Source organism: Hyla sarda (assembly GCF_029499605.1).
Source record: "Hyla sarda isolate aHylSar1 chromosome 1 unlocalized genomic scaffold, aHylSar1.hap1 SUPER_1_unloc_4, whole genome shotgun sequence".
NCBI classification, from domain to species: Eukaryota; Metazoa; Chordata; class Amphibia; order Anura; family Hylidae; genus Hyla; species Hyla sarda.
The window spans coordinates 3596-64543 of record NW_026607590.1 but is presented as its reverse complement, the minus strand read 5'-3'; the positions used below and the strand labels follow the sequence as shown (position 1 = coordinate 64543).

Below are 60948 nucleotides of genomic sequence, written 5' to 3'. Positions count from 1 at the left end.
TCAATATTAACATCATTGACACTGCCCTCCAACGGGTCAGACACAGGAGTAGATCTGACCTCTTGTTTGACAAACATAAACGTACTGCATCCCCAAAACATTTCTGTTTCTCCCTTGAAAATTCCAACATGAACCAACACTTAGCTGGTGCCATACGGCGCCATTGGTTCATTCTGGAATCTGACCAGGACCGAAATGAAGTTGTCCAACACCCTCCTTTAATCGCCTATAGAAAGAATGTCACTATAGGAGAAAAACAAAAGAAATTGAAGAGCGTCAGTGACCAGAATCATCCAACTAAAAATTGGCTCACCAGCGGTCCCCTTAAGGGCAATTACCCCTGTAAGACGTGCCACCATTGTAGACACATGTACACGGGTAATACCCTAACAATAGGAGGATGGCACCACCGAGTTAGTGAAATGATCACCTGCAGATCCACCCACGTGGTTTATGCCCTTCCTTGCCCTTGTGGTAGGTTCTACGTGGCCAAGACCATCCGGCAGCTCCAGGTGCGGTTCCGTGAGCATGTTCGCTCTCTCCGGACCAGACTTGGTGCCCCCAGGTTTATTGCCCACATGAACCAGACAGACAATGGTAATCATGATGAACTTAAATTTGTGGGCTTAGAAAGAATATTACCATTCAAAAACGGAGGGGATAGAGGAAGACTCCTCCTCCAGCGAGAAGCCTGCTGGATAGTGTGCCTGAATGCTACAGGCAACGCCGGTCTTAATGACCGGAATTAATGTGGTGCATTTTTGTAAATTTCACGATTGTATTTATTAATAATATATCTTGTCTAATTAATTGTATTTGCACTATAGAGTTAGAAACTTGTTGTAGTACTCACAATAGTATTTTTATATGTTGTTTCGGTGCTCCGGTCATGTGACCATGACTCCATTCACGTGACTTAGACACTCACCATTTTGCCGGGCGATTGTCTGACGCCGCCCCTATATACAGGAGCGCGGCGCCAGAAGATGTCATTCTGGCTACAGGAAGTGCGCATAGATGCACGAAACGGCTTGTTCCGGGTCCCTGCTCTCCATCCCGCTCCCCCACCTGTAACATCGTGTATATGACGTAAGAAAATAAAGACCTGGATGGTGAGTGCGGCTCCTGTTTGTTGTATGTCTTCACTTTATGCTTCCTGTTCAAGCTTCGCACCTCCGCTACAGGCTACTTGTCAGTCCAGTCCCGTCCCGTGTGTCGCTGCATGTCTAAGTGGCTGCTTAGTTTTGTATGTGCCGGCGTTCTGTCCTCTTTTGGCTTACTAAATTGCTGGTACTAACCAAAATTTTTTTGTTTCACAAGTAGTAACAGAAAAAAAAGCTCCCCAGAATGTGTAGCCCAATTTCTCCAGAATAAGGAAATACCCCATAAAAGGCAGTAAAGCACTCTGCGGGTGCAAAACAGGGCTTAGGAGTGAGACAGCACCGATGAGATTTGAGGCCTAAAGTGGTGATTTAACTGCAAAGGCCGAGGATCTGACATAAAATAAAAATAAATAAAAAAACCTTGACAAGTGACCACAATTTTTAACCTCTTAAGGACCTGTAGGCCCTACGCCCGGTCCCGGTGTTTAAAACTCACACCGGGTCGGTCCCGGCTGCTATTCATAGCAGGGACCCTGGCCTAACAGTGCGCGGCATGCTATTAACCCTTCAGACGCGGCAATCAAAGTTTACCGCCACGTCTGAAAGTGAAAGTAAATGCTTCCCGGCAGCTCAGTCGGGCTGATCGGGACATCCCGATAAAATTGTGATGTCCCGATCAGCTAGGACGCGAGCTGAGGTTCCCTTACCTGTTTCCACCGTGTCCGATATGGGTTTGATTGCTCCAAGCCTGAGCTACAGGCTTGAGAAATCAAGCCCCTATCTCGCTGATCCATGCAAAGCTATGGCTTTGCAGGGATCAGCATAAGAGATCAGTGTGTGCAGTGTTATAGGTCCCTATGGGATAACAATGATCAGTATAAGAGATCAGTGTGTGCAGTGCTATAGGTCCCTATGGGATAACAATGATCAGTGTGTGCAGTGTTATAGGTCCCTATGGGAGCTATAACACTGCAAAAAAAGTTAAACAAAGGTCATTTAACCCCTTCCCCAATAAAACTTTGAATCGACCCCCTTTTCCCATAAAAAAAAACTGTGTAAATAAAAATAAACATATGTGGTATCGCGTGTGTGGAAATGTCCGAACTATAAAAATATATTGTTAATTAAATCGCACGGTCAATGGCGTATGCGCAAAAAAAATCCAAAGTCCAAAATAGCGTATTTTTGGTCACTTTTTTTATATCATAAAAAAAATGAATAAAAAGCGATCAAAAAGTCAAATCAATAGAAATAAAAACTTCGGAACACGGCGCAAAAAAATTAGCCCTCATACCGGCCCGTATGCGGAAAAATAAAAAAGTTATAGGGGTTAAAAGATGATAATTTTTAACATATAAATTTTCCTGCATGTAGTTATGATTTTTTTCAACCTATATAAGTAGGGGATCATTATAACCGTATGGACCTACAGAATAAAGATAAGGTGTCATTTTTACCAAAAAATGCAGTACGTAGAAACGGAAGCCCCCAAAATTTACAAAATGACATTGTTTCTTCAATTTTGTTGCACAATGAATTTTTTTTCCATTTCACCGTGGATTTTTGGGTAAAATGACTAATGTCACTGCAAAGTAGAATTGGTGGCGCAAAAAATAAGCCATCATATGGAATTTTATGTGCAAAATTGAAAGCGTTATCATTTTTAGAAAGTAATGAGGAAAAAAATGAAAATACAAAAACGGAAAAACCCTGCGTCCTTAAGGGGTTAATAAAGATAGGTTACTTGTAGAATCATATTAGCTGTTGGAAACACTTATAGGGAATATGATTAGAAGTCAATCTTTTTTTAAATTAAATAAAATTATCAATGATACTGACTCACGAAGAATTGAGTTTCTTAGCAAAAAGAAATGGGAAAGGGAAATGGGTGAAATATCTAAACTTGAACGGAGCTCTATAGTAAAAAGTCTGAAAATTGTTTCGAGATTCGAATTGTAATGAGAATCATAAAAAAATAATTACATTCAAAACTATTCATAGGTTATATTATACACCGGAGATGTGGTGTGAGAGCCTCTGCTGAATGTCCTTGTTATAATATACACCGGAGAGTCTATATAATGTGGTGTGAGAGCCTCTGCTGAATGTCCTTGTTATATTATACACCGGAGAGTCTATATAATGTGGTGTGAGAGCCTCTGCTGAATGTCCTTGTTATATTATACACTGGAGAGTCTATATAATGTGGTGTGAGAGCCCCTGCTGAATGTCCTTGTTATATTATACACCGGAGAGTCTATATAATATGGTATGAGAGCCCCTGCTGAATGTCCTTGTTATACACCAGAGAGTATATATAATGTGGTGTGAGAGCCTCTGCTGAATGTACTCGTTATATTATACACCGGAGAGTCTATATAATGTGGTGTGAGAGTCTCTGCTGAATGTCCTCGTTATATTATACACCGGAGAGTCTATATAATGTGGTGTGAGAGTCTCTGCTGAATGTCCTCGTTATATTATACACCGGAGAGTCTATATAATATGGTGTGAGAGCCTCTGCTGAATGTCCTTGTTATATTATACACCGGAGAGTCTATATAATATGGTGTGAGAGCCTCTGCTGAATGTCCTTGTTATATTATACACTGGAGAGTCTATATAATGTGGTGTGAGAGCCTCTGCTGAATGTCCTTGTTATATTATACACCGGAGAGCATATATAATGTGGTGTGAGAGTCTCTGCTGAATGTCCTCGTTATATTATACACCGGAGAGTCTATATAATGTGGTGTGAGAGCCTCTGCTGAATGTCCTTGTTATATTATACACCGGAGAGTCTATATAATATGGTGTGAGAGCCTCTGCTGAATGTCCTTGTTATATTATACACCAGAGAGTATATATAATGTGGTGTGAGAGCCTCTGCTGAATGTCCTTGTTATAATATACACCGGAGAGTCTATATAATGTGGTGTGAGAGCCTCTGCTGAATGTCCTTGTTATAATATACACCGGAGAGTCTATATAATGTGGTGTGAGAGCCTCTGCTGAATGTCCTCGTTATATTATACACCGGAGAGTCTATATAATGTGGTGTGAGAGTCTCTGCTGAATGTCCTCGTTATATTATACACCGGAGAGTCTATATAATATGGTATGAGAGCCCCTGCTGAATGTCCTTGTTATACACCAGAGAGTATATATAATGTGGTGTGAGAGCCTCTGCTGAATGTCCTCGTTATATTATACACCGGAGAGTCTATATAATGTGGTGTGAGAGTCTCTGCTGAATGTCCTCGTTATATTATACACCGGAGAGTCTATATAATGTGGTGTGAGAGTCTCTGCTGAATGTCCTCGTTATATTATACACCGGAGAGTCTATATAATATGGTGTGAGAGCCTCTGCTGAATGTCCTTGTTATATTATACACCGGAGAGTCTATATAATATGGTGTGAGAGCCTCTGCTGAATGTCCTTGTTATATTATACACTGGAGAGTCTATATAATGTGGTGTGAGAGCCTCTGCTGAATGTCCTTGTTATATTATACACCGGAGAGCATATATAATGTGGTGTAAGAGTCTCTGCTGAATGTCCTCGTTATATTATACACCGGAGAGTCTATATAATGTGGTGTGAGAGCCTCTGCTGAATGTCCTTGTTATATTATACACCGGAGAGTCTATATAATATGGTGTGAGAGCCTCTGCTGAATGTCCTTGTTATATTATACACCAGAGAGTATATATAATGTGGTGTGAGAGCCTCTGCTGAATGTCCTTGTTATAATATACACCGGAGAGTCTATATAATGTGGTGTGAGAGCCTCTGCTGAATGTCCTTGTTATATTATACACCGGAGAGTCTATATAATGTGGTGTGAGAGCCTCTGCTGAATGTCCTCGTTATATTATACACCGGAGAGTCTATATAATGTGGTGTGAGAGTCTCTGCTGAATGTCCTCGTTATATTATACACCGGAGAGTCTATATAATATGGTATGAGGCACCTCGTTTGTAATCAGTCCCCGGAGTGATCACAGGGCAGGCGGCGTGTGACGTCACGCTCCGCCCCTCAATGCAAGCCTACGGGAGGGGTGTGATAGCTGTCACACCCCCTCCCACAGGCTTGCATTGAGGGGCCAAGCGGGACTTCACACGGGGGCGCAGGCGTGTGATCTGTGATCGCCCGTAATCAGACCCAGAGCGAACACACTCCGGGGACTGATTACAAATGGGGTGCCGCGTGCAAAATCACGGGGGTCCCCAGCAGCGGGACTCCCGCGGTCAGGCATCTTATCCCCTATCCTTTGGATAGGGGAAAAGATGTGTAAGCACCGGAGAACCCCTTTAACATAAAACACATATGCCTATTTAATTTTTTATGAGGATATTCAGCAGAAGCTTTCACACCACATTATATAGACTCTCCGGTGTGTGATAGAACGAGGACATTACAAACGGGGACTCAGTTCAAACGGGGTGCCGCGTGCAAGATCACGGGGATCCCCAGCGGCGGGACTCCCGCGGTCAGTCATCTTCGTCTAAGCACTGGAGTACCCCTTTAAGTGATTATTTACCCAGGGTCTATGGAAGTGTTGCACATGTCTTTTTTTTTATTTTTTTTTACATATGTATGAAACGTAACATTATGCAATAAAAAAAAGTAATGTAAAAAAAATATATATATTTATCGTTGTGATCGTATGGACCTGATTTATATTTTAATGCACAGCGAATGAAAGGTGTTAATACCATGTAAGATTGGTGTCACAAAAAAGAAGCTCTCAAACGGCTCTGTAGATGAAAAAAAAATAAAAGAATTACGGGAATGTGGAGAGGAGGAAAAAAGAAAACACAAAAGTTTAAATTTCCTGGGTTGATTTAATAAAATCTGTGTTATTCTCTGCAGATTCTTGTACCAGGAGATCAGAGGAGAATCTTATATCTTCAGATTATAAAGCAGATGATGATATCACACAAGATACATATGAAGAACATTCCATTATCCCAGATACACCCTCAGCCCTTCACAGCCAAGATCTGTCATCTCATCCTTATATACAGGTCCTGTCTTCTCAGTCATCACAGGATGTTCAGCAAAATAAAAGTCACAGAAGGGGTGTTGGACATAAACAAGCTCATTCAGGAAATAAACCATTTTCATGTTCAGAATGTGGGAAATGTTTTACTTCTAAATCAAGTCTTGTTAAACATAAACAAACTCACACAGGGGAGAAACTATATTCATGTTCAGAATGTGGGAAATGTTTTACTCGGAAATCAACTTTTGTTAATCATCAAAGAACTCACACAGGGGAGAAGCCATTTTCATGTGCAGAATGTGGGAAATGTTTTACTGAGAAATCAAGTCTTGTTAAGCATAAAAGAACTCACACAGGAGAGAAGCCATTTTCATGTTCAAAATGTGGGAAATGTTTTACTGAGAAATCAAGTCTTTTTAAACATAAAAGAACTCACACAGGGGAGAAGCCGTTTTCATGTTCAGAATGTGGGAAAGGGTGTGTTCAAAAATCAGATCTTGTTAAACATCAAAGAACTCACACAGGAGAGAAGCCATTTTCATGTTCAAAATGTGGGAAATGTTTTACTCAGCATTCACATCTTGTTCAACATCAAAGAACTCACACATGAGAGAAGCCAATTCAGATCAGTAAATGATGCAGATAACACATCTATATATTATCCATGTACATAGGATATCTGACATTTATACATATATAATATACTGCATCTCCAAACTTGTTACCAATTGTTAATAAAAGTTTTCTTTCTTATATGATTTATTATTCTTATATTCATCTCCGCACACTGGACTTATAATAAATGTAATATTGTCCCTGACGTTGTATATAGGGAATGTAACGCGTCAGTGTTGTCCCCGCCCCCTTCTCATTATGATTATAGAGACTTTAATTCAAGGCATCAGACAGGATCCGCGCGTCTCCCTTGAAGATCGTCTCTTCTGAACATAAGACGCTGCAGATACTTTTATTTATCACAAACCCTAGACCAGCGTTTCCCGTCTTGACGTCTATTTTCGGTCTCCGATCATAAAATCCATTTTTCTATATGAGAAGTCGTCAATATCTCAGCGTCCCCCGGGTTCAGTAAACATCGGTGTAATTCTTTTCCTTTTCTTTGTCCTCCCCGGGGTATAAAATCCCTAGAGATCTGATCACATCTGGTACAAGATCTCTTTACTTCACACTTTGCGCCATTATTACACGGATTGAAGACCCAGTTACACGCTCGTAAATTCCCATATATGTCGTGGATTGGAAGGAAAGAGGTTCTTAAATCTTAATATTTAATCCCTTCAGGACACAGGGCGTACCTGTATGCCGTAATTTCGGGGACCAGACCGGGATGCCTCCTGAAATCATTCAGCAGGCATCCCATGACAATGCCCAGGGGGGTTCTGAGACCCCCACACCCGCCCATGTAGCGCAATTGCCGCAAATCGCCGGTGAATTCAAACCCGCATCTGTGGCGATTCTGGTCATATGGGTCACGTGTGACCTGATGACCCAGAATTAGAATGTGATCGGCGGAGTACTATACACCACCAATCACCTCCTGTAGCTGGGGGGAGGTGGCGATCCGGTCACCTCCCCAGGAGCGCTACTATTGGTTGGACGATCAATAGCAGCCGGGAGAGGAGGGGTTAATGTCCCCTTCTCTCAGCTCTGCTCGCCCACCGAGCTCAGCCAGTGGGCAGAGCTGAGAGAATAAGCCAGGGACCCCCTTCTCTATGAAGATCTGTGCCCCTCAGGGCTGAGGAATTGATTTTAGTGCAGGGTGATTTTCAGTGCAGGGACAGGTAGGTTAATAAAAAAAATAGGTCCTAAAGGGTCCACCACAGGGCTTCAGGGTGCTGAATTTGGCCCCCTTTGTAATTTTTTTTTTGGGCCACAGCATTTTATTTTTTTCTTATAACGGTGTGTAATTTATAATCACACACCATTATATATATATAGGTTACACCAAACACATACACTACACACCTCCCGCCCCCCCCCCCCCCCACATAGGCCCTCCCTCCGCACCTCAAGGTGATGGCCCGCCGGGCATATTCGGCAGAGGAGGCATACGCTTTACTTGCCTCCAACTCCGAATCTGCCAGTGAGGAAGAGGAAGATCCTACTTTTCTGTGTTTTTCCTCGTCATCTAGCACTGATGATGAGCACCCCAGAAGGAGGCGGAGACGCCGTCAGGCGAGGCCACACCCCCTTTGATAGTGACCCATTGGCCGACACTTGTACGAGTGTCCATGCCACTCGTAATAGGAATCCGACCCCCCCAGACAAGCATACTGGAGCCCCCTACTGGTGAACCTGTCTGGAAACCCCCAGAGGGATATCAGCCACGGATTCCTGAGTTTGTTGGTGACTCAGGAATCCGGATTGGCACGGCCGGATACACTGAAATAGACAATTTCAGTTTTTATTTCAGTGACAACGTTGTCAATCTAATGATGGAGCAAACAAACTTGTACGCCCAACAGTTCATTGCCCACCACCCTGATTCGCTTTTGGCCAGGTACAATGAATGGTACGCCATTAATGCACCCGAACTGAGGACATTTTGGGGCCTCTTGATGCATATGGGCCTCTACCAGACCCCACTCTACGGTAGGTCCTCTACCAGACCCCACTCTACGGTATGGCCATGGCACGAGGACGGTTTGAGGCCATTCGGAAATGCCTGCATTACACTGATAATGCGGCATGTCCCCCCTGAGGTGATATGACCGGCTTTACAAAGTGAGGCCGGTCATAGATCACTTTGTGGCCAAATATTCGGAGGCCTACGTACGTACGTACGTACATACGTACGTACGTACGGGAGCTCTCTGTAGATGAGTCTCTTATCAGTTTTAAGGGGAGGCTTATCTTCCGCCAGTATATTCCCTTGAAGCGGGCGCAGTATGGCGTGAAGCTCTACAAACTTTGTGAGAGTACCTCAGGGTACACTCTCACGATTAGAGTATATAAGGGACAGGATTCCCGTATTGAACCCCCAGATTGTTCCCTCACTCTGGGTGTTAGCGGGAAGCTTGTGTGCGACCCTATGCACCCATTGCTGGATAAGGGTTATCACGTGTAGGTGGACAACTTTTATACCAGCATCCCTCTGTTCACATCCCTTGCCGCCAGATCCACGTCCGCTTGTGGGACCGTGCGGAAAAACCAGAGAGGCCTCCCTCTAAATTTTGTACAGACACCTATCCCCAAGGGTGAATCCCGTGCACTTACCCATGAAAACCTGTCACTGGTCACGTATAAGGATAAGAGGGATGTCCTTTTGCTGACCATAATTCATGGTAACGGCAGCTCACCTGTCCCTTTGCGAGGTACCACAACACCGGTCCTCAAGCCGATTGTATTCTGGACTACAATTGTGATAGATGTATATGTGTGTATATGTAAATTTTATATACTGTACATGTAAAATGCCTATTTAGGATGAGGCCATGCTTCTCTGTTACTTGTCCACCTCTCCCCCATCTTCTCTCTCCCATCTTGCCCCCACCATCGTGTAGAGGAAGCTGCTGGCCACGAGGACAATGCTACTTCCACATCTGCTCTTTCCTGTCTCACCCCTCCCATCGTGTGGAGAATCAGAAGAAATAAGCCCGCCAAACTGTTCAGGAAAGGCATAGTAGGGGGTGGGAACTTATGTTAATTACAAAGGTAATATAAGCTTGAACGATTTGAAATAAAGCTCAGTGACGAGCACACAGAACACAGAAGCATTTGAAACTGACAATGGCTCCGTTTGATTTACTTCGGTATATACATTCTGTATAGGGATTTGGCTGGGAGTTAGATAGCTACAAGAACACTGATAAAATCCATGTCACAATCAGTATATGGGGGGGAGTTGATCTCTATGATCAAGTCCTCAAGCCATATAATGCCATGCGGAAAACACGTGTATGATACAAAAAGTTGCACTCTACATGGTACAGGTTGCCATGTATAACTCTTTTGTACTGTCCCAGTATGCTGGCAACACAGGGACATTCCTCCAGTTCCAAGAAGTCAGGCAACCGTGAAAGAGCAGGCCAGAGTTCCTGATGAACTGGAAATATAGGAGCCAGGATCGTCCCCGGCCAGCACTTTCCAGGTGATGTACCCCACACTGTAAATAAGGGCCGATCCCAGAAAAAATGCAGAGTGTGTCACAAGAGGGGGATACGGAAGGACAAGAGGGGGATACGGAAGGACAAGAGGGGGATACGGAAGCACAAGAGGGGGGATACGGAAGGACAAGAGGGGGATACGGAAGGACAAGAGGGGGATACGGAAGGAGAGGAGGGGGATACGGAAGGACAAGAGGAGGATACGGAAGGACAAGAGGGGGATACGGAAGGACAAGAGGAGGATACGGAAGGACAAGAGGAGGATACGGAAGGACAAGAGGGGGGATACGGAAGGACAAGAGGGGGATACGGAAGGACAAGAGGGGGGATACGGAAGGACAAGAGGGGGATACGGAAGGACAAGAGGGGGATACGGAAATACAAGAGGGGGATACGGAAGGACAAGAGGGGGATATGGAAGGACAAGAGGGGGATACGGAAGCACAAGAGGGGGGATACGGAAGGACAAGAGGAGGATACGGAAGGACAAGAGGGGGATACGGAAGGACAAGAGGGGGATATGGAAGGACAAGAGGGATATATGGAAGGACAAGAGGGAGATACGGAAGGACAAGAGGGGTGATACGGAAGGACAAGAGGGGGATACAGAAGGACAAGAGGAGGATAAGGAAGGACAAGAGGGGGATACGGAAGGACAAGAGGGGGATACAGAAGGACAAGAGGGGGATACAGAAGGACAAGAGGAGGATACGGAAGGGCAAGAGGAGAATACGGAAGGACAAGAGGGGGATACGGAAGGACACCACCACTCAATGTGACACTTGCCCTGATCATCCGGGCATCTGCATTAAGGAATGCTTCAGGGAGTATCACACTTCCATGGACTACTACATTTTCCCTTTTCATTTTAATTTTCCATAATTTGACCCAAATTAAAAATACAGAGTGTGTCACAGGAGGGGGATATGGAAGGACAAGAGGGGGATACGGAAGGACAAGAGGGGGATACGGAAGGACAAGAGGGGGATACGGAAGGACAAGAGGGGGATACGGAAGGACAAGAGGGGGATACGGGAGGACAAGAGGGGGATATGGAAGGACAAGAGGGGGATATGGAAGGACAAGAGGGGGATACGGAAGGACAAGAGGGGGATATGGAAGGACAAGAGGGGGATATGGAAGGACACCACAACTTAATGTGACACTTGCCCTGATCATCCGGGCCTCTGCATTAAGGAATGCTTCAGGGATTATCACACTTCCATGGAGCACTACATTTTCCCTTTTCATTTTAATTTTCCATAATTTGACCCAAATGTACCAAGTCCAGAGTACATTCCAAATTTTAACCCCATAAACCACTAAATTGCCCATAAAAAAAAAATCTCATTAAAAAATAAAAATAAAAAACGGATAAGACCTCTAGGGGTATTTTTTCCAAAAATGGGTCATGCGTCACCGAGTCACTAGCATCGGGGTCTTTTTTTTTTTTTTGTTGCCTCAAATGTGCAGCGCTCTCTCCTTACCTGAGCGGGGTGCACATTTGAGGTAACAGAATAGGGACGGCCACACACATCACATTCCCAGAATGATGATTCAGAGCATAGGGTTTGGGGCGGGCATCATTTTTACTTTTGGCTATACTCTAGGCCATCATTCTGGGAATATAATTGGCACATCAGTAGTTAAATTATAATTTTCATTCCCCCCCCCCCCCATAGTACACTTCATCCATTCCTGGAAAATAAATTTAGGGAACACCCGTCTAGTTCCCCCTATACACCTTCCCCAGGGGGTGTACTGTCTGTAATGGGGTCACATGTGGGTGCTTCTTTCTTGTATTTTCCTCTGAATATATGTAACCGTCAGCTACTGATATACCATAGGCCTCAAATGCAAACAGACCTCTATGACTCTTGAGCCTCTATGACACCCACATATGGGGTATTTCCATACTCGGAAGCAATGGGCTTACAACATTTGGGGGCATTTGGGGTAACACCAGCATTTTTGTGAAAAAAACCCTATTTTGTCATTTTACGGCCCACTGTTCAAAACACCAGGGAAGTGTAAATACTCACTGTACCCCTTGTTACGTTCCTTGAGGGGTGTAGTTTCCAAAATGATGGCACTTGAAGGGGGGTCCCACTGCTCTGGCTCCATGGTAGCTCTGTAAACGCTTAAGGCCCCTGACAAAATTCTCCCAAAGCCGAATGGCGCTCCTGCTGTTCTGAGACCTGGTGTGCACCCGCAGAGCTGCTAACATCCAAATATGAGGTATGTCCTTACTCCAAAGAAATGTATTTACAAAAATTTGGGGTAACCCCAGTATTTTAGTGTAAAAAATCTAATTTTTCCTTTTCAAATCCCATTTTAATGAACATTTATCAAACACCTGTGGGGTGTTAAGGCTCACCGGACCCCTTGTTACGTGCCTTGAGGGGTGTAGTTTCCAAAATAATAGCCATGTGTTTTTTTTTGTTTTTTTTTGCTGTTCTGGCACCATAGGGGCTTCCTAAATGTGACATGTCCCCCAAAAACCATTTCAGCAAAACTTGCTCTTCAAAATCCCATTGTTGCTCCTTCCCTTCTGAGCCCTCTACTGCGCCCGCCGAATACTTTACATCCACATATGAGGTATTTCCTTACTCAAGATAAATTAGGTTACACATTTTAGGAAGATTTCTCTCCTATTACCCCTTGTAAAAATTGAACAATTGGATCTACAAGAACATTCCAGTGTAAAAAATGAAGATTGTGAATTTTCTCCTTCACTTTGCTGCTATTCCTGTGAAACACCTAAAGGGTTAACACGCTTACTGAATGTCATTTTGAATACTTTGAGGGGGGAAGTTTTTATAATGGGGTCATTTGTGGGGTATTTCTAATATGAAGACCCTTCAAATCCACTTCAAACCTGAACTGGTGTCTGAAGAATTCTAATTTTGAACATTTTGTGAAAAATTGCTGCTGAACTTTGAAGCCTCTGATGTCGTCCAAAAGTAAAAACATCTCAATTTTATGATGGAAATATAAAGTAGACATAGGGGGAGATTTATCAAGAAATGTCTATGTTAGATCACATTTCCACCATTTTTTTGTCTATTCTTTGACTAGCGTTCCCCTTAGTCATCAATAATGCGCAGGAGTAATGATGGATAAGGTGCAGCTCTCCTGTCTAAACGCCTTTTCTAAAAAAAGAGTCAGACCAACAACCAGAGGCCTGGGTTCCCAACGTACATGTACCTATAGGGTATAAGTACAACAGCAAAAAAAAATTTTTGTATCAATATATCAGAATAATACTTATTACCATCAACCTATTGTGTACTCCTACACAAATATCATAGCAGAAAAAGAGAATGGAGACACTTATAATGTAAAAATTATATAACTTTATTAAATATACATTAAAAATTAATTAATATAAAATCACAGATAGGGAGAAGCATCCACAAAGTGGGAAGACAAAGGCGTTGCTCACAGACAGATCCACATTAGTAAGTTATATAAGGAAAAGTAACATGGTGCATGTTGTGCATTAACAGCACATATATAGGCACAACAATGCTCTAATTATCATACAGTACAATGCACACAGTGAAGACAATAGGCATACCAAACTGTAACATCCAGTTCCTAACAGGGTCTGCTGGAGCAACGCCACCCCAACGCACGTTTCGGCGAGTCCTTCGTCCTGGGGGTGGCGTTAACTCAGCAAGCAATCCTATTTAAGGTGGTGTCCACCAATCAGAATTTGCCATAAAATTACCTTTAGAGGAATCACCTGTCTCTCTGCTATAGTCGGCGCATAGGGTGCAGCCTCGGCCGGGCGACGCCACTTCCGGAATCCGCGTCACACGCCAGATCACATGACGCGGTCACATGACCGCATCACATGACCGACCCTACAGACACAGACCCGGAAGAGCGCCGTCCCCCGGACCGCACTCATGCGCACAGCAGACATGAACATACTGGGTCTATTGATCAGCATTAACCCCGACGGCCCCGAACCCAGAATTGGGCGGAGCCGTCGTGTCCAGGCAGACCAAGAGATCCAGCATTTGATAGATTTAAGCTTCATATACACTAACATAGGAAACTGTCAATGGGGGTATATAACATTCATCAATAAATAGAAGGGTCATTGTTAATTTGCTGTCATAATTGAAAAATTCATAGATAAACATTTAAAAAATATATATATTATAAAAAAATATATTGCTATATATATATATGAACAATTGATAGCGCAAAGGGAACCTTTTAAATTATTTTATTGTATAAACATAACACTCGTGGTAGTGATTAAAATATGTGTTAGCCACCATACACTACTTATATTGCCGCATCCATTTATAGAGATGTATCACAAGTTGTAGTCCATATGTTCCTTTAGGCCACAATGTTCATTAGTGCGTTTTTAAAGTGCATATGAGAGTGTGCGTTTTCTACTTATTATTCAAGTACCCACCCCCGATTGGTGACTTCTCTAATATAGATATATTTGTTGACATGGTAACCAATGACTTAAAAAGGCTAGACCAAAAAAGAATGAGGGAACAGAACCTCACGAGAGAAGAGAGACAGGCTATGACTGCATTAGCCAAAGATCCCTCCCTGGTCATCAAACCCTCGGACAAAGGAGGAAATATAGTTTTGATGACCAGGGAGGAATACAAAAGGATGTGCTTGGACACCTTGTCAGACAGGGAGTGTTATAGCAAACTGAGGAAGGACCCCACAAGGGAATTTGCAGAAGAGTTAGTGACTATCCTGGATGAAGGTAGAAGTTGCAACCTACTAAGTAAAACAGAATACGAATATATGAAGCCAAAAACCCCCAGAATGGCATGCTTTTATTCAGTACCAAAGATACACAAGGACCATCCCCCTTTAAGAGGGAGGCCCATTGTGTCGGGTATCGGCAATCTAACAGAAGGGGTGAGTCAGTATGTGGATTGCATACTGCGCCCCTTCGTATATGCCCTACCATCATTTGTTCGTGATACGACAGATGTACTACAAAAATTGGAAGACCTAAGATTGGAGGAGGGATCGATACTAGCATCCCTTGATGTGGAGGCGCTGTACTCCTCCATCCCCCACAACAAGGGTCTGGAGGCAGTACAATACTTCCTAAGCTCCAGAGGCATTCAATATACATCGCATAACACACTGGTAATAAAACTATTGAGATTTGTTCTCACCAGGAATTATTTCCAGTTTGAGGGGGAGTCCTTCCACCAAAGCCGAGGTACAGCGATGGGGAGCCCCTGCGCCCCCAGCTTCGCAAACCTGTACCTCGGCTGGTGGGAGGACCAACAGGTATTCAATGAGGAGATGGCGTCATGGACCAGTCATGTAAGTTTATGGCTAAGGTTCATAGACGATATTCTCATAATTTGGTCGTCCACTGAGGAGAAGTTCTTAAGGTTCGTGGAAATACTAAATAGAAATAACTTGGGGTTAAAATTTACCAGTTGTATAAGTAAGGATCATATTGCATTCTTGGACCTAAAAATATGGATCAAACCCGACAACCACATACAAACTACAGTGTATAGAAAAGAGACAGCTACTAATTCCCTACTTCAGTGGGACAGTTGCCATCCACGCCCACTGAAGCAGGGAATACCAACGGGACAATATCTTCGGATACAAAGGAATTGTTCTTCACTGGAAGACTTTGAGACTAAAGCAAGGGAGTTACGGGTAAGACTAAGGAGTAGGGGGTACCCGAATAAAGTTCTGAAGAAAGCGTACCATAGAGCATTAACATCTAATAGATCCCATCTACTAACCCCAAAAGTAAAGCAGGACTCCAACGATGTAACAAGAGTTATTGGAGTCTTTGATGAAAAAGCAAATGAAGTACGGGAGATCCTAAACAAATACTGGGGAATATTAAGGATGGATAAAACCCTGGATAGTATAATTCCTCATACCCCACAAATAACATACAAACGTGGACAAAATCTAAAGGATAAACTAATAAGGAGCAACTTTGAACCTGAACAGAAAAAAGGATGGTTTACAGAAAAACCAAAAGGAACCTTCCCGTGCAGTAAATGCACAATGTGCCAATATGTACATAAAAGCAGTGAGTTCAAAAGTAGTGTAACAGGCAAACAATATAAAATGCAACAATTCGCGAACTGTGAAACAAAAGGCGTTGTATATCTCCTAACGTGCTCGTGTCCAGCAAAGTATGTGGGGAAAACGTTCAGAGCCCTTAAGAAACGGCTACAGGAGCATGTGGGAGATATAATCCATATGAGGGACACTCCAGTTGCAAATCACTTTGCACTCAAACACGAAAGTGACATTAAAAGTTTAAAAGTGCAGGTGATAGAAGTGATACCTCCCCCACCAAGAGGAGGAGACTGGGACAGGAGCCTACTACAGAGAGAGGCATTCTGGACATATACACTGGAGACTGTAAAACCGGGAGGACTAAATGATTTTATATCATATGCCTGCTTTATCGAATGAAAAAAAGTAAACAAAAACATGCCGGCCCTACTGTACAAGAAAATAAAATAAAACAAAAATAAATATAACATCAGCCTGTAACTCACTGCAAAAAGATGAACAACAATTACTATAACCCAAAATAAACTACCTCGAGATAAACAAACATTAAACAATAAAACAAAAATAACAAAAAAACAAAAACACAAGAATTAACACAAGAATTAATCAAGCAAACGATGATAATATCAAATATTTGTGTTATAAAATAGAAATTTTCAATGAATAGAAAAGAATGCACAAGAACAAATGAAAATCCCAGATGATAAAGGGTTAAAATGAATGAAACGCAAGCCACCTACCTGATTGATGGAGACCGGAGCTCAGAACGAGGGCTGGAAAGCATACCTGAGCGCATAGTGTACACTCCCCACCCGAAAACACCCAGGTGATCCAACCAGATCGTAAAAGATACTGAAGGAAAAGCCCTGACGTAAGAGATTATGATTGGACCTGAGGAAAACATGTGACTATGGAATAGGAGGAGTTACAGATATAAAAACACGGCGGGAAGTCATTTGAAGTACGGCCGTCATCAGTGCCGCATCTAAAAAGGATACAGGAGGAGTAAAAAAAGCCGAAAACAAGTCCCGGAAGAATCGTAAGAGGAAACGCATCGGACCGGCAATTACCTATAAAGAAGCTCCCATCCGAAAGAAACTAGAAGCACCAACTACTTAAGAAGCCGAAAAAGAGATAAGTGCAATAAGTGCTATGTGTAATAAGGAATATGTGCAATAAGTGTGTGCAATAATTTAAATAGACATGATCATAATGTGCAATATGCATCGTTCTATGTGCAAATATCTAAAAGACTGTGACATAATTTGCCATTAACAGATGGACATTAAGTTGCTATAGAGGCACACAATCGAAATACCTCTATGAATAATAAAAGCACATCCAATACTTCTGTTAATACATGCACATAACCAGTACGGTTACCACACATGGACAATCAAGGTGTGGGAGGCACGTACAGAAGACAGAGGTCACAAATGTACTAGCGCACCTTGAATAATAAGTAGAAAACGCACTAATGAACATTGTGGCCTAAAGGAACATATGGACTACAACTTGTGATACATCTCTATAAATGGATGCGGCAATATAAGTAGTGTATGGTGGCTAACACATATTTTAATCACTACCACGAGTGTTATGTTTATACAATAAAATAATTTAAAAGGTTCCCTTTGCGCTATCAATTGTTCTACACATTATTGGGAGACCTAACAATATACGGTACGGACAAGTACCTTAGTGGATTACGTATATATATATATGTATTCAAAATAACAATAAAAATTATATTAATAAATAATAATTAGTGTGAAAGAATAATAGTATTATAATTGTGAATAAAAATTGTGAATATTAATTAGATGTTAATAGTGGTAATAAGGTGTAACTGTGCTAAATGGTTATAGTGCCATAAGAGGGGAGCATTAATAATAATAGAAAATTATATGGAAAAGTGAATGTATGAGAAGTATATGTGATGTATAAAATATGAAATCAAACCATTATATATATATGCATATCCATACACATAAAATGTGATACTGTGTTTAATATATAATATGAGAAGTGAATGATGATATAAAATAAATAATAAAAAAGGGGAAGTAATAAATTAATACTACTGTAAAGTGCAAGTGCAATATAAAGAAATATATATGTAATGTATGCATAATTATATATATGCATAAAAAACATTTATAAAGAAAATGTGAAAATTATATAAAAGTTTATAATCATAAATGTAATAAAAATTGTTGTGATAATAAAAATGTATTCATACATCAATCAATTAAAAAGATGAAAATTGTATAGTGAATAATAAATACAGTGCAAAATTATATATATAGAGATGAGTGTATATGTGCATGAGCCCATATTTGCACCTACAAAAATACACTCATAGCGATAGTGAAAAAAGTGAAAAAAAAATATATATAAGGGTATCTACATACCCAAATATCAAGTGATACACAAAAAACGTGAATGGTGAAAAACAAATAAGAATTAGAAAAATGAAAAAATTGAATGGAATACAAGGAAATGTATAAAAAAGGGGAAGCGAGAGGAGGAGGGAAAGAGGGGGGGGGGGAAGGTGAAAAAAGGGGGGGAAGGGAAAAGAGAGGAGGGGGGGACAGAAAGGAAGGAGGGAAGGGAAAGGAGGAGGAGGGGAGGGGAAGGAGAAACAGGGGAAAATGGGAGAGGGGGGAGGGCAGGGGAAAGAGAGGAAGGGGAGAAGGGGGAAAAAAGGGGGGGAAGGGAAGGAAGGACAGGGAAAACAGAGAAAAGAAAAAGGAAAAAGAAAAAGAAGAAGACCACATAAGATCTCGCACACTAAAATAAATAATTAACGACAGCAAGATTAAATCCATACATTATATCCAATCAAGATAAGGTACAATGTCTACCCCATATGTCAGTCCCCATAACATTCATAAATCTTGTTAATAGTCCGCATATAGGATCCCAGGATTCCAAAAAAAGGGGGGGCTATTGGTCACGCGATGATGTAACACCACTGAAATGAAAAAGGGGAAAAATTGGGAAAAAGTTTATTAGTACATAAAACCCATTAAAATAATTAAAAAGCAAAAGCTGCTGAGAAAGACGTCAGGTGGTCAGAGAAATGGCGAGAATGGCAATACCTCATTTAACCCTTGTGGTTGTAAGGAGTTCAAACGCCAGATCCACTTGCTTTCACATTGTGCTAATATTTTTGGGACATCACCACCCCTCATGCCTAGATCAATCATATCGATGCCCTTTACTTTCAATGCCTTAGGGTCCTCACCATGTTCAGCCAAAAAATGTCTAGGAATAGATTTCAACTCCTCAGGATGTGCATGTTCGGATGCCAGTCTAATGTCTCTCACATGTTCTCTAATACGAACCTTTAAGGCTCTTGTGGTGAGTCCGACATATATTTTTGAACAAGGACATGATGCGTAGTAGATTACAGCTTTCGAATTGCATGTAATATGATGTTGAATGCTGAAAGTCTTAAGCCCTGATGAATCTATAAAACTATCACTTTTTTCTACATTCGGACACGCAACACATTTTCCACAAGGGAAACATCCATTTTTAGGACCCCTTCCGCCAAAAAGGTTTACAGTACTAGTGATATACTCACTTTTCACTAAGATGTCTTTTAGATTTCTGGCTCTTCTTGCAGTCATCTGAATCCGTGGAGGTATGTAATGCTGGAGGATAGGGTCCGTTCTTAATATAGGAAGATGTTTTTCAATGACCCTTCTCATGGTGTCCCACTGATCATTGTAATCTGAGATATATCTTACTGTGTCGTCCGGAATCGGTTCCTTCTTTCTATGTAATAATTGATGTCTCGATGTTGCTTTGGCTCGTTTGTATGCATATTTTAAGCATCGCTGGCTATAGCCTCTCTCTTTAAATCTTTTCTGTAACAATTTTGCTTGTTCTTCAAATCTTTCATCTGAGGAGCAGATCCTTCTAATGCGTAGATATTGTCCCACTGGAATGGCTTTTACAACATGTTTTGGATGAGCAGATGTTGCATGAAGGTAGGTGTTAGTCGCAGTCGGTTTTCTGTAAATATCAGTCTGAAGGAATCCATTGGAGTCTTTAATCAGAGTCACATCTAGAAAAGGAATCGAAGTATAGTCATATGAGTAAGTGACTTTAATATTTTTGGTGTTGTGGTTGAGTTGACGCATGAATGATTCCAATTCATCTGTTGTACCCTGCCAGATCATGAGGACGTCATCAATGTACCGTGCCCAGAAAAGGACACGTTCCATTGAGAGGTCCCCATGATCTGACAGGAATAGATCCCTCTCCCACAGCCCCAGGAACAGGTTTGCATACGAGGGCGCACAAGGCGCCCCCATAGCAGTGCCCTGGAGCTGCAGGTAGAGGGATCCATTAAATGTAAAAAAATTATGAGTAAGGACAAAGTCTAATAGTTGACATATGAACGAAGACATTTCAGATTTGACATTACTACATCTTAGAAAAAATTCCGTAGCTTCCAATCCATCCACATGACGAATACACGTGTATAAAGATTCAATGTCAATGGCTACCAACAGGGTATCCTTTTCGAGATGTAATCCTTCAATTCTCGTAAGGAGGTCATTAGTACCTTTCACAAACGAGGGAAGGCATTCGACTAAAGGCTTTAGTTTATCATCTATAAATCTAGATACATTTTCCGTCAAGTTACCATTACCTGATATTATTGGTCGTCCAGGTGGTCTCTTCAGGTTTTTGTGCACCTTAGGCAATAGATATAACGTGGGTATTTTCGGATGTGAAACAATGAGGGCTCGATGTAATTCTGGTGAAATAACTCTCTGGGTTTCAGCGTGTGTCAGAATCTCCCCCAAACTATTTTGGAAGGAAATAAGAGGGTTAAATGTTAGTTTTTTATAACACGTACTTTCCCTCAGTTGACGACGAGCTTCAGCCTCATACATATCTTTGGGCCAGATAACCGTGTTTCCGCCTTTGTCTGCAGGTTTAATTATAGCATCCTTCAAATTTTTTAGTTTCTCAAGGCTTAATCATTGATCATTAGTGAGGTTGTCATGAGTAACTGTCTTAGAGATCTTTTTGAAATCTTTGTCAACCATTTTGACAAATGTTTCAACGACCGGACAGACAGACAGTGACGGAAAATTTTTTGACTTAGGTTTAATACACGTGGGTACCTGGTCCTCAGGTGAAATTTCTTGTTCCATAAGAAGTTCGTCTAAAGTGCGCAAGGCCTGTCTCTCCAAGGGTGAAGTGAAAATGGTAGCGAATTCATCTTTATGGTACCATCTTTTAAAAATCAGGGATCGTGCAAAAATATGTAAATCTTTCAGGGCTGTAAAATGATTAAAACATGAGCTAGGTGAGAATGTCATTCCTTTAGATAGCACATCAATATCTACCGAGGTCAATTCATATTGAGATAAATTAATTACCTTGGATGTGTCGTCAGTCGGAGTTGGTGTCTCCCTTGAGTCAAATCTTCGTTTGGAGTTATCACGCTGGAATTCCTTCTTACGTTTTTGCTGGTTATTAAAGTGGTTAGATCGATATGACGGGCCACTATACTCACTACTCGACGAGATGGACGAGACAGACATTGCCCTCTGTCGTTGTTGGGGTCGATCTCCCGTGCTCCTTCTCTGCCATTTATAAACTGTCTAAACGCCTTTTCTAAAAAAGAGTCAGACCAACAACCAGAGGCCTGGGTTCCCAACCTACATGTACCTATAGGGGTACGCCACGGGGTGAGCGTTGGTATGCGAAAGCAACGACAAATACTGGCCATGGACTGGCAAGTACTGGTCAGTGCATAGCCGGGCAAACCTCCAGCTGTTGCAAAACTACAATTCTCAGCATGCAGTGACAGAAGGGCATGCTGAGACTTGTAGTTATGCAACAGCTGGAGGTTCACTACTATAACTTTCAGCATGCCCTTTGGCTGTCCGTGCATGCTGGGGGTTGTAGTTATGAAACAGCTGGAGGCACACTGGTTGCAAAACACAGAGTTTGTTACATAACTCAACCCATGTGCCTCCAGCTGTTGCAAAACTAAAACTCCCAGCATGCATGGTCTGTCAGTGCATGCTGGGAGTTATAGTTTTGCAACAGCTGGAGGCACATGGGTTGGGAGTTGGAAAACAGATGATGTTTCCCAGACAGTGTGCCTCAACTACAACTCCCAGCATGCCCAGACAGCCGAGGGGCATGCTGGGAGTTGTAGTTTTGCAACAACTGGAGGAGAACAGATTGGGGACCAGATTGGAGACCAGATTGGGGACATCTGCTGGGCCATGTTCTGGCTCCTGCGGCGTCCTGTGCGCTGCGCAATGACGAGTGATGTCCTCAACGCGACGTCACCGTCAGTGCGCACAGTGACAGCTCAGGACGCCGCCGGAACCAGAAGTAGCCCGGACCCGGGAACAGGTAATTATAAAACCCAGGATGGGGGAGGCAATGGGGCAGCGGCGGCGGTTGGACTTGGGAGGACCCCAGGACAGGCAGGGGGAGAGAAGTGGGCGGCGGCGGCGGTCTCTGGCCCCACTAAAGCCCCTGCAGTTCATTGATTTAAAGCGCCAGCTTTAAATCATTGATCTGCAGCGGCTTCTGAGGGGGGAGGGGGGAGAAATAGCCCAAAACTTATACCAGAATATCGGTATAAGTTATCGGCCATCGGGCTGGTAACAGCGGGACTTCTGTCAGTTAACCCGTGCGATGTCGCGCATCGCGGGGTTAACTGAATGCCGTCTATAGACAGCAGAATGCCTGAGGGACCTGCGCAATTCTCTATAGATGGGATTCTGTGGGAAGGGGTTAAAGGTTGAATTGTGGAAGGTAGAAATTATTCTCACACCTACTGGTAAGTGGTCTAGCTTTGCGCCTAAAAATTTACCTTTACGCACAAAATAGCGACTTTTGACATAAGTCGCAAATTATGAATATGAAAATTATGAATATGATCGGGGCCGTCAGAGCCATAGCCAGCAGGGGTGAGGTGGCACTGGTGCAACCTCACGATCGCCCTGATTCGTCGGCCGGTTTCCCGGCCGACCAATCAGGGCGCCTGATGCGGGTGTCACTCCCGCAACCCGCTCCGCCCCTCTTCCGGAGGATGTGAGCGGGTGCGGGACGTGCACACCGGGAGCTGGGGACCCCGATCCCCGGCGTGAATGCTGGGATCGGGGCCCCAGGAGCAGCAGCGACGACGAGAAACTAACCTGATGCGGCTGGATCGTTGGAGGTGAGTGACAGCCTCCTGCTGTTGCTTAGCAACAGCTCCCAGCATGCAAAAAGGGCATGCTGGGAGCTGTAGTTATGCAACAGCAGGAGGCAGACCACCACAACTCCCAGCATGCCCTTATAGTTGCAACAGCTGGAGGCACATTTTTTCTATGGAAAAGTGTACCTTCAGCTGTTGTGTAACTACAACTCCCAGCTTGCACAAACAGCTAAAGTGCATGCTGGGAGTTGTAGTGGTGCATCTGCTGGTTGCATAACTACAACTCCCAGCATGCCTGTTGGCTGTCTGTGACTGCTGAAAGTTGTAGTTTTGCAACAGCTGAAGGCACACAGAGTTAAGTAGCAAACCAGTGTGTCTCCAGCTGTTACATAACTACAATCCCCAGCCAAAGTAGTATGCCTCCAGCTGTTGCATAACTACAAGACCCAGCATGCCCTTCCGCTGTCCGTACATGCTGGGGGTTGTAGCTTTTGCAACAGCTGAAGGCACACTGGTTGCAAAACACTGAGTTTGTTACCAAACTCTGTGTTTCACAACCAGTGTGCCTCCAGCTGTTGCAAAACTACAACTCCCAGCATGCACTGATAGACCGTACATGCTGGGAGTTGTAGTTTTGCAACAGCTGGATGTTTCTCCCCCGCCAATGTGAACGTACAGGGTACACTCACATGGGCGGAGGTTTACAGTAAGTATCCGGCTGCAAGTTTGAGCTGCGGCAAATTTTCTGCCGCAGCTCAAACTGCCAGCGAGAAACTACTGTGAACCCCCGCCCGTGTGACTGTACCCTAAAAACACTATACTACACTAACACAAAATAAAATAAAAAGAAAAAAACACTACATATACACATACCCCTACACAGCCCCCCTCCCCAATAAAAATGAAAAACGTCTGGTACACCACTGTTTCCAAAACGGAGCCTCCAGCTGTTGCAAAACAACTACTCCCAGTATTACCAGACAGCCACTGACTGTCCAGGCATGCTGGGAGTTTTACAACAGCTGGAGGCCCCCTGTTTGGGAATCACTGGCGTAGAATACCCCTATATCTACCCCTATGCAATCCCTAATTTAGGCCTCAAATGCGCATGGCGCTCTCACTTTGGAGCCCTGTCGTATTTCAAGGCAACAGTTTAGGGCCACATATGGGGTATCGCCGTACTCAGGAGAAATTGTGTTACAAATTTTCTGCTTTACCCTTTTTAAAAATGTAAAATTTTTGGGAAAAGAAGCATTTTAGGTAAAAAAAATTTTTTTTTTTTACATATGCAAAAGTCGTGAAACACCTGTGGGGTATTAAGGTTCACTTTACCCCTTGTTACGTTCCCCGAGGGGTCTAGTTTCCAAAATGGTATGCCATGTGTTTTTTTTTTTGCTGTTCTGGCACCATAGGGGCTTCCTAAATGCGGCATGCCCCAAGAGCAAAATTTGCTTTCAAAAAGCCAAATGGGTATTTTCTGCTATTACCCTTTTTAAAAATGTAAAACTTTTGGGAAACCAAGCATTTTAGGGAATTTTTTTTTTTTTTACATATGCAAAAGTCGTGAATCACCTGTGGGGTATTAAGGTTCACTTTACCCCTTGTTACGTTCCCCGAGGGGTCTAGTTTCCAAAATGGTATGCCATGTGTTTTTTTTTGCTGTTCTGGCACCATAGGGGCTTCCTAAAGGTGACATGCCCCCCAAAAACCATTTTTCGCTCCTTCCCTTCTGAGCCCTCTACTGCGCCCGCCGAACACTCTATATAGACATATGAGGTATGTGCTTACTCGAGAGAAATTGGGTTTCAAATACAAGTAAAAATTTTCTCCTTTTTACCCCTTGCCTTACCTCCTTCACTTTGCTGCTATTCCTGTGAAATACCTAAAGGGTTAAAACGCTGACTGAATGTCATTCATTTTGAATACTTTGGGGGGTGCAGTTTTTATAATGGGGTCATTTGTGGGGTATTTCTGAACTGGTCCCTGAAAAAAAGTGAGTTTCAAAATTTTGTGAAAAATTGGAAAATTGCTGCTGAACTTTGAAGCCTCTGGTGTCTTCCAAAAGTAAAAACGGCAATTTTATGATGCAAATATAAAGTAGACATCAAAAATATTTGGAATATCCATTTTCCTTACAAGCAGAGAGCTTCAAAGTTAGAAAAATGCTAAATTTTCACATTTTTCATAAAATTTTGAGATTTTTCACCAAGAAAGGATGAAAGTTACCACAAAATTTTACCACTAACATAAAGTAGAATATGTCACGAAAAAACAATCTCGGAATCAGAATGATAACTAAAAGCATTCCAGAGTTATTAATGTTTAAAGTGACAGTGGTCAGATGTGCAAAAAATGGCCGAGTCCTTAAGGTGAAAAAGGGAACAGTCCTTAAGGGGTTAAGAATGAAATGTGGATGACCTTGGAAGTCTGTATGGAGGGCACGAGGTTAAGTTCATAGGCAACATTCCAGGAATAAAAAAACAGGCCTTTTTTTTTTTTCAAAGACCTCTCCCTGTCTGTCTCCAGGTTGGGTGTGGTTCTGCAGCTCAGTTCCATTGAAGTGAATGGAGACAAGTTGTAAAACCACATCCAAAGTGGAGACAAACAGGGCGCGGTCTTTGAAAGAAAAAAAAAAAGGCCTGTTTTTTTTTCCTGGAATTCCCTTTAACCTGTCAAAGTACGCGGTAGGGCCCAATATACAGGGGAGCCATTTTTATGGTGGAAATCTTGTTTCGAGTGGACAACCATACCCTCTCCCGGATCTTCAAGGAGGGGGTCACTAATTGTCTTACAGTCATTCTGGAGCTTCCGCTACATGGACCTCTAGAGCGATCCTTGGAATAATACCCATGTGGACTGGGGTTACTGGAGATGGTTTTCTAATGCCGGAACGTTTACTGGTGGAGAATTCAGACTAATAAGGAGGGTTGGAAACTGTAGTCAGAAACGGAATCACACTCGAGGATGAATTCACGGCGTTGTTACAGGCAAACTCCGCCCAAGGGTAACCGGTCCGATATATAGAAGAGCAGAAATTACTCCAAGACCTGATGAAAACGTTCCATGGTAACATTAGATTGTGGGTTGTGGGGCGAGGAGAAGAAAAGCTTGATACCCATTTAGTCCAAAAACTCAGTAGGAGGAGCGGCTCTAATCCAATACTGAACAATGAGTTTTCTGGCCAATCGCAGAGGGCTCCGCTCCACATCCTAGAAGACCCAACAGGCAAGTTATAGGCTCCAATAGATAAACCCGTACACTGTATGAATGAGCAGTATCAGGAACTTACAGAGGAGATTCCCAAACCATATGGAACAAGTGGGCAGCCAGATAGCCGCACCTCGTCTGCCCGACCTATTTATTTATTAATCCCAGAGAAAAAACCTACAAAAAACTACAGCTCATGGCGCAAACAATAAACCCTAATACAGATCCGTAGGTGGAAAAATATAAAAGTTATAGAGATCAGAACAGGAGCAGAGCTTAGAGCGGTGAGAATGGGGCCCCCAACAGGCAGGTGACAGTACTACATATAGGGCTAGAATACGGTCAGCAGGTATGACTGGTATGAGACAGGGCATCAGCTTTAGGTTATGTTCACACCACAGAATTCTGCAGGAATATTCCACACGGACACTAAGCTGCAGCAGAGTCCGCTTGATTTCCATAAGATTTTAGTATATGTGCTGTCGAGGCGACTTCTATAAGATTCTGCTGCACTGTGCACACGACGGAATGTCCAGATAGACTTGTTTATTCTTCCTGCAGATTCCGCTCAGAAATGAGACGACCATCGGATCCTTCAAATCTGCGGAATGTCGCCCGTGTTTTCTGGGTGTTCATTCCGCACATTTTCAGCCATTTGAACCCGGCCTTAGTGTTCTTAGTGCCAAGAAGAAAGGAGACACATAATAAAATGGGGAGAAGAAGAAGAGAGCTCACCTAGCCTGTCCTAGAGATAAACATTTGGCCGCAGGGAGGTAAATGAAGTGTTTGTGATCCATAAGAATTAGTATAGGTCCGGTAGTACCCACAGACAAGTGCGGCCACTCCTTGAGGGACAAATGATGGCCACTGAGGAAAGATTCTTGGTAATAAAGCTATAAGGATAAAATGGTCTCTCTGGGGTAGGAAGGTGAGACACCTATTCTGTCTCAGACGCATCGTATGAACGGGAAAGCTGGGTTGTGGTGACCCAGGATGGGAGCTGTGGTGACGGCAGCTTTCAGGGTGGAAAACGTTTGTGACCTTCGTGGAATTCACATTTCTCCAGTTTGTAATACAGAACAATCTCTCGCAACGTAGCAATGCAGCTAAAGATTACAGCGCCGGAACTCTGCATATACTACACGGATGTGAGTAAGTGACCCCTCTTTGTAAAGCTGTTTACCCTACTATAACCCCGTATATTGGCTTTAGTGTGGAGAACAAGGGGTCAGATTCTCTATAAGTTACTTTGGATAAGACTGTAATGTGATTGTGGCCCCACAGTTCTCTCTGCTGACACCTCTGTCCAGGTCAGGAACTGTCCACAGCAGAAGCAAATCCTCATAGAGAACCTCTCCTGCTCTGACCAGTTTCTGACATGAACAGAGGTGTCAGCAGAGAGCAGTGTGGTCAGACTGGAAAGAAAGAGACAACTCCCTCTGGAGCATACAGCAGCTGATGAGTACTGGAATGATTAAGATTTTTAAATATAAGTAATGTACAATACTGAATAAATTTCGAGAACCAGTAGATTAAAATAATTAATTTCCATCGGAGTACCCCTTTAAACAAAATTCCATATAAAATTATTAGTCAGTGACTGAGCAGAATCTGTGACTTTTACTACTCACCTGGGCAGTTCCCTGTAGGAATTTCCTTCTCATTCTGCTCATCACCGCTCAAATCTGTCTCTTCTTCTTCCTTTATGTCTGTAGCATTAATATAGATCAGATCTTTCCCTGTAGGAATGTCCTCCTTATACTGCTCATCACCGCTCACGTCTGTCTCTTCTTCCTTTATGTCTGTAGCATTAATATAGATCAGATCTTTCCCTGTAGAAATGTTCTCCTTATACTGCTCATCACTGCTTACATCTGTCTCTGGAGCATTAATATTGTTCAGATCTTCTCCCTGATTCATAAAATATGGAAGAAATATAGTAAAAGTCATCAGACAGTAGGAGAAGTCACGTGGGATGTTATAGATGAGCAGGAGATGAGGAGTCATGGAGGATGAGGGGACTGACCACAAGAGCTTCACAGCCCTTCTACAGATCATAGGGAATATCTCCATCTACCTGATCATCCTGTGGAAGAAGAGGACGGGGACACCTCTCTGGTGCTGTTCTCTTACTGGATCTGACTGTAGGGAACACATACAGAGACTGAATTCATTCTTTACATACAAATAATGAGAGGACGTGTGTATATAGTCATGTCTATTACCTGGTGATGTGAGGGGCTGCTGATCCTCCATCATGACCTGATCCTTGTACTGATCCTTGTGTCCTTCTACATACTCCCACTCCTCCATGGAGAAATAGACCGCCACGTCCTGACACCTTATAGGAACCTGACACATAATGATACAGACATCACCCCGACCCCTCCAGTGGTGTTACTGTATAATGTCCCAGCATTCCCAGCAGTGTCACCTCTCCAGTCATCACCAGACCCCTCCATTACTGTATAATGTCCCAGCAGTGTCACCTCTCCAGTCATCACCAGACCCCTCCATTACTGTATAATGTCCCAGCATTCCCAGCAGTGTCACCTCTCCAGTCATCACCAGACCCCTCCATTACTGTATAATGTCCCAGCATTCCCAGCAGTGTCACCTCTCCAGTCATCACCAGACCCCTCCATTACTGTATAATGTCCCAGCAGGGTCACCTCTCCAGTCATCACCAGACCCCTCCATTACTGTATAATGTCCCAGCATTCCCAGCAGTGTCACCTCTCCAGTCATCACCAGACCCTCCATTACTGTATAATGTCCCAGCAGTGTCACCTCTCCAGTCATCACCAGACCCCTCCATTACTGTATAATGTCCCAGCAGTGTCAACTCTCCAGTCATCACCAGACCCCTCCATTACTATATAATGTCCCAGCAGTGTCACCTCTCCAGTCATCACCAGACCCCTCCATTACTGTATAATGTCCCAGCAGGGTCACCTCTACAGTCATCACCAGACCCCTCCATTACTGTATAACGTCCCAGCAGTGTCACCTCTCCAGTCATCACCAGACCCCTCCATTACTGTATAATGTCCCAGCAGGGTCACCTCTCCAGTCATCACCAGACCCCTCCATTACTGTATAATGTCCCAGCAGTATCACCTCTCCAGTCATCACCAGACCCCTCCATTACTGTATAATGCGCCAGCAGTGTCACCTCTCCAGTCATCACCAGACCCCTCCATTACTGTATAATGTCCCAGCAGGGTCACCTCTCCAGTCATCACCAGACCCCTCCATTACTGTATAATGTCCCAGCATTTCCAGCAGTGTCACCTCTCCAGTCATCACCAGACCCCTCCATTACTGTATAATGTCCCAGCATTCCCAGCAGTGTCACCTCTCCAGTCATCACCAGACCCCTCCATTACTGTATAATGTCCCAGCATTCCCAGCAGTGTCACCTCTCCAGTCATCACCAGACCCCTCCATTACTGTATAATGTCCCAGCATTCCCAGCAGTGTCACCTCTCCAGTCATCACCAGACCCCTCCATTACTGTATAATGTCCAAGCAATGTCACCTCTCCAGTCATCACCAGACCCCTCCATTACTGTTTAATGTCCCAGCAGGGTCACCTCTCCAGTCATCACCAGACCCCTCCATTACTGTATAATGTCCCAGCAGTGTCACCTCTCCAGTCATCACCAGACCCCTCCATTACTGTATAATGTCCCAGCATTCCCAGCAGTGTCACCTCTCCAGTCATCACCAGACCCCTCCATTACTGTATAATGTCCCAGCAGTGTCACCTCTCCAGTCATCACCAGACCCCTCCATTACTGTATAATGTCCCAGCATTCCCAGCAGTGTCACCTCTCCAGTCATCACCAGACCCCTCCATTACTAAATAATGTCCCAGCAGTGTCACCTCTCCAGTCATCACCAGACCCCTCCATTACTGTATAATGTCCCAGCAGTGTCACCTCTCCAGTCATCACCAGACCCCTCCATTACTGTATAATGTCCTAGCAGTGTCACCTCTCCAGTCATCACCAGACCCCTCCATTACTGTATAATGTCCCAGCAGTGTCACCTCTCCAGTCATCACCAGACCCCTCCATTACTGTATAATATCCCAGCAGTGTCACCTCTCCAGTCATCACCAGACCCCTCCATTACTGTATAATGTCCCAGCAGTTTCACCTCTCCAGTCATCACCAGACCCCTCCATTACTGTATAATGTCCCAGCAGGGTCACCTCTCCAGTCATCACCAGACCCCTCCATTACTGTATAATGTCCCAGCAGTGTCACCTCTCCAGTCATCACCAGACCCCTCCATTACTGTATAATGTCCCAGCATTCCCAGCAGTGTCACCTCTCCAGTCATCACCAGACCCCTCCATTATTGTATAATGTCCCAGCAGGGTCACCTCTCCAGTCATCACCAGACCCCTCCATTACTGTATAATGTCCCAGCAGTGTCACCTCTCCAGTCATCACCAGACCCCTCCATTACTGTATAATGTCCCAGCAGTGTCACCTCTCCAGTCATCACCAGACCCCTCCATTACTGTATAATATCCCAGCAGTGTCACCTCTCCAGTCATCACCAGACCCCTCCATTACTGTATAATGTCCCAGCAGTGTTACCTCTCCAGTCATCACCAGACCCCTCCATTACTGTATAATGTCCCAGCAGTGTCACCTCTCCAGTCATCACCAGACCCCTCCATTACTGTATAATGTCCCAGCAGTGTCACCTCTCCAGTCATCACCAGACCCCTCCATTACTGTATAATGTCCCAGCAGTGTCACCTCTCCAGTCATCACCAGACCCCTCCATTACTGTATAATGTCCCAGCAGTGTCACCTCTCCAGTCATCACCAGACCCCTCCATTACTGTATAATGTCCCAGCAGTGTCACCTCTCCAGTCATCACCAGACCCCTCCATTACTGTATAATGTCCCAGCAGTGTCACCTCTCCAGTCATCACCAGACCCCTCCATTACTGTATAATGTCCCAGCAGTGTCACCTCTCCAGTCATCACCAGACCCCTCCATTACTGTATAATGTCCCAGCAGGGTCACCTCTCCAGTCAGCAGCTCCATCATCTTGTTGATGAGTTCTCGGATCTTCTGTTCATCCATTTCCTCATGTATCAGGGAGTGAGGTGGGGGCCCCGGGATTGGGCTCAGGGTTCTTCCCCATCCTTCACACACAGGGGCCCGACAGCGCCCACTAGAGGACTTCTTCACTACTGTGTAATCCTATGTATGGTAAGACACATTAATATCACTACATACATTCCCAGAATCCCTCACCTCTCCAGTCATATCCATCTGTTATTACATGGATAAGAATGAGGTCATGTGACATCACTCCCAGAATCCCTCACCTCTCCAGTCATATCCATCTGTTATCACATAGATAAGAATGAGGTCATGTGACATCACTCCCAGAATCCCTTACCTCTCCAGTCATATCCATCTGTTATTACATAGATAAGAAAGAGGTCATGTGACATCACTCCCAGAATCCCTCACCTCTCCAGTCATATCCATCTGTTATTACATAGATAAGAATGAGGTCATGTGACATCACTCACAGAATCCCTCACCTCTCCAGTAAGCTGGAAGAGTATCTGTAGGGTGAGGTTTATGATCCTGTCGGCCATCTTGTTCCTGTCTCTCTCCATGGTTGATGGGTCATCCAGGAGAATTCTCTTATATAGAAGATATCAGCAGAGGATCCTGGATTGGAGAAACCTGAAGGGAAGAAGAGGAGACGATGATAAACCGCACCAGATTCTATGGAGAAATAACATCCATTTCCTGGAGATAATCTGGGGAAACATCTGAGGAGACATTATAGTCACAATTATGGAGGCTATAAACCTAGTCGGGATCCATCATAGTCTGGGGCGGAGTCATGGGGGATGGGCAGAATATGGAGACAGGAATCCACCATCCATGTTATCCAGGTAATACCAGAAGCCGCGAGTGGTGAGAAGAGGGAAATGGTGGACAAAGTGTCTGAGGACTCTTCATCATCCAGTAGATGTGACCTGTCATGGTCGGAGGTCAGGAGGTCACTGTCCTATGTCACACACCTTCTCTTACCATCCTATTTTAACTATAGTCAGTTATTCTGATGCCAACTAGGTGTTTACCCTGACCACTGGAGGGCGCCAAATATCAGGACTCCAGACAATAAACAGTTACACATATAAGGGATTTGGTGACACCGCACTGGAATCACTGATAAAGGGATCATCCATCTGGGATATTTCCACACAGGATCGAGAACTTCTGCGTCCTACTAATCCCAAGGATTTCCTCACATTATCACCTTCTATTATATGCATACGTATACGCTTATTGTGAGCGGCTTTACCTCATCTCACCTTCTCTCATAGTGGACTGAGGACATCTACACCTGATATTCCTTCATTGTATGTATCCCACTGCGAACAAACCAGTGTGCCTCCCCTCAGGGGTGTAAAGACCTTCACTCAGAGCAAACATGGCGGAAACATTACAACAACGAGACACAAACAAACCATTGTGCCTCCCCTCAGGGGGTGTAAAGACCTTCACTCAGAGCAAACATGGCGGAAACATTACAACAACGAGACACAAACAAACCATTGTGCCTCCCCTCAGGGGTGTAAAGACCTTCACTCAAGAGCAAACATGGCGGAAACACTACAACAACGAGACACAAACAAACCATTGTGCCTCCCCTCAGGGGTGTAAAGACCTTCACTCAGAGCAAACATGGCGGAAACATTACAACAACAAGACACAAACAAACCATTGTGCCTCCCCTCAGGGGGTGTAAAGACCTTCACTCAGACCAAACATGGCGGAAACATTACAACAACGAGACACAAACAAACCATTGTGCCTCCCCTCAGGGGTGTAAAGACCTTCACTCAGAGCAAACATGGCGGAAACATTACAACAACGAGACACAAACAAAACATTGTGCCTCCCCTCAGGGGTGTAAAGACCTTCACTCAGAGCAAACATGGCAGAAACATTACAACAACAAGACACAAACAAACCATTGTGCCTCCCCTCAGGGGTGTAAAGACCTTCACTCAGAGCAAACATGGCGGAAACATTACAACAACGAGACACAAACCATTGTGCCTCCCCTCAGGGGTGTAAAGACCTTCACTCAGAGCAAACATGGCGGAAACATTACAACAACGAGACACAAACAAACCATTGTGCCTCCCCTCAGGGGTGTAAAGACCTTCACTCAGAACAAACATGGCGGAAACATTACAACAACAAGACACAAACAAACCATTGTGCCTCCCCTCAGGGGTGTAAAGACCTTCACTCAGAGCAAACATGGCGGAAACATTACAACAACGAGACACAAACCATTGTGCCTCCCCTCAGGGGTGTAAAGACCTTCACTCAGAGCAAACATGGCGGAAACATTACAACAACGAGACACAAATCATTGTGCCTCCCCTCAGGGGTGTAAAGACCTTCACTCAGAGCAAACATGGCGGAAACATTACAACAACGAGACACAAACAAACCATTGTGCCTCCCCTCAGGGGTGTAAAGACCTTCACTCAGAACAAACATGGCGGAAACATTACAACAACAAGACACAAACAAACCATTGTGCCTCCCCTCAGGGGTGTAAAGACCTTCACTCAGAACAAACATGGCGGAAACATTACAACAACAAGACACAAACAAACCATTGTGCCTCCCCTCAGGGGTGTAAAGACCTTCACTCAGAGCAAACATGGCGGAAACATTACAACAACAAGACACAAACAAACCATTGTGCCTCCCCTCAGGGGTGTAAAGACTTTTCTGACACGGTCACATGACACTTCTCTGTGCTTTTTGTACTTTAGTTCACATAAAGCGTTGGTGGGATCATAGTTGAATGGATCCGCGTCACACTGGGAATTATTGTCCCGGAATGTTACATAATTGTCCAGAATCCGGGCAGAAAGCCAATCTGGTCTCCAGGGTTGGGACGACACTATGTCGGGAGTTTGAATCCTGATGGGGATGTTGTCCCTCCAGATGCCCACGTTATAGACCCTTTTCATCTGGAACACATTGTTTGTGGTAAAGGGGATGGAACAGAGGGGCCCCGAGCAGAGAAGCCTGAGGGAGAAGCCTCTGAGGAGAGACCACATGTTACCGCTGTGCCTCGTGTGCGGCCGTAAGGAAGGAGGTAGAAGCAGCCACCGGGACCACAGAGGCGGCCATCTTAGATTGCTGTATGGAAGAAATGGCTAATACCCAGAGAAGAAATTAACCAGATGACAGGACGGGCGGGGAGGTGACCTGCAGCCCTTCACCATACAAACACGCCTTATTCCATAGACCTGCATTGAGAGAGCGTGATGGAACGAGGGGCATGGCTGTGACACAACCACTGGGGCAGCAGAGTACCCCTTTAATGGGTTAATTATTAGCGGTGAGTCCTGGCTGCTTATAGCTCCTAAGCTCTAAATCCCATATGGGACGCAGGGCGTAAATGTACTGCATGTTCTTAACCCCTTAAGGACCAAGGACGTATGAGTACGTCCTTGGTCCCGCTCCTGTGATATAACGCGGGGTCCCACGGTGACCCCGCATCATATCACTGCGGGCCCGGCGTCATAGTGAAGCCAGGACCCGCCGCTAATAGCGCGCGGCACTGATCGGGGTGCTGCGCGCTATTAACCCTTTAGCCGTGCGCTCAAAGCTGAGCCACGCGGCTAAAAGTGAAAGTAAAAAGTGCCGGTTAGCTCAGTGGGCTGTTCGGGATAGCCGCGGCGAAATCGCGGCATCCCGAACAGCTTACAGGACAGCCGGAGGGTCCCTACCTGCCTCCTCGCTGTCCGATCACCGAATGACTGCTCCGTGCCTGAGATCCAGGCATGAGCAGTCATGCGGCAGAATCATCGATCACTGGTTTCCTATGAGAAACCATTGATCAATGTAAAAGATCAGTGTGTGCAGTGTTATAGGTCCCTATGGGATAATAATGATCAATGTAAAAGATCAGTGTGTGCAGTGTAATAGGTCCCTGTAAAAGATCAGTGTGTGCAGTGTTATAGGTCCCTATGGGATAATAATGATCAATGTAAAAGATCAGTGTGCGCTGTGTTATAGGTCCCTGTAAAAGATCAGTGTGTGCAGTGTTATAGGTCCCTATGGGAACTATAACACTGCAAAAAAAAAAAAAGTGGAAAAAAAAAAGTGAAGATCATTTAACCCCTTCCCTATTAAAAGTTTGAATCACCCCCCCTTTCCCATAAAAAAAAAACACAGTGTAAATAAAAATAAACATATATGGTATCGCCGCGTGCGGAAATGTCCGAATTATTAAAAAATATCATTAATTAAACCGCACGGTCAATGGCGTACGCACAAAAAAATTCCAAAGTCCAAAATAGTGCATTTTTTGTCACTTTTTATATAATTTAAAAATGAATAAAAAGCGATCAATAAGTCCAATCAATGCAAAAATGGTACCATTAAAAACTTCAAATCACGGCGCAAAAAATGAGCCCTCATACCGTCCCATACACGGAAAAATAAAAAGTTATAGGGGTCAGAAGATGACAATTTTAAACGTATTAATTTTCCTGCATGTAGTTATGATTTTTTCCAGAAGTGCGACAAAATCAAACCTATATAAGTCGGGGATCATTATAATCGTATGGACCTACAGAATAAAGAGAAGGGGTCATTTTTACCGACAAATGTACTGCGTAGAAACGGAAGCCCCCAAAAGTTACAAAACGGCAGGGTTTTTTTCAATTTTGTCTCACAATGATTTTTTTTTTCCGTTTCACCGTAGATTTTTGGGTAAAATGACTGACGTCATTACAAAGTAGAATTGGTGGCACAAAAAACAATCCATCATATGGATTTTTAGGTGCAAAATTGAAAAAGTTATGATTTTTTAAAGGCAAGGAGCAAAAAACGAAAGTGCAAAAACGGAAAAAACCCCGGTCCTTAAGGGGTTAAAGGAGTTCTGTAGTAAAAAAAATAACCAACGGATAGGGGACAAGTTATAGATCGCAAGGGTCTGACTGCTGGGACCCCCTGCGATCTCTTGTACGGGGCCCCGACAGTCCACAGGAAGGGGGCGTGCCAACCACTGCACGGAATGGCGGCCAAAATGCCCCCACCATGTATCCCAGAAATACATGGAGGGGGAGCTTCGGCAGCTGCTTCCTGTGGGGGTCGGATCGCGCGCTTGCTGCAAACTGCCGTACAGGAGATCGAGGGGGATCCCAGCGGTTGGACCCCCGCAATCTATAACTTATCCCCTATCCTTTGGATAGAGGATGTTATTTGTCACTGCAATAGTCTTTTAAGGGTTAATAACAACCCCAATAATCCTAATCTGATGGTGACCGCACACACATACCTGTATCTGTAGAGGAGCCGTGTGCTTACAGGACCTGCGATGATGTCACCGTCATGTGATCAGTCACATGGAGGAGGAGGAGTCACATGATCAGGGGCTGCTGCTCTGAGAGATCTTCACACACAACACAACAGCAGTGACTGCCCCACCAGGACCTGCTCTGTATATGCTACGTGCTGGAGGTGTAGGACCTGTGATGATGTCACAATCATGTGACCAGTACATTTGGGGGCAAAGTTTAGCAGTATAGATATGACTGTGGGTAAAGGACCTGTGGGGAGGATCATGTGACAGTTGTGGGCGGGGTTGTGTAGTGCCGGATAGAAGAGATTGTTGGTGAAGGACCTGTGATAATGGTCATGTGACAGCAGAGTCCTGCATACACTGAGCAGATGAGCCTAGAGCAGCAGCCCCTGATCATGTGACTCCTCCTCCATGTGACTGATCACATGACGGTGACATCATCGCAGGTCCTGTAAGCTCACGGCTCCTGTACAGTCTGCAGGTGGAGGTATATACGGTTGTGGTGACATCAGGAGCGCTGGGGGAGGGGGCATTACTATTAACCCCTTCAGGTACACAAGGTTTTATGACTTAAGGAAGAAGATCACAAGATCCAGAACTTTCTGTGTATTTGTCTCTTTCTTTCTCTGTTGTTGTTTCTATTAGCAGCCGCCATTTCTCATCGTCTCCTCTTCTTCCCTTCAGGTTTCTCCAATCCAGGATCCTCTGCTGATATCTTCTATATAAGAGAAATCTCCTGGATGACCCATCAACCATGGAGAGAGACAGGAACAAGATGGCTGACAGGATCATAAACCTCACCCTACAGATACTCTTCCGGCTTACTGGAGAGGTGAGGGATTCTGGGAGTGATGTCACATGACCTCATTCTTATCTATGTAATAACAGATGGATATGACTGGAGAGGTGAGGGATTCTGGGAGTGATGTCACATGACCTCATTCTTATCTATGTAATAACAGATGGATATGACTGGAGAGGTGAGGGATTCTGGGAGTGATGTCACATGACCTCATTCCTATCTATGTAATAACAAATGGATATGACTGGAGAGGTGAGGGATTCTGGGAGTGATGTCACATGACCTCATTCTTATCTATGTATTAACGGATGGATATGACTGGAGAGGTGAGGGATTCTGGGAGTGATGTCACATGACCTCATTCTTATCTATGTAATAACAGATGGATATGACTGGAGAGGTGAGAGATTCTGGGAGTGACGTCACATGACCTCATTCTTATCTATGTAATAACAGATGGATATGACTGGAGAGGTGAGGGATTCTGGGAGTGATGTCACATGACCTCATTCTTATCTATGTAATAACAGATGGATATGACTGGAGAGGTGAGGGATTCTGGGAGTGATGTCACATGACATCATTCTTATCTATGTAATAACAGATGGATATGACTGGAGAGGTGAGGGATTCTGGGAGTGATGTCACATGACCTCATTCTTATCTATGTAATAACAGATGGATATAACTGGAGAGGTGAGGGATTCTGGGAGTGATGTCACATGACCTCATTCTTATCTATGTAATAACAGATGGATAGGACTGGAGAGGTGAGGGATTCTGGGAGTGATGTCACATGACCTCATTCTTATCTATGTAATAACAGATGGATATGACTGGAGAGGTGAGGGATTCTGGGAGTGATGTCACATGACCTCCTTCTTATCCATGTAATAACAGATGGATATGACTGGAGAGGTGAGGGATTCTGGGAGTGATGTCACATGACCTCATTCTTATCTATGGAATAACAGATGGATATGACTGGAGAGGTGAGGGATTCTGGGAGTGATGTCACATGACCTCATTCTTATCTATGTAATAACAGATGGATATAACTGGAGAGGTGAGGGATTCTGGGAGTGATGTCACATGACCTCATTCTTATCTATGTAATAACAGATGGATATGACTGGAGAGGTGAGGGATTCTGGGAATGTATGTAGTGATATTAATGTGTCTCTCCATACACAGAATTACACAGTAGTGAAGAAGTCCTCTAGTGGGCGCTGTCGGGCCCCTGTGTGTGAAGGATGGGGAAGAACCCTGAGCCCAATCCCAGGGCCCCCACCTCACTCCCTGATACATGAGGAAATGGACGAACAGAAGATCCGAGAACTCATCAACAAGATGATGGAGCTGCTGACTGGAGAGGTGACCCTGCTGGGACATTATACAGTAATGGAGGGGTCTGGTGATGACTGGAGAGGTGACACTGCTGGGAATGCTGGGACATTATACAGTAATGGAGGGGTCTGGTGATGACTGGAGAGGTGACACTGCTGGGACATTATATAGTAATGGAGGGGTCTGGTGATGACTGGAGAGGTGACACTGCTGGGACATTATACAGTAATGGAGGGGTCTGGTGATGACTGGAGAGGTGACACTGCTGGGACATTATACAGTAATGGAGGGGTCTGGTGATGACTGGAGAGGTGACACTGCTGGGAATGCTGGGACATTATACAGTAATGGAGGGGTCTGGTGACTGGAGAGGTGACACTGCTGGGACATTATACAGTAATGGAGGGGTCTGGTGATGACTGGAGAGGTGACACTGCTGGGAATGCTGGGACATTATACAGTAATGGAGGGGTCTGGTGATGACTGGAGAGGTGACACTGCTGGGACATTATACAGTAATGGAGGGGTCTGGGGATGACTGGAGAGGTGACACTGCTGGGACATTATACAGTAATGGAGGGGTCTGGTGATGACTGGAGAGGTGACACTGCTGGGACATTATACAGTAATGGAGGGGTCTGGTGATGACCGGAGAGGTGACCCTGCTGGGACATTATACAGTAATGGAGGGGTCTGGTGATGACTGGAGAGGTGACACTGCTGGGAATGCTGGGACATTATACAGTAATGGAGGGGTCTGGTGATGACTGGAGAGGTGACACTGCTGGGAATGCTGGGACATTATACAGTAATGGAGGGGTCTGGTGATGACTGGAGAGGTGACACTGCTGGGACATTATACAGTAATGGAGGGGTCTGGTGATGACTGGAGAGGTGACCCTGCTGGGACATTATACAGTAATGGAGGGGTCTGGTGATGACTGGAGAGGTGACACTGCTGGGACATTATACAGTAATGGAGGGGTCTGGTGATGACTGGAGAGGTGACCCTGCTGGGACATTATATAGTAATGGAGGGGTCTGGTGATGACTGGAGAGGTGACACTGCTGGGACATTATACAGTAATGGAGGGGTCTGGTGATGACTGGAGAGGTGACCCTGCTGGGACATTATATAGTAATGGAGGGGTCTGGTGATGACTGGAGAGGTGACCCTGCTGGGACATTATACAGTAATGGAGGGGTCTGGTGATGACAGGAGAGGTGACACTGCTGGGACATTATACAGTAATGGAGGGGTCTGGTGATGACTGGAGAGGTGACACTGCTGGGACATTATACAGTAATGGAGGGGTCTGGTGATGACTGGAGAGGTGACACTGCTGGGACATTATACAGTAATGGAGGGGTCTGGTGATGACTGGAGAGGTGACACTGCTGGGACATTATACAGTAATGGAGGGGTCTGGTGATGACTGGAGAGGTGACACTGCTGGGAATGCTGGGACATTATACAGTAATGGAGGGGTCTGGTGATGACTGGAGAGGTGACACTGCTGGGATATTATACAGTAATGGAGGGGTCTGGTGATGACTGGAGAGGTGACACTGCTGGGACATTATACAGTAATGGAGGGGTCTGGTGATGACTGGAGAGGTGACACTGCTGGGACATTATACAGTAATGGAGGGGTCTGGTGATGACTGGAGAGGTGACCCTGCTGGGACATTATACAGTAATGGAGGGGTCTGGTGATGACTGGAGAGGTGACCCTGCTGGGACATTATACAGTAATGGAGGGGTCTGGTGATGACTGGAGAGGTGACACTGCTGGGACATTATACAGTAATGGAGGGGTCTGGTGATGACTGGAGAGGTGACACTGCTGGGACATTATACAGTAATGGAGGGGTCTGGTGATGACTGGAGAGGTGACCCTGCTGGGAATGCTGGGACATTATACAGTAATGGAGGGGTCTGGTGATGACTGGAGAGGTGACACTGCTGGGACATTATACAGTAATGGAGGGGTCTGGTGATGACTGGAGAGGTGACACTGCTGGGACATTATACAGTAATGGAGGGGTCTGGTGATGACTGGAGAGGTGACACTGCTGGGACATTATACAGTAATGGAGGGGTCTGGTGATGACTGGAGAGGTGACCCTGCTGGGACATTATACAGTAATGGAGGGGTCTGGTGATGACTGGAGAGGTGACACTGCTGGGACATTATACAGTAATGGAGGGGTCTGGTGATGACTGGAGAGGTGACCCTGCTGGGACATTATATAGTAATGGAGGGGTCTGGTGATGACTGGAGAGGTGACACTGCTGGGACATTATACAGTAATGGAGGGGTCTGGTGATGACTGGAGAGGTGACACTGCTGGGACATTATACAGTAATGGAGGGGTCTGGTGATGACTGGAGAGGTGACCCTGCTGGGACATTATATAGTAATGGAGGGGTCTGGTGATGACTGGAGAGGTGACACTGCTGGGACATTATACAGTAATGGAGGGGTCTGGTGATGACTGGAGAGGTGACACTGCTGGGACATTATACAGTAATGGAGGGGTCTGGTGATGACTGGAGAGGTGACACTGCTGGGACATTATACAGTAATGGAGGGGTCTGGTGATGACTGGAGAGGTGACACTGCTGGGACATTATACAGTAATGGAGGGGTCTGGTGATGACTGGAGAGGTGACACTGCTGGGATATTATACAGTAATGGAGGGGTCTGGTGATGACTGGAGAGGTGACACTGCTGGGACATTATACAGTAATGGAGGGGTCTGGTGATGACTGGAGAGGTGACACTGCTGGGACATTATACAGTAATGGAGGGGTCTGGTGATGACTGGGGAGGTGACACTGCTGGGACATTATACAATAATGGAGGGGTCTGGTGATGACTGGAGAGGTGACACTGCTGGGACATTATACAGTAATGGAGGGGTCTGGTGATGACTGGAGAGGTGACACTGCTGGGACATTATACAGTAATGGAGGGGTCTGGTGATGACTGGAGAGGTGACACTGCTGGGACATTATACAGTAATGGAGGGGTCTGGTGATGACTGGAGAGGTGACACTGCTGGGAATGCTGGGACATTATACAGTAATGGAGGGGTCTGGTGATGACTGGAGAGGTGACACTGCTGGGACATTATACAGTAATGGAGGGGTCTGGTGATGACTGGAGAGGTGACACTGCTGGGACATTATACAGTAATGGAGGGGTCTGGTGATGACTGGAGAGGTGACCCTGCTGGGAATGCTGGGACATTATACAGTAATGGAGGGGTCTGGTGATGACTGGAGAGGTGACACTGCTGGGACATTATACAGTAATGGAGGGGTCTGGTGATGACTGGAGAGGTGACACTGCTGGGACATTATACAGTAATGGAGGGGTCTGGTGATGACTGGAGAGGTGACACTGCTGGGACATTATACAGTAATGGAGGGGTCTGGTGATGACTGGAGAGGTGACCCTGCTGGGACATTATACAGTAATGGAGGGGTCTGGTGATGACTGGAGAGGTGACACTGCTGGGACATTATACAGTAATGGAGGGGTCTGGTGATGACTGGAGAGGTGACACTGCTGGGAATGCTGGGACATTATACAGTAACACCACTGGAGGGGTCGGGGTGATGACTGTATCATTATGTATCAGGTTCCTATAAGGTGTCAGGACGTGGCGGTCTATTTCTCCATGGAGGAGTGGGAGTATGTAGAAGGACACAAGGATCAGTACAAGGATCAGGTGATGATGGAGGATCAGCAGCCCCTCACATCACCAGGTAATAGACATGACTATATACACACGTCCTCTCATTATTTGTATGTAAAGAATGAATTCAGTCTCTGTATGTGTTCCCTACAGTCAGATCCAGTAAGAGAACAGCACCAGAGAGGTGTCCCCGTCCTCTTGATAAGCAGAATATGGAGGATAATACTACAGGGAAAGATCTGATCTATAATAATGCTACAGACATAAAGGAAGAAGATGAAGAGACAGATGTGAGCGGTGATGAGCAGTATAAGGAGGACATTCATACAGATAACCGCACAGGTGAGTAGTAACCACTAAATACAGAGAAGAGTCACAGATTCTATTCTGTCACCGGCTGCAATAATATTTTCGGGAAGTATTGGTGTAACTAGAATCTTTGGGACTCCAGGGTAAATACTATCCCCTCCCCCTCTATATTTACTCTATAGCAGTTGACTTGATCCCATCACCACTACATAGTGACTGAATAATACCGCCATACTGTTTATGAATCACATTATATACAGACTAATATTCCCCCATATAGCAGTAGATACCAGCTCTCTGTCTCTCTGGAGTCGCTATCTTTCCTTTTTCATCCTGAGGATAGGGGATAAGTGTCTGATCGTGGGGGTCCGACTGCTGGGACCCCCCCATGTTCTCCTGCCCAGCACCCCAGATCTCTCCAGGCACAGGTGACCTCCGCTCCGTGCAGGGATTACTGTCGACCACCGCACCAAGAGATGCCCGACATGTCTCTCCATGAATCTCTATGGGAGAGCCGGAGATACACAAATGTGATGCCAGGCAGGAGATCGCGGGGGTCTCAGTGTCTAGGGGATAAGTACTCATGTGCTAAAAATTTCCTTTAACCCCTTAAGGACCAAGCGTTTTTCTGTTTTTGCACTTTAGTTTTTTCCTCCTTACCTTTTAAAAATCATAACTCTTTCAATTTTGCACCTAAAAATTTAATATTATGGCTTATTTTTTGCGCCACCAATTCTACTTTGTAAGGACATCAGTCATTTTACCCAAACATCTACGGCGATACAGAAAAAAATCATTGTGCGACAAAACTGAAGAAAAAAACACAATTTTGGGGGCTTCCATTTCTACGTCCTAATTATTTTTGGTAAAAATGACACCTCATCTTTATTTTGTAGGTCCATACGGTTAAAATGATCCCCTACTTATATAGGTGATTTTGTCGTACTTGTGGAAAAAATCATAACTACATGCAGGAAAATTAATACATTTAAAATTGTCCATTTCTGACCCCTATAACTTTTTAATTTTTCCGCGTACAGGGCGGTATGAGGGCTCATTTTTTGCGCCATGATCTGAAGTTTTAATCGGAACTATGTTTGTTTTGATTGGTCTTTTTGATTGCCTTTTGTTCCTTTTTTTTTATGGTATAAAAATTGACCAAAAATACGCTATTTTGGACTTTGGACTGTGCGTTGATTGTGCGGTTTAATTTACAATATATTTTTATAGTTCGGACATTTACGCACAATACCACATATTTTTATGTTTATTATGTTTATATATTTTTACATGGAATTTTGGTGATTTAAACTTTTAATGAGGAAGGGGTTAATGTGTGTTTTTAACCTTTTTTTTTTTTTTTTAAAACACTTTTTAGATTCCTCATACAGATCAGTGTGGTTCCATAGAACCATATTGATCTGTGTGCTCTGCACTCGATTGATAAAGCCTGGTCCTGCCAGACTGTATCATTCAGAGCACCGGAGCCGCCGCAGCAGGAGAGGTAAGCCCTCAGGCTACCTCAGCAGTGGATGCCCCCCCCCCGCAGCGCGATCCACCCCACTGTACCACCAGGGACAGGATAAAGGCACCTTTAGACGATCTAAAGGGTTATTAGCCGCATGCCGGCCCCCCAGCTACAGGAATCAGCTGGGGGCCGGCCGGTATGACGCGGGCTCGAGTTGGGAGCCCGCGTCATACCCCGTTAACGGCCAATGGACGAGCATAGACGTCCATGGTCGTTAACGGGTTAAAGAGGTACTCCCGTGCTCCAGCGTTCTGAACTTTTTGTTCAGAATGCTCAGAGGCTGTGATCGTAAAGCCATGGCCACGCCCCCTCGTGCTGTCATGCCAAATCCTGGGGGCCCCAGCAGCCGCACCCCCAGGATCAGACATCTTATCCCCCATCCTTTGAATAAGGGATAAGATGTCTAGCAGTGGAGTAGCCCTTTAAAGGAGTACTCCGCCCCTAGACTTCTTATCCCCTATCCAAAGGATAGGGGATAAGATGTCAGATCGCGGGGGTCCCGCTGCTGGGGACCCCGGGATCTCGGCTGCAGCACCCACCTGTACGGTGGCTTCCGTCAACGCTGGAGGCTTCGGATCCCGACCACAATGGCGGAAGAGCGTGATGTCACGACTCCGCCCCATGTGACGTCACACCCCGCCCGCTCAATGCAAGTCTATGGGAGGTCCGTCACGCCCCCTCCCATAGACTTGCATTGAGGGGGCGGAGCGTGACGTCACGCTCTTCCGCCACTGTGGTCGGGATCCGAAGCCTCCAGCGTTGCCGGAAGCCGTACAGTTGGGTGCTGCAGACGAGATCCCTGGGGTCCCCAGCAGCGGGACCCCCGCAATCTGACATCTTATTCCCTATCCTTTGGATAGGGGATAAGATGTCTAGGGGCGGAGTACCCCTTTAAATCCCTTTATTCTTTCCCTCTGATACGGAAATGTTCCGGTTCGGGTCACCTGTGTGGGTCCAAATGGAGGTATAGGTGCGGCTGGCGAGCCGAGAGCCAAAATCATTAAAAATAAAGGTTCCCCTTTTAACTTGGTTCCTGGAAAATTTCACTAACTTTATTAGGACATAAGTCTTTCTATACACATTAATAGACAAAAGACAAAAATGTGATACTGTCTGCCTAGACAGGATAGGGGATAGATTATAGATCACGGGATGGTCCGACCCTTGGGACTCCCCACGATCTCCTGAATGGGGCCCCGGCAGTCTGCAGGAAGCGGCCGTGCTGACCCCCACAGGATGCCGCGGCTGACACACCCCCTCCATGTATCTCTATTGGATACATGGAGGGGGAGTGTCGGCCACCGCTCCATGCAGGGGTTGGTCCGCCCCCTTCAAGCAGACTGCCAGGGCCCCGTTCAGGAGATCGCAGGGAGTCCCAAGGGTCGGACCCCCGTGATCTATAATGTATCCCCTATCCTTTGCCTGAATTCTCTGGCTGGCATGAGGATTATAAAGGGGCGGTTTGTATGACTGCTCCATTATAACCTGTGGGGTCAGGTCCATTGGGGGCAAAGACTGGTGTCCCTGCTCCTTGTAAGGCAGTGGTGTCAAACTGTGGTTCTCCAGATGTTCCAAAATTTCATCTCCCGGGCATGCTGGGAGTTGAAGTTTTGCAACATCTGGAGTTCCGCAGTTTGAAGACCACTTCACTAAGGGATACCATGAGAGGGAAGCCTTGATTTACCTTTCGGGGACAGTGTGCATCCTCTGGAGGAGGCAGACAGACCTTTGGTGTCCAGGCATGCTGGGAGTTGAAGTTCTGCAACATCTGGAGGACCACAGTTTGACACCACTGTTGTATGGCTGCTCCGCTATCATAGTAACTATCTTTCTTAAGTTTTGCAGTAAATCTTATTTAAAAATGAAGGGTACAAAGTACTATTGCTTAGAAATGCAAAAATGTCCTGGGTTGTTAATGGGTTAATACTCAAAAATTAAAAATGTGTTATTTTCTGCAGATTCTTGTACCAGGAGATCAGAGGAGAATCTTATATCTTCAGATTATAAAGCAGATGATGATATCACACAAGATACATATGAAGAACATTCCATTATCCCAGATACACCCTCAGCCCTTCACAGCCAAGATCTGTCATCTCATCCTTATATACAGGTCCTGTCTTCTCAGTCATCACAGGATGTTCAGCTAAATAAAAGCCACAGAAGGGGTGTTGGACATGTAAGAGATCATACAGGAAAGAAACCATATTCATGCTCAGAATGTGGGAAATCTTTTACTCAGAAATTAGATCTTGTTAGACATAAAAGAACTCACACAGGGGAGAATCCATTTTCATGTGCAGAATGTGGGAAATGTTTTACTCGGAAATCACATCTTGTTGTACATCAGAGAACTCATACAGGAGAGAAGCCATTTTCATGTTCAGAATGTGGGAAATGTTTTGCTCAGAAATTAGATCTTGTTAGACATAAAAGAACTCACACAGGGGAGAAGCCATTTTCATGTGCAGAATGTGGGAAATGTTTTACTGATAAATCAAGTCTTGTTCAACATCAAAGAAATCACACAGGGGAGAAGCCATTTTCATGCTCAGAATGTGGGAAATGTTTTACTCGGAAATCACATATTGTTGTACATCAAAGAACTCACACAGGAGAGAAGCCATTTTCATGTTCAGAATGTGGGAAATGTTTTGCTCAGAAACCAGATCTTATTAAACATCAAAGAACTCACACAGGAGAGAAGCCATTTTCATGTTCAGAATGTGGGAAATGTTTTGCTCAGAAAGCAAATATTGTTAAACATCAAAGAACTCACACAGGAGAGAAGCCAATTCAGAGCAGTAAATGATGCAGATAACACATCTATATATTAACCATGTACATAGGATATCTGACATTTATACATATATCATATACTGCATCTCCAAACTTGTTACCACTTGTTAATAAAAGTTTTCTCATTCATCACAGGATGTTCAGCAAAATAAGAGTCACAGAAGGAGTGTTAAAGATAAAAGAGCTCAAAGAGAAAAGAAGCCATTTTCATGTTCAGAATGTGGGAAATCTTTTACTTCTAAATCACATCTAGTTGAACATCAGAGAACTCACACAGGGGAGAAGCCATTTGCATGTGCAGAATGTGGAAAATATTTCACTCAGAAATCATATCTTGTTGAACATCAAAGAACTCACACAGGGGAGAAGCCATTTTCATGTCCAGAATGTGGGAAATGTTTTCCTTTTAAATCAGGTCTTGTTGTACATCAAAGAACTCACACGGGAGAGAAGCCATTTTCATGTCCAGAATGTGGGAAATGTTTTACTAATCAATCAAGTCTTATTCAACATCAAAGAACTCACACAGGAGAGAAGCCATTTTCATGTCCAGAATGTGGGAAATGTTTTGCTCAGAAATCAGATCTTTTTAAACATCAAAGAACTCACACAGGGGAGAAGCCATTTTCATGTGCAGAATGTGCGAAATGTTTTACTGATAAATCAACTCTTATTCATCATGAAAGAACACACATAGGGGAGAAGCCATTTTCATGTGCAGAATGTGGGAAATGTTTTACTTTGAAATCAAATCTTGTTCAACATCAAAGAACTCACACAGGAGAGAAGCCATTTTCATGTGCAGAATGTGGGAAATGTTATTCTGGGAAATCACATCTTGTTAAACATAAAAGAACTCACACATCTATATATTAACCATGTACATAGGATAGTTGACACTAATACATACTCATATATTTATACAATATATGCTTCATCTCCAAACTTGTTATCAATTTTTAAGAAGTTTTCTTTCTTATATGATTTATTATTCTTATATTCATCTCCGCACACTGGACTTATAATAAATGTAATATTGTCCCTGACGTTGTATATAGGGAATGTAACGTGTCAGTGTTGTCCCCGCCCCCTTCTCATTATGATTATAGAGACTTTAATTCAAGGCATCAGACAGGATCCGCGCGTCTCCCTTGAAGATCGTCTCTTCTGAACATAAGACGCTGCAGATACTTTTATTTATCACAAACCCTAGACCAGCGTTTCCCGTCTTGACGTCTATTTTCGGTCTCAGATCATAAAATCCATTTTTCTATATGAGAAGTCGTCAATATCTCAGCGGCCCCCGGGTTCAGTAAACATCGGTGTAATTCTTTTCCTTTTCTTTGTCCTCCCCGGGGTATAAAATCCCTAGAGATCTGATCACATCTGGTACAAGATCTCTTTACTTCACACTTTGCGCCATTATTACACGGATTGAAGACCCAGTTACACGCTCGTAAATTCCCATATATGTCGTGGATTGGAAGGAAAAAGGTTCTTAAATCTTATATTTACCAATAATATTTTATATTTTTACAGTCCGTCCCTATCATAGTACGGAATTGTTATTTTTCTTCTATCCGATGGTTATTTAGTAATTTTGTTATGATTCAGAAGAGACCACGTGTCCCGTATAGACGCTCACCCTGAAGACATTAGACGGCGGTTTTGTGTTTCCGGATTTACACACTTATTATAAAGCTTTTCCTTCGTCTGGATTATTAGAGCTCGTTCGCTCTTCTTTTTCTCATCCTCCCCTTTATATTCCTCCTCATGTGGATATGGAATTCTCCTCAGTCCCTCCTTCTATAGGGCCCATTTTGTGGCCCCCGCACTCCTCTTTGGCCTCTCTAGTTCTTTCCTCTTTTATATATAACTTTGTCGGTATTACGAGACTGCTCTACGACTGATTCTGATTTCCCTTCTCCCCTAACCCCACTTTCTTTACTCCCTATGGTTATTACTAAACACATTTTCCCTCTTCCCCTTTGTGGGAACGTTTACATTCTTTTACGTTACGAGATTTATATTCTTCTACTAAGACTTTGGCCATAGAGGAATCTCAGGCTTTCTGGGGTTTTATAAGTAAATTTATCTTTACTCTCCAATGTTTTAAGCGTTATACTAACATACGTCCCAGAAATTGGTTAGAGAGATTGTATTTATTCCCTAAATAATAATACTATCTAAGCTTTATTCTTATCTGATTTTTTCTGCTCCTAATAGTAACCAAAATGCATCTTATATGAGAAGAGGAGCTGAATATCCAACTCTCTGAAGAACAGAGCGGATTTATCTCTAGCGCTCACGTGGCTCCTCCCCCTGTATTCGTATACAGGAGAGTTTATATAAGTTATATTGTCGGGGGTATGGGACTCCTCCTCTCCTTTTGTCACATGGTATTCCAGAATCTTCTCAGTGCGATGTCACAGGGGGAGGGGGGGGGGGCGTGTCTGTGAAGTCATGATCACAGCCTCCAGTTCCAAGATTTCTGGACAAAATGTACAGAACACTGGAGTACCCCTTTAATCTCACACCTACTATTGGTGACTAGACGTCTTATTCCGATATACTAGAGATCTTCTACCCCCTCCAGTCATTTCCCAGCGGTGCAAAAAAAAGTTCCCAGTTATTCAAAATTGAGAAACCTGTTTCATGGCAAAATGTCTTGAACAATTCCTTGGAGACTTGTTCTCTTTAGATTACTTTTAGAACCTTTTCATTAACACCTTAAGGACCAAGGGTGTACCTGTGTACCTATGACCCCGTGTCATAGCCGGGTGGTCCTGTGGCTAATGCCGGACATAACCGACCGTGGTTATGCCCGGCATTAACCCCTTAGACGCGGCGATCAACTAAACCGTTCCTGGCAGCTCCTGAGAGGGATGGGAGACGGTGCCTACCTGCCTCCATCTTTGTCCGATCAGCAAAGCATTGAACCGTATATGAAATCAGTAGATTGTATGTACAGTAATAGTCGCCTATGGGGACTAAATAATGGTGCAAAAATAGTTTAAAAAAATTACAAAGTTGATAAGTGATTTAACCCCTTAAGGACGCAGCCCTTTTTCACCTTAAGGTCTGAGCCCTTTTTCGCAATTCTGACCACCGTCACTTAACACATTAATAACTCTAAAACGCTTTTACCGAATATTCTGATTCTGAGAGAGTTTTTTCGTGACATATTCTACTTTATTTTGGTGGTAAATTTCTTGCATCCTTTTTTGGTGAAAAATCCCAAAATTTCATGAAACTCTCTGCTTGTAAGGAAAATGGATATTCCAAATAAATTTAATTTTTATTCACAAATACAATATGTCTACTATATGTTGGCATCATAAAATGGACATATTTTTACTTTTTGAAAAAATTAGAGGGCTTCAAAGTAGAGCAGCAATTTTCAAAAATGTCATGAAAATTGCAAAATCTGAAGGTACAGATGTTACAGAACTACAACTCCCAGCATGCCTAACAGTGGTCTCCAAACTGTGACCCTCCAGATGTTGCAAAACTACAACTCCCAGCATGCCCAGACAGCCTTTGGCTGTCTGGGCATGCTGGGAGTTGCAGTTTGGCACCCACTAGGAAGGGCAGCAGTAAATATCGCTTACAGCCCCCTTCCTTCCTAAACCCCCACACACAAACGTTGTTTCCCTACCTGAGCCGTGATCTCCGCTGATGTCTCTGATGATCACATCTGGTCCTCAGGTAAAGGCCTCCATATTCTCCCCCAGTTCTGCCCGATATCCAGGGGTGGGCAGAATGAGGGGTTGCCATGGCAACCCACTGTCCTGCGCTGCCATTGGTCAGAATCAGTTCCGATCAGACCAGATCAGCCCGGAATAGCAGAAAATTGAATGTCTGAATTGACATGCGATTTTCTGCGATCGCCGACATGGGGGGGTCTCAGGACCCCCCTCGGCGATGTGCCGGGATGCCTGCTGAATGATTCTACAAGCATCCCGGTCCGGTCCCCAACCGGCTAGCGGCGGGGACCGTAATTCCCATGGGCGTATGCATACTCCCTACGTCCTTAAGGACTCGGGATGCAGGGCGTATGCATACGCCCCACGTCCTGAAGAGGTTAACCCCTTCCCTAATAAAAGTTGGAATCACCCCCCTTTTCCCATAAAAAAAAATATAAACATAAATAAATATGTGGTATTGCTGCATGCGTAAATGTCTGAACTATAAAAAATATCATGTTAATTAAACCACGTGGTCAATGGTGTTTAAAAAAAAATCCAAAGTCCAGAATTGTGTATTTTTGGTCATTTTGTATACCCTAAAATGTATAAAACAGCGATCAAAAAGTCCCATCAAAAATGGTGGCACAAAAAACAAGCCCTCATATGAGTCTATAGGTGCAAAATTGAAAGCGTTATGATTTTTAGAAGGTAAGAAGTGCAAAAATGAAAAATGGCCTGGTCCTTAAGGGGTTAAATCATTTATTATTATAAATAAGTTTTATGCTAGACGTCGGGTTGATCTATTTCTATCTTTCTTTTTTTTCTAAAGATTTTTTGTTTGCAATTTATGTATTATTGGGGCAATATGAATATTATTGTGGTGAAACGATGATTTGATACTTTTTTTTTTCTTTTGTTAACAATAAAAGAGACATTGGGGAAAAAAAATAAAGTTTTTCTTTTATAACGTAGTCACCGATCCAGCGATGTCATCTCTATAATTTTACATGGGAGGAAAAGAGTCTCATATATGGCTACAAGGTAACAGGACATGAGCAGATTAGACATATAAAATCACTTCTATCTTCTGGCTTCTAGGACATTCTGATCCTATAGGTGTTAGATTAGTCGGGTCTCCTACTCTACACAGGGTCCTTCCTTAGGTTATAGAGGGAAGAACAAGTTGTATTCGGCTGAAGTGCGGAGAAGAATTAACCAGGTGGCTCTATGGTTGGTTCCCAGATCTCTGAGGGGCTGAAGCCAGCTGTGCGCTCTCCGTTCAAGGAAAGGACTTGTTAGACGTCCTTTAAAGGGGTACTCCACCCCTAGACATCTTATCTTCTATCCAAAGGATCGGGGCTAAGATGATTGATCGCGGGGATCCTGCAGCTGTGATCTCCGTGATTTCTGAGCAACACCTGACATTAGTTTTGAACACTGGGTGTGGGCGGTGGGGGTCGTGATGTCATGTATGGGAGGGAGGTGTGGCGGCCGTACTCCCATAGACTTGCATTGAGGGGTCATGAGGTGACTACACAACCCCCGCCACCCGCTCCAAGCAGTTGGAACAAAATCTTCTGAATGCTGGGGCAGCGGAGTACCTCTTTAAAGCTCATGGCGCCTGAACAACATGGCTGGATAAGACATATTCTCTCACATTTCCATCCATAGGTCATGTTCTCGATTAAAGGGGTACTCCGGTATCGCAGTTTTATGGTTCTCTAGCATGCTTGTAGTGAGTTTAGCACTTTTGTAAATCACATGTTATACATCTGTCCACAGCACGTATGTTTTTTACTGACCTCTTTTCTATGACGGAGGTCAAATAGTTTTTCTGGTTGCCTTTGACTGTCGTCCACACCTGCGGCCATGTTTATTCACTGTTGTGGACAAGACGTCAGCGCTGTAGGCGTTGCTGTTTTTTTTTCTCCTGCAATGGTTTTGCCCCTCTTCCACATCCCTGTAATGAATACTAATTGAATTGTTGCGGGAGGATGGATGTCTCCTCCCGCTGTCAGCCAGCCCTGCGCCCGGCTCACAAAGTACTGAATACCCTGTACCAGCGCTGCGGCTGACATGTAACCCCTTCCCCGCCATGGGGACCGTGCGCCCGCGGGGGAATCAGGGGAATCGCTTATCATGATTCCTCCCGCAGACGCACTGTCCCCATGGCGGGGAAATTAGTAACATGTCAGCCGCAGCGCTATCAGGATTCCCCCCACAGACGCACTGTCCCCATGCCGGGGAATTAGTAACATGTCAGCCGCAGCACTATCATGATCCGAAAAATTACTAAAGCCCGGGGCAAAGAAAGCCCAGGGCACAAGATCCCTATTGCAGGGAGACTTCCCTAAAACTTAACTTTTAATGGTGCTCTGATAAAATATTTGTGACCAAAACGTTAAAAACGTTCACCAGTGAAATTGGAGGTTCCAGCATCAATTTCTTGGACCTACAATGCGGAAATACGGCGCACGGAGTTGACAGGTAAGGCAGCAACCTAGTGATTGGACAATCCAGGACAGGCAAACCGAAATGGATTTTTGTGATTGGTTCCCTAACATCAAGCACTCAGGATAGGTTGATACACCTGTCGCTGAGTGATGACAGCACAAACAGACCATATATAAGGAAGTACTTGACACGTGGGAAGGTGTTTGCCCATTGTTCCTCCTGAGGACGGTGCAGTAGCGCCGAAACTAGTAGAGGGGGGCAAATGTTAGTGTTTTAAATCTGTCTCGGTTCACTTAGATAAAAGGAAACTGTAGTTCCCTATACAATTAACCCAGTGAACTCACTCACAGTTATTAGATTACAGTGGACCTTGACATGAGTTTTTCACGTTTTGGTCACAAATATTTTATCAGAGCACCATTAAAAGTTAAGTTTTAGGGAAGTCTCCCTGCAATAGGGATCTTGTGCCCTGGGCTTTCTTTGCCCCGGGCTTTAGTAATTTTTCGTAGAAAGTGATCCCTGACTTCCTTTAGGGACCAGTTGTGTATAACTATCATGATCCTCCCCTGCGGGCGCACTGTCAGCTTCTCACCCCGCAGTCCCCACATCAGGGAATGAATTGTCATCCGCAGTGTGCTGTCCCCACATTAGGGAACTAATCATATGTGACGCTGCGCTGCTCTGCTTCCTGCCCCCATCTCCCCCCCCCCAAAGCGATGTCCCTGCGAGTGCTAACTGTGAGCCGCAGCAGTGCTGTACATTCTCCCCACGTCGGGAAATGAATGATTTCTGAGCGCGGGCGCAGGGCTTCTGATCGGAGAACAGAAGCTGATCAGAAGCCCTGCGCCCGCGCTCACAAATCATTCATTCCCCGACGTGGGGAGAATGTACAGCGCTGCTGCGTCTCACAGTTAAAGGACATCTGTACTGATGAATTTTACATATACCTGTACCCAGGCTGCAAAAATAAACAAAATAAAGTTTGACTCACCTTCCTACTTTCCCCGTTGCTACGGTAACAACCTCACGGTCCTCTGCTGCGATCCTCATGCTGCTTCCTGCCGGCCGGCTCCTTACATGACAGTGCGCTCAGCCTATGACCGGCCGAGGCGGGACATCGCTGCGGCCGGTGATACGCTGACGGCTCTGTGACATTCCCCTCCCCAGGAAGCAGTGTGAGGATCGCAGCAGGGGACTGTGAGGCCGTTACCGTAGCAACGAGGGAACGTAGGATGGTGATTCAAATTATGATTAGTTCACGGATGTGGGGACAGCGCACTGCGGATGACAATTCATTCCCTAACATGGGAAGAATGTGCAGGCTGCGGCTCACAGTTAACACTTTCCCTGATGCGGGGACATTGCTTTTTTTTTTTGAGGGGGGGGGTAGAAGCAGAGCAGCGCCCGCGGGTCACATATGATCAGCCCCCCCCCCCCCCCCCACTGACAATTCATTAATTCCCTGATGTGGGGACTGTGGGGTGAGAAGCTGAGGGTGGGATGAGTATACTAATGAACAGGGCAGGGAAAGGGCTAAAGGGAAAAAAAATAAAGCCGGCCACAAACAGGGCTTGGCGGCAACGCAAAACAAGTTGGGCGGGGCACTGAAAGAGGAGACCGGCTAGTTTCTAAAACAAAGGCAAAACGGAAATAGATGCTACACTACATGGACACACTTGTGCAAAGAAAAGAAAGACAAACAAAGAGCGAGACTGAGACCAGAGATAAGAACAAAACTCACCTGCAAGGGTAAGTAGAAACTGAAAAAACACATTGGCCACCGGAGTACCCCTTTAACCTCTTAAGGATGGATATGCCCGTGGGAATTCCGGTCCCCGCTGCTAGCCAGGCGGGGACCGGTATGCCTGCTGAAATAATTCAGCAGGCATCCCGGCACATCACCGAGGGGGGTCCTGAGACCTCCCCATGTTGGCGATCGCAGGAAATCACATGTTAAGTCAGACATGCAATTTTATGCTATTCAGGGCTGATCGGGTCTCTGGTGACCCGATCGCCCAGAAAATAGGGATGATCGGAGCAGTCAGTGACAGCTCCGATCATCCTGAGGGATAGGAGCGAGGTTGCAGTGGTGCAACCTCCTCCTATCCCCTGCCATTAGTCAGAAATTAATTCTGACCAATGACAGCGCACAACAGGGGGTTGCCATGGAAAGCCCCCGCTCTGCCCACCCCTCGATGTCGGGCAGAACGGGGGGAGAAGATGGCGGCCGTTACCTGGAGAGAAGATGCCGTGGGGACCGCAGATCATCGCTGGAGACATCGTAGATCAGCGGCGCAGGTAGGGAGGCGGCGGTGGGGGGGTAGGAAGATGTCAGTAAAGCGATCTTTACTGATGCGCTTCTAGTGGTTGCCAAACTGCAACTCCCAGCATGCCCAGACCAGACAGCCAAAGGCTGTCTGGGCATGCTGGGTTTTGTAGTTTTGCAACATCTGGAGGGTCACAGTTTGGAGACCACTATTACAGTGGTGCCCAAATGGTAGCCCTCCAGATGTTTCCAAACTACAACTCTCAGCATGCCAAGACTACCCAGGCATGCTGGGAGTTGTAGTTCTGTAACATCTGTCACTTCAGATTTTGCAATTTTCATGAAAATTTAGAAAATTGTAGAATTTAGAATAATCGGTAAAAGCATCTTAGAGTTATTAATGCTTAAAGTGACAGTGGTCAGAATTACAAAAAAGGGCTCAGTCCTTAAGGTGAAAAAGGGCTCAGTCCTAAAGGGGTTAATGTTCTCACCTATCTAACTGGAGAAATTCAGTGTAAACATTGTATGACTAAGAGCGGCGACGCCTGAAACGCGTCATGGTGTTCACCTTCTTGTGACTTTTCTCCAATAAACAGGACTCTGCATTGTCCACGCTGGTTATTTTTCCTGCTCATATGGACTTTGGTGCCGCCATACACCTGCCGTGCTGTGGAGGGGACTTACCTGCGGGGAGCTGCCTATACACTTTACCTCTTTATAAATATACTATTCATTTTGTATATACTTTTATAATATTTTTTCTATATATTTGTAACTGTATAAACAAGGCGCTCAACATCACGCTGTATTGTGAAAGCATTAATGCCTTCAATGGTATTGATCGTCCACCATGCGAGGCCATAAAACTTACCTTCTCCATTTGGATGTAAGACCAGCGTGTTCCTCCATTAGGTGTCGCACCGTGACATTTTATACACATTTATGGCTCATAATGGGACGTATAATATATGGATTTTATATTCTGTCACCATATTGTAAAACCCCTTATGTGTAGATTATAGTTTTATGTCCCCATTACCCTTTGTATATGAACGTGGGGTGCCTCCAGCTGTTTCCAGAGGCATCCGTCTCCATTTTTTGGCTATTTCTCATTTCTTGTAAATCCTTCTGACATAATGTAAAGGTTTTTGATATATATATTGTTTATATTTGCATATTTAGGAGGATATCAATTCTATAGATTTTTATATACATTTCACCTCCGATCAGGTGACTCTAGTGACCCGGTAGGGATTCGTTCACCGCTTATAATAAGGATGTAACTGTGAGTACTCCTATATCTATTTACCTGATGAAGAACCCGGTTCGGGTTAGAAACTTAAAGGGGTACTCCACCCCTAGACATCTTATCCTTTATCCAAAGAATAGGGGAATGAGATATCTGACCCCCGCAGCTGGGACCCCCGTGATCTCTGTGCAGCACCTGTCATTCGTTTAGAACGCTGAGTGCGGGCTGCAGGGGTTGTGATGTTATGGCCACGCCCCTTATGATGTCACACCATGCCCCCTCATAGACTTGCATTGAGGGGGCGTGGTGTGATGTCACGACCCCCGCACCCAGAGTTCAGAACAAAATGCTCCGAACGCTGGGGCAGTGGAGTACTCCTTTAATGTTACTTGTATGGAATAAACGACACCGTTCTGTTATTAGGATCTATGGTCAGATTCTTCTTCCATAACTAGTCTCAGTACTAGCACCAGCGGGTATCCTCCATTTTACCGCTGTGGATCGTGTGTGATCCTCTTCAAGTACATTCATCCCACCGAGGATCCTGCCAGACCTGGAGAGGATGCCGCGGCTGCTGACGGCCATCTTGGATTCCAATTAGGAGTCTAGGTGCCAGTGCTGGTGTTGTGTCCTCAGCACAACATCTTCCGGTATGCCTTCTACCACCTACCTGCTAGGGTTTACCGGAACGTTACTACACCAGGAGTGCATCTTTTATTCTCGTCTAAGGAGATGATGGAGGCGCCGATGCTGCCAACCGAGGTGGAGAAGTTAAAGCCCAGACAGGGGCAGATGCTGAGCAGCAAGAGGATAGGATCTTACTGACAAAGCAGTTTAACCGCTTGAGGACTTTTTTTTCCCATTTTTGCACTTTTGTTTTTTTCCTCACCTTCTAAAAATCATAACGCTTTCAGTTTTCCACCTACAGGCCTATATGAGGCTTGTTTTATGCGCTAAATCACATTTATTAACTTATTTTTTCACACTTTTTTTGTCTATTACATGCAATTATTGGATTGCATACGCTGTTCTGTGCCATAGCATAGCATTGATCAGTGTTATCGGTGCTCTGCTCCTCTAGTTTGGATCTCAGGCATGGAGCAGCAGAGCGACAATCGGATGGTGGGAAGTAAGGTAAGTAGCCTCCCGCTGTCCTCTCAGCTGTTCAGGACACCACGATTTCACCACGGCGGTCCCGAACAGCTGACTGAGCTAACCGGCAACTGTTTCTCCTGTTTTAGAGGCCGCGATCAACTTTGATTGCGGCGTCTAAAGGGATAATACCGGATATCAGCCCGATCAGCAATGTCCGCGGGTCCTGGTTGTAGATAGCAACCGGGACCCACCGGGTATGAAGCGTGCTCAGCCCCTGAGCACGCTTCGCATAACAGGAGCCAGCACAGAACGTAAATATATAAGTCATGCGTCATTAAGGGGTTAAATTGGAAAAGGGGGGTGATTCAAACTTTTAGCATGGAAGGGGTTAATTCACATTTATTAACTTGTTTTCTTACACCCTTTTTTAGTCCCTGTCGGGGACTATAACATGCAATCCTCTGATTGTATACACTGTTCTGTGCCATAGCATAGCATTGATCAGTGTTATCTGCGCTGAAGCTGACTGGAGCATCAAGGAAGAGACTGGACGGCAAGGAGGCAGGTAAGGGCCCTCTCGCCGTCCTCTCAGCTAATTGTTACACCACGGTGGTCCGGATCAGCTCCACTGAGCTGCCAAGAAAGCTTTTCTTTTATTTTAGACGCCGCAATCAACTTTGATTGCGGCATCTAATGGGTTAATAACGGGAATCACCGCGATCAATGATGTCCGGCATTAGACATGGTTCCCAGCCAGCTTGTGACCCCGCGTAATAGCAGGGGAGCAGGGACAAAGCATACATGTACACCCTGCGTCCTTAAGGGGTTTAGAAGCTTTTAATATGCCGAGGGCCCAGGACAAGTCTGTTTCTCTATTACAGGTAAGAAAAGCACAATGGACCTGATGTGGTTGACGCAACCATCTTAAAAAGGTCTCCAGAGGCAGCGAGGAGGGCAAGTGGATAAAGCAACGAGCTGCCCTGAATGATACCGGTCTGTATAAAAACAACAAGGATAAAATCTGTCTACCAAAGGTTCTGTGCCCAATGATGTCCCCGGAGACTCATAGAGTCACCCACAACTAGAAAATGACTATAATATCACTGGTGAGTGATCACTGGATAGCCCCAGGATTTACCACAGTGGTCACCAGGTAAACACCGGCCGGCATGACCTGTGCCAGACCTAATGTAGGAAAGCGGGCAGGTGCCTCCTAAACGTGGCGGATTTACTCGTTTTAGCAGCTGCAGATAGACTATACAGTTGCCTCAACATACAATAGTTTCATCATACAATGGTCTTTTCTGGACCATTGGAACTTGAAACCAGACACAACATACAATGTACAAACAGTCCAGATCTGTGACACGTGTCCATGGCTGCAAGAACCGACCAATCAGAATGGCCATTCACTGGTAAAACCCCTTTATTACTGAAGTGTATGCACTGAATTCCTGTCTGGTAGCACCCCCTACAGTACAGGGAGGTATTACATGTTCTGTACTACTCTTACCTGTGCCAGGGTTAGCTGCTCCAGGTGGGGGCAGCTCTATTTTACATTTTTTTGGGACACTGTGTGTACTGTACAGGACCCTGAAGAAGCTCCTGTCCTCTACATAGACAGTGATTACAGCTCCCAGCAGATCTCTATTACTTTTATATGGAAGGATTTGCTTTATCTATATTAGTATCTACTTATCTTTCTTTAATCTTCACTTTTTCCTATTTTTGCATGACATTTTTGGTGGCTTCAGAACCAATTACCAGGTTTCCATAGAGTTACAGTCCAAACATACAATGGTCGTCCTGGAACCAATTACTTTTGTAACTTGAGGGACCACTGTGTCCAACTCCCCTTGTGAGGAGGGTATGAATACATTTTGGTGTGTGTGGATCTCTTTTCAGGTTGGCTTAAAGGGGTAGTCCAGTGGTGAAAAACTTATCCCCTATCCTAAGGATACGGGATAAGTTTGAGATCGCGGGGGGTCCGACCGCTGGGGCCCCCTGCGATCTCTCTGTACGGGGCCCCGGCTCTCCGCCCAGATAGCGGGTGTCGACCCCGGCACGAAGCGGCGGCCGACACGCCCCCTCAATACATCTCAATGGCAGAGCCGGAGATTGCCGAAGGCAGCGCTTCGGCTCTGCCATAGAGTTGTATTGAGGGGACGTGTCGGCCGCCGACTCGTGCGGAGGTCGACACGCCCCCTTCCCGTGGGCTGTCGGGGCTCCGTACAGGAGATCACAGGGGGCCCCAGCGGTCGGACCCCCCCCAATCTGCAACCTGTCCCCTATCCTTAGGATAGGGGATAAGTTGCTCACCACTGAGTCACCACTGGACTACTCCTTTAAGGCCCATCTGGGTCGAAATTCTAATGCAAAGGTGACAGCATGGAAAAATTTGGTAATTAGGGCAAATTGGTTTTATTGAAAGACAAAAGACCATCGGCATTACAAGCTAGTAAGACCGGCAAAAATACAGGAACATACAAGGGCAGCAGTCAGGGTGAGGGAGACATCACATACAGTCAGGATCGAGCTGATAAAAGGAACAATAACACAGAACACGCACCCTGAGGTGCCAGAAAACAGAAAAGTAGTCCCA

General features: G+C 44.8%; 2 protein-coding genes across 2 annotated transcripts; one reads left to right on the top strand and one right to left on the bottom strand.

Annotated features, from left to right (window-relative positions):
• The first annotated feature begins 1084 nt into the window (after positions 1 to 1084).
• On the top strand, positions 1085 to 48811 carry LOC130298205 (oocyte zinc finger protein XlCOF6-like). The gene is made up of 4 exons (XM_056551119.1): positions 1085 to 1089; positions 5991 to 6722; positions 46988 to 47598; positions 47787 to 48811. The coding sequence occupies exons 1-4, from the start codon at positions 1085 to 1087 to the stop codon at positions 48467 to 48469; spliced, it is 2031 nt and encodes a 676-aa protein (XP_056407094.1). The 3' UTR covers positions 48470 to 48811.
• LOC130298192 (uncharacterized) lies at positions 19039 to 20569 on the bottom strand. The gene is made up of 2 exons (XM_056551109.1): positions 19893 to 20569; positions 19039 to 19277 (listed from the first exon to the last, which is right to left on the bottom strand). The coding sequence occupies exons 1-2, from the start codon at positions 20536 to 20538 to the stop codon at positions 19204 to 19206; spliced, it is 720 nt and encodes a 239-aa protein (XP_056407084.1). The 5' UTR covers positions 20539 to 20569; the 3' UTR covers positions 19039 to 19203.
• Positions 48812 to 60948: the final 12137 nt, after the last annotated feature.

Coding starts and splice junctions, on each gene's coding strand:
- LOC130298205 (XM_056551119.1), top strand. Junction 6,723..46,987: donor CAACATCAAAGAACTCACAC/ATGAGAGAAGCC, acceptor AAGAGATCATAC/AGGAAAGAAACCATATTCAT. Junction 47,599..47,786: donor AGAGAAGCCAATTCAGAGCA/GTAAATGATGCA, acceptor GAGCTCAAAGAG/AAAAGAAGCCATTTTCATGT.
- LOC130298192 (XM_056551109.1), bottom strand. CDS start 20,538: ATGGAACGTGTCCTTTTCTGGGCACGGTACATTGATGACGTCCTCATG. Junction 19,278..19,892: donor AAAAGACATCTTAGTGAAAA/GTGAGTATATCA, acceptor TTTTCATTTCAG/TGGTGTTACATCATCGCGTG.